Source organism: Cibotium barometz, chromosome 47 (assembly GCF_041138505.1).
Source record: "Cibotium barometz isolate CiBa-2024 chromosome 47, ASM4113850v1, whole genome shotgun sequence".
Classification (NCBI taxonomy): Eukaryota; Viridiplantae; Streptophyta; class Polypodiopsida; order Cyatheales; family Cibotiaceae; genus Cibotium; species Cibotium barometz.
Window position 1 is genome coordinate 7,365,114 of NC_141092.1, and position 72,089 is coordinate 7,437,202.

Here is a 72,089-nt window from a genome sequence, read left to right on the forward strand (position 1 = left end):
CTGACTCCATTACTATCCATAGCATCCTGTATTTCTGTTGTGGAGACTGCATTACTACTGACAAATTGTTCTATTATATATCTTTTAACCACCTTCAACTTCTTTTCCTGCAACATTTCCTTTTCCATTCTTGATGTAAGAAGAGGTTTAATTTGCTTTGGAGCTTGATGCATATTCGGATTAATATTTTCCTTGTCAGGATGCAGTACAACCCTGTAGTTACAACAATGATAATATCTGACATTAAGAACATAGTCAATGTGATAATTTCTAACACAGTCATACCTTATTTCTTGGATTCTTTTCTTTAAGCCACCTAATGATAAGTTCTAATATTTTCCTTGTCAGGATGCAGTACAACCCTGTAGTTACAACAATGATAATATCTGACATTAAGAACATAGTCAATGTGATAATTTCTAACACAGTCATACCTTATTTCTTGGATTCTTTTCTTTAAGCCACCTAATGATAAGTTCTAACATCAAGAACACAAAAAATAAACAGAGCTTTAAAGACATCTCTTACCTTATTGCTTGGATTCTTTTCTTTAGCCCACCCGACCCAGGCTTCAGGTTCTCAAACTTCTTGAGCTTTCTCTTCCTTTGTCGTAGTCCAACGCTTGTTTCCTTTTGCCTTGATTGTTTTTATAGTCTTGCAAGTTCAATATCATTTTTCTCCATTCTCAATTTTAGTGCCTTGCATTCTTCTATTGAACGAAGAAGTTGAGATGCTTGAGAGTATTGCCTTTCACTATTTGCATAGGCAGCGATGGATTGATAGTATCCTAGCAATCCATTGACTCCATCTCCTGTAAAACATAATAGAGTTTTGGGATTAGAGAATGAAGGATGGGAAGCGGTTGTAGGGTTGATAGGATAGATTGATCCATCACACTAAAGATCTACGTACTACAAACCAGACCCTCTCATGTTTGCTTTATCATTTGATGAGAGCGTTGCAGATTGTTTTTTGCGCTTTTGAATGGGCTCATACTCACTATCAAGATCAATGTGGAGATGATATTTTATGTTATTGTCTACTTCGTTAAGCATGTTAGTAGAATGGTTACTGACGCTGTTGCTCTCCATGGACTGTGTAAGGGTGAAGATAGGGTGATAATATCTTGCTTATTCTATCAAGGGGTTTATTAGAATTTCAATTCTAAGCATGAAATGCTTCATTAAAGAGCCCTATCTTGGTGTATAAGATACGAAAACAACTACTTTAGGACGATAATCTGACAAGAATTATATTAGAATAAGAATATATTACGATTCGAATTTATGAAAAGCTTGCAGCTATTCATGAATGCAAAAGTAGAATAATCACATCTCAAAATTCAATTGTTTCATATTTGTACATTTTTTCTAGAGAGAAAATAGGAATTCATGAATTTCTTAGAAGGCCCTACAAATTATCTCCAAAATGTCCTAATGATGTTCAGAGAGGTCTTGAAGGCATGTCTCGAAGAGGCCTTTTATGTTTGAAAAGCCCTTGAAGGCATGGCCTGTGGGGTGATAGCAACCTCTTCTAGGTAATAGGGAAGCATAAAGTGTTTATCCTTGGACATGTATGGAATATGAGTGTCCCTATAGTGTCAATGTTGCTAATTTTCATGGAGAAGTTACATGTAAAAAGTGCATGTGTAGTAGTTAGAAGTAATGGTAGTGATGGGGATGGATTGTGGAGTGTTTTTTTAAATGATATATACAAATGTTAAAATATGAGCTGACTTCCCCTGTGTTGCAAGAGGCTACCTCAAAAAAACAACACGGCTTTATCAAAAGTAGGTCTATTTATGATAATATTTTTGCTGTATTACTGGGTAGAGATGTGGCCACTAAAACTAAGCAGAAATGCATTATGATGCAATGGGACTTAGAGAAAGCTTCTGATGATAGGATACAGTGGTCATTGATTGCTAGGGTGATGGAAAAATTGGGATTTGTAATTAAAATGGCTACATGCATTTATACTAGACTTTCCTTGGGTGGATATTCTAAAGTGCTTCTCAATGGAAGAGTTATAGGGGGATTTGAGCAAAATTTTAGATAATTTGCTAGCTCTTAGTTGATGTTATAGTTTGTCTTGCATGATAAAGATGTCACAATCATTGCAAAGAGGTGGCTAATGTGCATATATTACTATCCTAGGTAAGGATCCCATTGGTATCGAGGGTGCGATAGTGTTATAAGGACACATGTTTAGTGCAGTAGCAAGTATCTGCTATAAAACTAGCCACAAAAAATGCTAGCCTTGTTCATGATGTTTCTATGCTTTCAAAAGATGATGGTGCTAGCCTATAAAACTTGTGAAATTGTCGCGAAGCACATGTTTTCACCACTTAGAGCATGTAGATTGGTGCATGTGTTAGTTGCTATAATCTAGCAATCTTGATCTTTCATGTTCAAAGAGGTCTTGAAGGCAAGTCTCGAAAAGCCCTTCATGTTTGAAAAGCCCTTGAAGGCATGTCTTGTGGGGTGACAACAATCTCTTCTAGGTAATAGGGAAGCATAAAGTGTTTATCCTTGGACATGTATGGGACATGAGAGTCCCTATAGTGTCAATGTTGCTAATTTACATGGAGAAGTTACATGTAAAAAGTGCATGTGTAGTAGCTAGAAGTAATGGTAGAGATGGGGATGGATTGTGGAGTGTTTTTTTTAAAATGATATATACTGATGTTAAAATATGAGTTGACTTCCCCTATGTTGCAAGAGGCTACCTAAAAAAAATAGCACGACTTTATCAAAGGTAGGTCTATTTATGATAATATTTTGCTACATTACTGTTGGGTAGAGATGTGGCCATTAAAACTACGCAAAAATGCATTATGATGCAATTGGACTTAGAGAAAGCTAATGATAGGATATAGTGGTCATTGGTTTTCTAGCGTGATGGAGAAACTGGGATTTGTAAAATGAAAATGGCTACATGCATTTATACTAGAATTTCCTTGGGTGGATATTCTAAAGTGCTTCTCAATGGAAGAGATTTAGGGGGTTTCGAGCAAAATTTTAGATTTGCTAGCTCTCTTGGTTGATGTTATAGTTTGTCTTTCATGATAAAGATGTCACAATCATTGCAAAGAGGTGGCTAATGTGCATATATTTTTATGTTTGAAAAGCCCTTGAAGGCATGTCTTGTGGGGTGACATCAATCTCTTCTAGGTGTAATAGGGAAGCATAAAGTGTTTATCCTTGGACATGTATGGGACATGAGGGTCCCTATAGTGTCAATGTTGCTAATTTACATGGAGAAGTTACATGTAAAAAGTGCACGTGTAGTAGCTAGAAGTAATGGTAGTGATGGGGATGTATTTTGGAGTTTTTTTTTAATGATATATACTAATGTTAAAATATGAGTTGACTTCCCCTGTGTTGCAAGAGGCTACCTCAATAAAATAGCACAACTTTATCAAAGGTAGATCTATTTATGATAATATTTTTACTGCATTACTGGGTAGAGATGTGACCATTAAAACTCAGCAAAAATGCATTATGATGCAATTGGACTTAGAGAAAGCTTATGACAGGATACGGTGGTCATCCATTGCTAGGGTGATGGAAAACTCGGATTTGTAATTAAAACGGCTACATGCATTTATACTAGACTTTCCTTGGGTGGATATTCTAAAGTGCTCTCAATGGAAGAGTTGTAAGGGGATTCAAGATCAACATGTCAGTTATACAAGGTTGCCCACTAGCCCTTTAATTTCCTCTCACCCTTTAATTTCCTCTCACCCTTCAATTTTTTCATTAGAACTAGCATGCAGTGAAGGGAAGATTACAGGCTTAAAACTCAAGCACAGTGAACAACTTGTAATTCACTGCTTTGCTGATAACTCGCTGGAATCTATTCAACATTAAAAAACCTGACAATAGGCTTTTTAAACTCTCAAAGAATAAGTGTGATAGAGAGATTGTGGGGAATATTTTGGATGAGGATGGTAATCTTGTGAATGATACAAAGTCACTGGCTTTGAAATGGGTTAAATTTTTGGGCTCAACCTTGAGTCTGAAAGAGGGCTGCTCCTTGAGGAGATTTCAAGCTGAAGATAGATTGCTAGGTTTTTTGAGTGAGAAGGTGGACCCTGAGAAAACTAAGTGGCTAGAAAGAGATCTTGAGGTTGATGAGTGTTGGTGTGCTTTGCTAAACTTAGGTAGGGAGAAAGCTCCAGGTACGAATGATCTTTCAATTAGGTTCTTCATCGCCTTCTGGCGTTCATCAAAAGAGGTGGTGAAGGATATCTGTAAAGAAGCTTTTAAATTGGGTCTATGGGACAAGGTCTTTAAAGAAGGGCTTGTGAAGTTCATCCCTAAAGAAACTACTTGTAGTAGGTTGGCCTAAGCTGATTTTCCCTCAGAATCATCCCTGTGTTGCAAGAGCTTATCTCCAAAAAATAGCATGGCTTTATCAAAGGCATATCTATTTATGATAATATTTTTGCTGCATTACTGGGTAGAGATGTGGCCATTAAAACTCAACAAAAATGCATTATGATGCAATTGGATTTAGAGAAACCTTATGATAGGATATATTCATTGCTAGGGTGATGGAAAAACTGGGATTTGGAATTAAAAGTGCTACATGCATTTATACTCTTCCCTTGGGTGAATATTCTTAAGCGCTTCTCACTGGAAGAGTTGTAGGGGGATTTGAGATCAAAAGGTCAGTTAGACAAGGTTGCCCACTAGCCCCCTTGCTTTTTGCTATTGCCTCTCACCGTTTAATTTTGTCATTAGAACTAGCATGCAGTGAAGGGAAGATTACAGGCTTAAAACTCAAGCACAGTGAACAACGTGTAATTTAGTGCTTTACTAATGACTCTCTGTTATTCTTAAAGGCTGAGAACAACAATGTGATATGGGCCCTAGAGCTATTATACATGAGTATGCCTATGCCTATGCTTCAGCTTCTAAATGTAACATTCTGAAATTCAGAATGATAAGCCTGATTGAAGACAATGACTTTGATCTTTGAAGGTGGGAATGTGAGGTGGTGCAAAAGGGCCATATTGTTAGACTGCTTGGAGTTCCTTTTGGGGTTGGACTTACTAATAAATAGCTGCTGGTAGTGTGGGCCAATAATAGATTTGTGAAGAAATTGAAAAAGTGGGAAGGTTTGAAAGTTCCCTTCCATATAACAGGATTGATATCTGCAACTCTGTTCTTTGAATGCTTACATCATGTTTCTAAGTCTTGTGTTAAAGTTTGGGAAGTGTCATTGGAAGGAAATCATTGGCCCTATTAGAGACTTTCTGTGTGGAGAAATGGCAATGGCAAGGAGAGAGAGAGAGAGAGAGAGAGAGAGAGAGAGAGAGAGAGAGAGTTGATGACTCAGGTGCTGGAGGTGTTGCACAGAGATATATGTTCCACAACAACTGATACTTCAGTTTCGATCAAGGATTGGACTTGGATCAATGGTGTCAAACTGAAGGAGGGCAAAACTAGGGACATTTATGCATTAATGAGGAAGGAGGATGCCAATGTATTATATTGAAACAAAATATGGATTGTAAAATAGAGCTCTTCTAGTTGGAAAAAGAGATGGCACTTGATATAGAATTTCCAGGTCCCTAGGAAACTTCAAGTTTTTTTGTGGAAGGTTAGCATGTGGGCTTTACCTATTGGTTATAAAATGCAAAAAGAAACATGGCTAGCGACATTTTCCCTAGGTGCAGGTCTTCAATAGAAAGTGGCAAACATTTGTTCTCAGAATGTCCAGCTCTGAGGAGCACCTGTGCAAAATGACTTAGTGGATAGAGGGGTGTGAACATGCAAACCTTTTGGGAGGACTGGTTACTTGGGAAGTGGGCAGTCAGTGTGATGAGCTCAGTGGGTTGGTGTTTAACATTATCAGAACTTGCATCTTATGGGAAATCTAGACTAGAAGGAATGAAATTGTGTTCTTGAGGGCTACATGTATAGGGCTACATGTACAGGGCTGTAGTAGGAAATAGAGCTGATGTATAAATATGTATGCATGTGTTGGTCTGTATGTAATGCAAATAAAATTAGATATCTGGAATTGGATTTTTTAATTCAAAATCTACAGAGGAATATGCTTTGAATGTTTCCTTGATTTTGGCTAAGCTTCATGCTTGCATACTAGGGTCCTTTCCCTAATGATGGATTGGTGGCTGCAGGTGAAATGTTGGATTGAGAAGAAAAGGCCTCCTAGATTCAGACCTAAAACTCAGAGATGGTACCACAAGCCTAAAGCAAACTGATAATACATTTGTTGCATTTATTGAGAACCCAATTGACACTAGACCCACGGTTAAGGTTTGGTCAAAGCATGGGGGTATGCTAGAAACACAATCCCCCTGCAGCCAATGAGTAGCAGGTTGGGGATGAAATTCGAAGCTGTGAGAGCTCAGACTGTGAGCAAGAGCTTGCAGGAAGGAAGGGGGAGAAGGCAAGACTCTCCAATGAGTCGTGGTTGGTTGGTGCTCATGCAAATCCTCCCCCGTAGTGCTTCTTGCCTTCAGAAATTGCCTGCCTCTGTTTTTCCACACCCGTGTGTGAGAATAGCACTTGAGCAAGACACCAATTAAGAAAATTGTGGCATCACCATTATGATTTCCTACTTTTTGCTACAGATCGCTTGTTCTTCTATTTCGCCCCCCATGAATTTCTTCAAGTCCTCTCTCTTTCCTGATTTCAAGATTCTGGATGTTTTGGTCCTAAACTAGGAAGATGAAACCTTCAATGCCCCTCATAATTTTTCTTTGAAAATGCTTTCCTGCTCTTGTATATATGTAGATCCTTTCTAACTGTTTGTGCCTTTGAAGCTAGGTGATGAAAATCATGTGCATGTAGAAACTTTCTCCATTTGTGAATCTGCAAGAGCTTTGATGACATGAACTTGCTAGGTTGAGTCTTAAATGATTGAGGTTATGAAGCTTTACACTTAAGCTCTAGTGTGCAAATTTTTTCCCTATTGCATTCAATGGTGCTTTGCACTATGTCTGAGAGCTACTAAAGCTTAGTGAAGAAACTGTGTGAGCTTGGTGCAAATCCTTGAAGGAAACTGGAAACTCAAGGCTTAATGATACCAAAATCCAAACTCTAAACTATTTTCTTTCTCAATCAAACTGTGCACTATTTCTCAGAGATCTTCACACTCAAGGAAACCTTGTATTTAAGTAAGGAGAACCTTGTGGTGTATGGGGCACACTAGCTTATACCAGTGAACTGGTATGAGCTAGGAATTGAACTGGGTTAAATTCCTAGCAAGGCCATACTTGCAAAGACAGTGATAACCAACAAAATTTTCTTGCTTCCTTTACTTGTAATACATCAAGATTTATACTAATCTGTGTAGATTTGTACTACTCCAATAGATTTGTAATCTTTGTCTATCTTTTTTGTAAGAAAGTATCAAGATTAGAAAGATTTCATCAAGAATCACTTAGAGTTTTGTTTATGCATCAAGATTTGATTTCAGCACAAATAACTTTGCATAATCTGTGAATTACTTTGTTGTGTACTATAGATCTACAATAGAATTGTACTATTCACTGTTATCTTCAAAACTGTTTTTTAATCAGCATAGTAAACTGTATTTTGTATACTTCTTGAAACTCCACCAAGCTTTTGCACCAAATCTTGAAAATTTGTTCAAAACTACAATGAATCTGCACTCAACACATCACTCTACAACTCTGTAACATAAATTTGAGAGCTCTACACATAAAAATCTGTAATTCTTTGCACAACAACCTTAATTTTCTACACAGTATTTTGAAAAATCTACACAGCAACCTGGATTTTTTGCACAGCAACCCGCTTCTTATAATGTTTCTTCCAAGAACTCAAGATCTGGGAATCTAGGGTTTATTCTTGAAGAAATAAGAGCTTAAAGGATTAATATTTGAAACTATAGACTCTCTAAGCAAGACAATCCCTCAATATTGTTGCGAAAATCTATGTAAATCCTAATTTTGAAAATCAAGGTCAAGATAATCAAGAAGTTGAAGAAATCAAATAGTAAAGTAGATTAGGGTTTTGAAAACAATGTTTAATATAGATTTGAAAATGATTAACAAAAATTTCATTGCTAATCTTGTCAAACAAAAAATTAGCAAATATGAAAACTGCATAAAAACCAATTTTAAAAATGCTCAGTAGAGCCAGCCCTCTCGCCACCTTAGCACCCATCCGTTCGTCAGATGCTCCAGACTTGCCACGCCTAGCTGTACACCTCTTTTATTTTAAAGAGGGAAAAAAGCCCACAACTCATTTAAAAAATACTTTTTTTGTCCGCCCAAAAAATAGCCCAAGACTAAAGAATAAAAAATTCAAAACTCTCTTGCCTCCCCTACTCTCTCAAATAGAGACCAAAAATGTATCAATGCTCTATCTTATACACTCCAAATAGAGAGAAAAAAAAGGCCTTAAAAGCATGCATTCACATGCCCACATAGTCCCCGCTGCAAATTAATGAATGCTCGACAAGGTTATTGTGATTAACAAAATATTTAGTAATACCCAATTAAGTCTCGTTCACATGACCACATACACAATCGACATAATACACAATCAATTGAGTCTCGTTCACATGCCCACATTCACAATCGGCATAATACACAATCACCAAGGTGCTTTTTATAAGAAAGACTTTCCGATCAACATGCATCAATGCTATACATGGTTCAAAAAAGTTTATATCCATTAAAAGGAAACTACTTGAAAAAAAGCACTAACATAGGGGACAGAACTGGCAGAGCAACGCCCTGCTGGACGGCCAGAGCCTCGCCTTCCAGGTCACCACCAGCGACGGCAGGACTCTCACCTCCTACGACGTCGCCCCCGCCGACTGGCACTTCGGCCAGACCTTCAGCGGCGACCAGTTCTAAGCTATTATTCACCACTCCAACTAGCTTAGCTTCATGTGCGCCACGCCGCGCCAACACCACCTCGGCTTGCTGGTGGTGGACCATACAGGTGATGATCTAGCAAGTACTGTAGATTCGCATGCTGAGGCAGCAAAGCGCTGGTCATGGCTGTGGCCGCCTTCTCTAATGGCTTGCGTGAGTACAAATGTAAAAATATGAAGTTTGGAGACCTTATGATATAAACTGCAATGCAAGTTGAAGACGTAAAAAAGAAGCCCCCTTACATTCACAAAGAAAAAGGGGAGAGGGGACCACGCACGTACTCACGAGGGACTTGGGAAGTCACCTCATATTTTAACCTGAGTATATATCGTTGAAAAAAAAACCCTCCACAATCCATCCCCATCACCACCATCTTCTAGCTACTAGAGAGGCACTTTTTACATGCAACTTCTCCATGTAAATTAGCAACATGGACACTTTAGGGACTCATAAATTAGGGATTCTCTTGACCCATACATGTCCAAGATACACATTTTAAGAGTTCCATGCTTCCCTATTACCTAAAAGAGATTGCTTTCACCCACCCCACAAGACATGCCTTTAAGAGCTTTTCAAACATAAAAGACCTCTTCGTGACATGCCTTCAAGACCTCTTCAAACACAAAAGATCAAGATTGCTAGACTGCAACTAACACATGCACCAATGCACATGCTCTAAGTGGTGAGAACATGTGTTTCTCCACTATTTTGCAAGCCGTATAGGCTAGCACCATCATCTTTTGAAAGCATAGAAACATAATGAACGAGGCTAGCATTTTTTGTGGCTAGTTTTGAGGCAGATACTTGCTATTGCACTAGACATGTGGTCTTATAACACTATCGCACCCTCGATACGAGTGGGATCCCCACCTAGGATAGCAATATGATCATTAGCCACCTCTTTGCAATGATTCTGACATATTTATCATGTAAAACAAACTATAACATCAACTAAGAGCTGGTAAATCTAAATCTTTGCTCTTTTTTCTTACCTCCACAGCATTCATAGCATAGCTTTACATTTACCACTTGCAAATTTAATAGTTGTAAGTCTGTCCCCTTAAATTATAGCTCAATTAACCTCAAAATTACACTCTATTAGTCAAGGGAGAAAAAACCACAAAGCTTTGTCAATGGTTAACTTTTTTGGTCATGCAAGGAGGATGAAACATCCCAATTTTGATTTGGGGCGGTCAAATGCATTTAGGTCAACAATGGACTTTTTTAAAATCTGTCAAAAGAAAAGCATTGAAATTATCATTATCTGAGTAACTTGCTAACAAAAGATGACAGGGCTTCGCTACCTTGCTTTGAATATGTAATGTATGTGACTCTCTCTCTCTCTCTCTCTCTCTCTCTCTCTCTCTTTGCGCAATGTTGAGCATGCATTCACCTGGTTTGTGTGATAAACATTTTTCTTCCTCCTAGAGAAGCTATGAAGAATGTCCAACATTATTTGAGAGAAAAACCATTTTATTAAGGTGCTAACCATGCTTGTAGGGAAAACATTTTTTGTGACTTGTTTTGAGTAGTGTACAACCTATTTCAAGGGGAAAAAGGCCCTACGATAGTATCTCACCCTTTGTAGCAATGTAAGTCCATCATGGGAATTGCATAAGACTAGAGCATCCCCTTCTCGGTGCACATATTTTTTTTGAAAAACTCCAAGCCCCAAGCTTCCTATTTTTTACTATTGCATTCACCTTAACATGGTCAAATTAAGTTGGATTTAGATTTGGATAAAACAATCTGAATTTAAAAAACATACACAACATTATTTTGTATGAAAACGCAATCTTTCACATTTTTGTATGAAAATGAAATCTTTTGCATTAGTAATCCATTTTTCAAACCTAGATGAGCAGGTCTTGGACATTTTTGCACTTACTCAAAAAGTTTGGAGAACATTATGTATTTGTTTAACTCTTGTTTAAATAATTCACATGAGCATTGCATAACATTAAGAGATAAAATGTAATCTAGACAAGAAATCAGAAAAGCCTCCATATATTTATAAAAAATTGGAGTAGCCTAGTGTAAGTCAATTGACATTTTAACATGTATGTATATCATTTATAAATTTAGAAAAAAACTTTTAAGATTGACGAGTTATAATATAGCTAGAAACTATCACTAGATAAGGACAGTCAAGAACATTTCATCGCCATTGCTTCTTAAAAAATTACACTAACTATGCTTTATAATTATTATATTACACCTATATATTTTTGTTTCCTATGTAATATAATTGTAACATGCTCATACCCACATTTATCATGTTAAAAACGCAGAAATGGCTTTTCTTATTATCTTAAACCATCATCATTCTTGTGCATAATAGCTCCATATTCTTAGCTCACTTTGTGTTATTTTCCCACTAAGGTTACGCTTCATTTTTTAGCATTACAAATTTCAAGGATGTGTTGGGTTTCATTTTTATCTCTCCAAGACATGAGAAGCACTACTACATGATAGCCTTCTATTACCCCCATAGCATTCATAGCATAGCTTACATTTACCACTTGCAAATTTTATAGCTGTAAGTCCACCCCCTTAAATTATAGTTCAGCTAACCTCAGAATTACACTCTATTAATCAAGGTAGCAAAAACCACAAAGCTTTATCAATGGTTAACACTTTTGGTCATCCAAGGAGGATGAAGTATTCCAATTTTGATTTGGGGGGTCAAATGCATTCAGGTCAATGATGGACTTTTTGAAAATCTATTAAAAGAAAAGCATTGAAATTATCATTATCTATGCAACTTTCTAACAAAAGATGATAGGGCTTTGCTACATTGGTTTAAATATCTAATGTATGTAGCTAGTAGAATATGCTTCACTATATGATGGGTCCATGTTATATCACACTCCTCTAAATAGTCTACTAATTTGGATTTATTGTGCTATTTTGAAAGCTATTAAAACATATCGTTAACCGTAAAAGAATAAAAAATCACACATGACCAAGTCGCTAACCAAATAAAAAAGATTTATCATATATATTTTTAGCAGCATGTGGCTCTTGCAACTAAGGGAAACTCTCTCTCTCTCTCTCTCTCTCTCTCTCTCTCTCTCTCTCTCTCTCTCTCTCAGTGCAATGTTAAGCATGCATATGATTTGTGTGATAAACACTTTTTTGCTTCATCCTCCTAGAGGAGCTATGAAGAATGTGCAAGTACATCACCTGCGAGAAAAACCATTTATTAAGGTGCAAACTAGGTTTGTACGGAAAGCATTTCTTGTGGCTAGTTTTGAGCGATGTACGATCTATTTCAAGGGACAAAGGCCCTACAATAGTATCTCACCATTTTTAACAATGTAAGGTCTGCATGGGAATTGCATAAGACTAGAGCATCCTCTTCTTGCTCCACAAGAAAATCCAAGCCTCAAACTTCCTATTGTTTACTATTGCATGCACCTTAACATGGTCCCACTTTGACCTATTTTCTCATGTGCACATTAAGAAGTCAATATTAGGTAATTTGGGAAAAATCTCACATTTTGGGAATCAATTACTCCATATAGTTTTGGACATGTCTTAAACATGCTAACTCCAAATTTGTCGGAGATCATAGATTTAGATTCTACTCTTCAAGATCTTTCCGATGATATGTCACATGAGGGAGTTTTGACAAACTTTTGGACAAGTTCACCATGCTCCCATTTTTCAAATGGGAATGGGATTTTTCCCAAATTATCTAATATGGTGTTTAAGTTGGATTTAGATTTGGATATAAAAACAATCTAAATTTAAAAAACATACACAATATTGTTTTATAACACCATATTTCGGTTAGAGCATGTGGATTGGTGCATGTGTTAGTTGCTACAATCTAGCAATCTTGATCTTTTATGTTTGAAGAGGTCTTGAAGGCATGTCTCGAAGAGTCTTTTATGTTTGAAAAGCTCTTAAAGGCATGTCTTGTGGGGTGGGTGAAAGCAATCTCTTTTAAGTAATAGGGAAGCATGGAACTCTTAAAATGGGTATCCTGGACATGTATGGGACAAGAGAATCCTTAATTTATGAGTCCCTATAGTTCCATGTTGCTTATTTACATGGAGAAGTTGCATGTAAAAATACGTTAGAGAAGGTGGCCACATCCATGATGTTCCTACCAGCCTTCTTATCATATTGTCGTTAAATAAAGCTTTCCCATCATATTGTCATAAAATATAGTATACTTTGAGTATTGTAAGCCTCAATATAAAAAATATGCAACTTGGAGAAAAGAAGTTAATACATTTTATTGGCCTATTATTGGCTAATTTGTTCTAAACATATTAAAATGGAAATTGGGATTTTTCCAAATTTCCTCATATGGACTTCCAGGGGTTGGATAATGTTTTAAGGCCATGTGTCTAGCGTAATAGCGAGTACCATCCTTAGAACTAGCCACAAAAATGCTAGCCCTAGGAGTATTGTTCCACATTCATAAGATGATGGTGTTAACCTATCATGCTATCAAAAACACAAATATTGTTGAGACTAAGAGAACATGGATAGTGCATGTGTTAAATTATATAATTTTTCCATCGTATTATTTATGCTTAAAGGGGCCTTGAGAACATGTGTTATAGCTAAAGTAATCTCTCTATAATGGGGAAGAATGAAAATGTTTTTACATGCATGGGGAAAGTAATGTCTTTCTAATGGCAAAGAGTGAAAATGTTTCTGCATGCATGGCGCAAGAGAACCCTTGTTATTCTCCATAGTCTCATGAACATTAGAAGAAGTGGGTCTAAGTAGGAACTCTAAGCATGTTTATAGAATCCATGATATAGTATAATTTCGACACAAGTCTTTGCATAATTCTAGGTGGATATTAGAACTCATGTCTTGCAAAGATAAAATTGAAACCCAACACATCCTTGGAATTTGTAATGCTAAAAAATTGAAGCGTAACCTTAGTGGGAAAATAACACAAAGTGAGCTAAGAATATGGAGCATTTATGCACAAGAATGATGATGGTTTAAGATGATAAGAAAAGCCATTTCTGCATTTTTAACATGATAAATGTAGGTATGAGCATGTTACAATTATATTACATAGGAAACAAAAATATATAGGTGTAATATAATAATTATAAAGCATAGTTAGTGTAATGTTTTTAAGAAGCAATTGGCGATGAAATGTTCTTGACTGTCCTTATAGTGATAGTTTCTAGCTATATTATGACTCGTCAATCTTAAAAGTTTTTTTCTAAATTTATAAATGATATACATACATGTTAAAATGTCAGTTCACTACATTACTCCAATTTTTTATAAATCTATGGAGGCTTTTCTGATTTCTTGTCTAGATTACATTTTATCTCTAAATGTTATGCAATGCTCATGTGAATTATTTAAACAAGAGTTAAACAAATACATAATGTTCTCCAAACTTTATGAGTAAGTGCAAAAATGTCCAAGACCTGCTCATCTAGGTTTGAAAAATGGATTACTAATGCGAAAGATTTCATTTTCATACAAAAATGTGAAAGATTGCGTTTTCATACAAAATAATGTTGTGTGTGTTTTTTAAATTCAGATTGTTTTATCCAAATCTAAATCCAACTTAATTTTCACATGGGAAAATAGGTCAAAGTGGGACCATGTTAAGGTGCATGCAATAGTAAAAAATAGGAAGCTTGGGACTTGGAGTTTTTAAAAAGGAATATGTGGACCGAGAAGGGGATGCTCTAGTCTTATGCAATTCCCATGATGGACTTACATTGCTACAAAGGGTGAGATACTATTATAGGGCCTTTTTTCCCATGAAATAGGTTGTACACTACTCAAAACAAGTCACAAAAAATGTTTTCCCTACAAGCATGGTTACACCTTAATAAAATGGTTTTTCTCTCAAATAATGTTGGACATTCTTCATAGCTCCTCTAGGAGGAAGAAAAGTGTTTATCACACAAACCAGGTGAATCCAAGCTCTAGTGCAATAGCAAGTATCTGCCTCAAAACTAGCCACAAAAATGGTAGCCTCGTTCATGATGTTTCTATGCTTTCAAAAGATGATGGTGCTAGCCTATACAGCTTGCAAAATAGTGGAGAAACACATGTTCTCACCACTTAGAGCATGTGCATTGGTGCATGTGTTAGTTGCTACAGTCTAGCAATCTTGATCTTTTGTGTTTGAAGAGGTCTTGAAGGCATGTCACGAAGAGGTCTTTTATGTTTGAAAAGCTCTTAAAGGCATGTCTTGTGGGGTGGGTGAAAGCAATCTCTTTTAGGTAATAGGGAAGCATGGAGCTCTTAAAATCTGTATCCTGGACATGTATGGGACAAGAGAATCCCTAATTTATGAGTCCCTATAGTGTCCATGTTGCTAATTTACATGGAGAAGTTGCATGTAAAAAGTGCCTCTCTAGTAGCTAGAAGTAATGGTGGTGATGGGGATGGATTGTGGAGGGTTTTGTTTTCAACGATATATACTCAGGTTAAAATATGAGGTGACTTCCCAAGTCCCTCGTGAGTACGTGCGTGGTCCCCTCTCCCCTTGTTCTTTGTGAATGTAAGGGGGCTTCTTTTTTACGTCTTGAACTTATGCATTGCAGTTTATATCATAAGGTTTCCAAACTTTATATTTTTACATTTGTACTCACGCAAGACATAGGTGTGAGAGATCTAAAATACATTAGAGAAGGCGGCCAGATCCATGATGTTCCTACCAGCAGCGGGCGGCTTTGCTGCCTCAGCATGCGAATCTACAGTACTTGCTAGATCACAACCTGTTTGGTCCACCACCAGCAAGCCGAGGTGGTGTTGGCGCGGCGTGGCGCACTAAGCTAGTTGGAGTGGTGAATAATATCTTAGAACTGGTCGCCGCTGAAGGTCTGCCCGAAGTGCCAGTCGGCGGGGGCGACGTCGTAGGACGTGAGAGTCGTGCCGTCGCTGGTGGTGACCTGGAAGGAGAGGCTCTGACCGTCCAGCAAGGGGTTGCTCTGCCAGTTCTGTTCCCAATCCCTGCTCAAGGGCTGCCAGCCGGTCTTGGAGCCCTTGATGGAGACGGCGCGGACGTCCCCAACTCCGCCTACGTTGGTGACGAGCACCAAGTTGAAGTAAGAGTGGCCGTTCATGGTGACGTGGATGCCGCCCGCACGGAACCCTCCGGTAGAGCACGGGCACGATTCCGCCTTTGTAGACGCCGATCTTCTCGAAGGCCGGTCGAAGTGCTGCAGCGAGGGGTTGCACCATGCAGCCTCCCGCGTTGTTGGGCAGCGCGTCGTTGGGCGGGCAGAGGTTGGTGGCGGTGACCAGTACGGAGGCGTCGCTGAGGCACCACCCGGAATCGGCGGCCGCATCGCACTTGATCTCGAAGCAGGCGCCGCAGCTAAGGCCGGCGTTGAAAAGCGCCGTGCTGAGGGCCGCGGTGTTGGTGCCGTAGCCCGATCAGGAGTAGAGGTCCCCGTAGCCACAGGAGGACACATAGCATCAATCGATGATCTCAATTTCAGTTCAAGGGTTGATCAGCTATAGCATCCGGACTGAAATGGTCTTTGGCGTTGAAAGTGGCATGGGCGTTGGTCCAGCCGCTCTGCTCGGAGCTGCCGCCGCCGCCGTAATCGGAGGCCAGGGCCGGAGCACCCATGAGGAGCAGGAGAAGCAGCAGGGCAATATTCATGCTGCGGGGGACGAGAGCCCACATAATTGCAGCAATGTATTGACGCAGCGGTGAGCTTAGCTTGGCTTGGCTTGGCTGGCGCGGATGAGAAGCGCGGACTCCTGAATTATATATGAGCATGTGGGGGGGAATTCGAAGCCGCAAAAGCTCAGACTGTGAGCAGCAGGTTGAAGGAAGGAAGGGGGACAAGGCAAGGCTCTGCAACGAGTCGTGGTTGGTTGGTGCCGCAGCTGTGGGACCGACGTGGATTTGGGGGTAGCATGGATGCTATTGAAGGTGATCCTTTTTGCAGCGACAGACAATGCACATGTTTAGCATCTCCACGTTCAGACTCCAATGAGACCCACAAACCGTCAGGACCACTCGAGTAACGCAATCAGACATGCGAGAGATGATGGGAGGCGAGAGCAGCCGTCGTCGTATGTGCCATGTTACGTCTACCTACTCTACCCTCTTATATGTAGGCTACTGCCCCGTCCGGCAGCTTGGGCCTCGAGCCACATCGCCCCCTGGAGACTATAAGCGGTGTCCATTACGCACGTATCCGAGCAGTGGAGTTTCAACCTTCAAATTTTTAAAACCTTCAACCTTACCTTTAAAAGCTTTTCTTGCTTCACGAGTTGGGAACAAACTAAATGCGGGCGTTATCCTAGCATTGATGAGGAGCTATAGGTGCATCAAGTTGATCTAATGCCTTTTGATTGCTATCTAGACAACATGTTGCAATATCGAACCATGCTCATGGGCATTGCCATCATTCTATTAGCGTTGTCACGTAGCAGGGAGGTGCTCGTGTGGATATGCAAATCGTGCCAATCTCACCAGCTTGATGCATACAATTTTGCTGGTGAGGAGCGCTCCCACTGTCATCATCCAGTTATAATAGGAGACTAAGGGGCAAGGCTCTAGTAGTCGACGATCTCTATAAATCTAGGGTGGATCAAAGGCTTTAATTAGTGAAATGAGCATCTCCTCAACAACAAACCGTTTGCTCGTATCTCGCATATTTCATCGTACTATTCCGATCTTCAATTTAGCGACGCCCCACCATTCGCATGCATCACATGAAAGAAAGGTTAAAGCACATATGTATGCAGAGCTATAACCCTTTAATGAAGCATATATGTATGCATGCACTTGCAAAGTGGTTAGACCTACACAAAAGGACACCACTCTAGAAACAAGATTTTACATTCATCTACACTCATACTTTCTATGCCATCTCTTCATGTATTTTCTCATGCCATATCAATTCTAGTCACGATGGATTGGATCGTGCTTAGCCTTTGGTGGGAGCTGATCTTCTTATGGGCTTGTCTCTTAGCTTGACTCAACTTCAAGTATCCACAGCGTGAGTGATTATTAAATTATTCACCGCTTTGTATCAACGTCACAATGCTTCAATACCTATTACGGTACCAATGTTATGGGTTGGCATTGTTTATTGCCGTCGTAATATATAATAAAGAGAAATCATAAAGGTACAATTTAAGAGTAATGATCAACACTTGTTGGCACTATCACTTTGCCAACCAAAGAGCATAGCCCATGCTTGTTTTCATACGAAGGATTAAGCATAGTCCACAAAATGGCTATCCCTAAGTCTGAAGACACAATCAAAACTATAAAGTCTTTTACAAGAATTTACTAGTCTTGCTACTATTATGGGAGATTACAACACTTACTCAAGCACACTGTAGTGTCAAACCTATCGAAACAAAGGTCACTTTGGAGGATGAGAACATTGAATCCCTCAAAGCTGCACCTAACTCAAAAATGGAGGAAGAATAGAAGGAGCCAAAAAGCAAACAAAGGAGTAGCCATACAAATTCTTCCCCCTCTCATACCTTGATTAAATATTGTAATGCCTTTCGACCTCTTCACATAGATGATAAAGTCAAGGAGCTAGTCAAACTGAGGAGTAGTCATACAAAATCTTCCCCCTCTCATACCTTGATTGAATATTATGATGCCTTTGGACCTCTTGTGGCATAGAGGATAAAGTCAAAGTGCTAGGGAATCTCGAGGAACAAAGAGTGATCATGTATAATCTTAATGATATGATCTATGTTTGTTGGCACAATCACTTTGTCAACAAAGCCTAGTCTCACACTTCACATTTGGGACGTTTTCCTCCAGAAGTTACGTCTATTTAACAATAGTTCTATTCCTTCTTTTGAAGACACAATCAAAGGTGAATTCATTTACGAGAATCTACCAGTCTTTCTACTACTATGGGGGATATAGACACTTAATGGACTTAGGATTACCCACACCATAGCGTTAGATCTCCCAAAATAGAGGTCACCTTGAGGAACAAGAGCATTGAAATGGAAGAACAGAAAGAGAGGTCACCATAGGGTTAGATCTCCTAACATAGAGGGGTCACCTTGGAGAACATGACCATTGAAATGGAAGAATGGAAAGAGATAAAAGGTAGAAAAAGAAGGACGAGTACAAAAACTTCCACCCTCTCATACCCTCGAGGGTTTGATTGGAAAAAATGTAATGATCTCATGTGGGTAGTGCATTTGCACTGTTTACATTTATAGGAGATGTCCGTTTTATTATCTACTACTATATTCAACTAACAAAGGCATGTAAAATATTCTTATAAAAATAATATATACATATAGAAATTAATACGCACATTTCTAAAAACTATGTATACAAACCTATCAATAAAATGTTCATCCCCAAGTCAAAAAATACATCCAATCATAACCATGTAATCCATATAGGAAACAATATGTATATTCCTTAAAAAATGGTATACCTATTTTCTACTAACCTCTCAATGTAGGTGATATGAAGGTTTTCCTAAGAGTGAGGCCCTCGACCTCATACCTCAATTCTATACCATAATTCCCTTAAAGTACCCCTTCCATATCGAAGGACAAAACTATGGAGCTAGGCGTCGACCATTTTTCGAGAAGGGCACTTAGGTGAAGCCTCAAATGACTAGATGGGCTACTACCACTAAAAATCCTGTATAAGAGGTCATGCAAGGAAGGAGAGATGGACATGTGCACACCCATGTTTGCAGTAAGAGGAAGCCAGTCATATAGTTGCACAAGAGGACTGGTGCTTACCTATGTATAGAGAAGTAGTCATGATCACTGAAGACGAAGGGTTGGTGCACCTTTGTACAATTGAAAGGTGGGGAAATGTGTATGATGCTGGTGATATATATGAGGGTATTGTTGTAACCATGTATCGAGGAGATTGAGTTATTGAGGGCCCATGGGTCTATGTGCATGAAGTATGGCTATTGATGAAGAGAACACCATGTGCTTAAAGTGGTTATTATGAATCAACACTATAAGGATCTTAGAAACTTGCTCGAGAGACTGATGCTTGAGAATTACCAAAGGGAGATCACCTTCATACTAAGCCAATGCTCTTGCATATGGAATTACAATAAAAACAATTCTCTATGCACAAGAAATGACAAAGAAAATTGTTGATAGTCTGTGTGTGCGTGACATGTATGTGTGCCGTTTGATGACAACTACCAAAGTTACAATTGGATTGCATGTCAAGTCTTGTTGTGTGGTTGGTGTTTTGTGCTTTGGAGTCATTGTCCAGGGATAATTGCTTTAGGTTAGAGCTCACATGTGCATGGAGTTTTTCTGGTGGTGTATGCATGTTTATTAATCTATTTTGACGAAAATGAAGATGTTAATGATAAGTGTTTTGGGGTTATACTCACCATGATTGGGATGTTAGGTATTGAGAATCTTTTTTGGTGAGGATTGTGAGTTGTGGGGGGTCATTATAGCTTGTGGGAAAAGTATCCTTTTACAATTAACAATGTACATGTTTAGCATCTCCATGTCTCCATGTTCATAGCTATGGGATTGATGTCAATGTGAATATGTCTTGGGGATAAGCATGAAGACTTAGAGTAGTGTCCTCCCTAGTTTAAATTTTCTGAATTTTCTTTGTAACTGTAACCAATTTTCCAAATTTTAAAAACCTTCAACTTTTATTATTGTTTTTATTAAAAGCCTTTACAAGTTGGGAACACATTAAATGTGGGTGTTTATCTAGTATTGATGAGGAGCTATGGGTGAACCTCTATCTCTTAAGCTAATCTAATGCCTTTTTGGACTCCTCATCATTGATTTCTATCTAGACAACACGTTGCAATATCAAACCACACTCATGGTTCTTGTCCCGTAGAAAGGTGTTTGTGTGGATAAGCAAATTGTGATAATCTCATCAGCTACAGTTTGGTAGTGAGGGTTTCCCTCACCATCATCATGCAATTATAAAGAGATTGAGGGGTAAAGCTCTAGTATATCAATGTCAACGTTTTTTGTAAATCTAGGGTTGATCAAAGGATCTAATTAGCGAAATAAGGACTATTTGCTTATATCTCGCAAATTTTTCATACTATGATGAGCTTTAATGTACTAATAGCATGATTGGTAAATGAGGACACCACATAAGATTTGCCTAAACCAAAAAAAATTTTATTATTTATATTTGAATCATAAATCTATCACTCTTTAAAGAAGCATATACATATGCATGCACTTGCAAAGTGATTAGAGATACATAAGAGGATTGCACTCTAGAAAGAAGAATTTACATTCATCTACACACTCATACTTTCTGTAATCCACAAAATTGATTCACTATTTTGACCTAATCATCAAATGTGATGCAATCCTTGATAGCTGTTGATGATGAGTAGCCTTAACACGAAGCTTGTTGAGCAATGATCTCCATATGTGCTTCCACCAGCGATGTAGATCTGGTGTTACAATGCATATAATTTCCCTTCTCTGCTACTAGCCACACTTAAGAATCCTTGTATGCAAGTTAGGAGAACCCTGTGGTGTATGGGGCACACTGGCTCATACCAGTGGACTCGGTTCAATTCCCAGCAGGGCCATACTTGCAAACACAGTGTTAACTAACAACTTTCTGAATTTCTACACTCAAAATAATAAAGCTTGTACACTTCTTGCACCAAGATTTTGGAAATCTATTCAAAACTATAATGAATCTACACCCAGAACAACACTTTGTAATTTTGCAATAGAAATCTGAGAGCTCTAGATAGCAATCTGAATTCTCTGTATAATAATCTGTACTTTGCACAACAATATGAATATTCTTCACAACAATCTAAAAACTCTGCACACAGCAGCCTTGATTTTCTACACAGCAACCTGCTTCTTGCAATGTTTCTTCCAAGAACTCAATATTTGGGAATCTAGGGTTTATTCTGGAAGAATTAAGAGCTTAAAGGATTAGTTATTGGAACTGTAGACTCTCCAAGTAAGATAATGCAAGAAAATCCCTCAATATTGGTTGCTAAAATCTCTATAAATCCTAATTCAAAAATCAAGAAAATCAAGATCAAGAAGATTAAGAAGTTTAAGAAATCAAACAGTAACGTGGATTAGGGTTTTGAACACAGTGTTTAATATAAATTTGAAAATGATTAACAGATATTTCATTGTTAATCTTGTCAAATAAGAAATTAGCAAATCTGAAAACTGTGTAACAATCAATTTCAAAAATGATTAACACTAATTAAGATTAATAAAATGCATTTCAAAAAACTAGATTAACAGTAATCAAAAAATGATTATCATTAATCAAGATAAAGAAAAAAGCATTCTAAAAATTTGATTAAGTATAATCCAAAAATGATTATCACTAATCACTCCCTAAGCAAGGATCTAAGCCAAGAACTCTGTTCCTAGGGATCTAAGCCAAGAGCTCTGATACCAATGCAAGAGACTAGGGTTGGCCACTCAAAGCATGGAGTGACAACATGGGTGTGGGTCACCATCCTAGGGAAATAGCCAAGAAAGGCCATGAAAGCTTAGGCAAGAGCACCAAGAAGACATGAATGTCTATAGAGTGAAAATGATAAAAAAGGGTACAATGTCCTTGAGCCCGATGCCTAATATAGCCCAAGGCCTCCAAAATTACACATGTAAATGTCCCCAGGCCCAAGTGCCTAGGCCCCATCCCCCATGTGCATGTGCACCCAAACCTACTTCATTACAATTTTGGTAGTTAAAGCATTGGAAGGTGCTAATTGACCCTAGACTAATTGAAATTGTTGACATTTATGTTATTCAGTGTTTCTTGACACTCTAAGATTTCTTAGTTGATTCTTTTCTTTAGATTCCCTAGCTCCATGGATCCATCCTTGAATATGAAAGTGTTTCAAGTGCATTATGGTATAGAACCAAGGTATGATCTTGGGTTCCTCACTCTTAAGAAAACCTTCATATCACCTACATTTAGAAGTTAGTAAAATATAAGCATGTACTACGTGATTTTTAGGAGTAAACATTTTGTTTCCTATGTATATACATGATTATGATTGCATGTCGTATGACTTGGGGATGGCCATTTTATTTAATAGGTATATATACATGGTTTTTAGAAATATGCACATTGTTTTCTCTCTCTCTCTCTCTCTCTCTCTCTCTCTCTATATATATATATATATATATATATATATATATGTATGTATGTATGTATGTATGTATGTATGTATGTATGTATGTATGTATATGTATGTGTATGTGTATGTGTATGTATATGTATATGTATATGTATATTATTTTTTATCAAAATTTCACACGCCTATGTATATTTAATACAGTAGTAGCTAATAAAAAAGACACTTCCTATAAGTGTAAACACTAGAAATGCACCATGCATGTGATATCATTAGTGAAACTCTCGAGGGAATGAGAGGGTGGAAGTTTTTGCAATCTTTCTCTAGTTTTTTTAATTTCCTTTTTTCCATTTCAATGCTCTCATTCCCCAAGGAGGCCTCTACTTTGGTAGTTCTAACCCTATGGTGTGGGTAATCCTATGTTGGTTAAGTGTTCGTATCCCCCATAGTAGTAGCAAGGCTAAGAAATTGTTCTAAAGAACTTTACATTTGATTGTGTCTTCTAAATAAGGGATAGAACTTTTGTCAATTACATGTAACCCTTTAGAGAAACAAATTTCAAATGTGAAGCGTGAGACCTAGGCTTTGTTGACAAAGTGATAATGCCAACAAGTGTAGATCATACATTAAAATTATACATGATCAGTCTTTGTTCTTGAGATAACCTAGCTCTTGGCGGTATCGTCCATGCTAAGGCGTCCAAATGCATTATAATATTTAAGTGGGGTATGAGAGAGGGAAGGTTTTATATGACGACTTCTTTCTTTCCTTTTGGTGTCCTTCCATTCTTCATCCATTTTTTAGCTAAGGGCAACTTTGGAGGGTTCAACATTCTTGTCCTCCAAAGCGACCTTTGTTTTGAGAGGTCTGACACTATATAATCTACTTGATTAAGTGTTCTAATTTCCCATGTTAGTATCAAGAGTAGTAAATTCTTGTAAAAGACTTTGGTTTTGATTATGTCCCAAATTAAGGGATAGCTATTGTTTTGACCTTTGTATGAAAGCATCACAAATATGTCCAAGCATAAACCGTGTGTGCTCCTTGGTTTGGAAAGAGATAGTGCCAACAATGTTGATCATAACTTTTTCATTATGAATTCATGATCACTATTTATTATGGCAATAAACAATGCTAACCAGTAACATCAATACTATAATAGGTATTGATAAGTTTCATACAAAGCAGTGAATAATTTCGTAATCACTCATGTTGGATGCTTGAAGTCAAGTTAAGCTAACTGACAAGCCCACAAGAATATTGGAACGCACCATTAAAGGCTAAGCTTGGCTAAATTCATCAAGCCTAGAATTCAAGGTGGTAAGGATGATGATCTTAGTGGCCTCAAGAGTCATGATTGGCACAAGTTTTTACAATTTGTGCTCCCCATAGCAATAAAGGATTGCCTCACTGAAGACATTAGAACTTTTATCTATAAGATTAGCACATTGGTGCGTTGGATTTCTTCAAAAGAGATAAAGAGAGACACTTCGCGTTTAAACTCCATAGAGGCACTCTACATGGTAGAGAAGTTTTTCCCTACTACAAGTTTATTAACAATCGAGATGCATCTGCTAGTTCATGTTGTAGATGAGGTTGCAGTTGCTGGAACAGTGCATTTAAGATGGATGTTCTTTTTGGAGAGGTTTATGAAGACATTAAAGAGATTTGTTCGCCAAATGGCTCGCCCGGAGGGAAGTATGTTAGAAGGGTGGCTGATACAAGAGTCCCTTGTTTACACCACTGAATATTTAAGTTCATCAGATCTAGAGATACCTCGACTATGGTCTCAAGAGTCTAATAGGCGAGTCATTGGTGAGGAACCTCAAGGCCAAGGCATTAAGAGAAAGATGGATAACAATTTGCGGGAAAAAATCAACAAATTTTGCATCTTGAACTCGCATGTAATGGAGAAGTGGATTGAGACATATGAAGCTCTCAAGCGACAGCGAGTACAAGATTGTTTAAGTTTCAGAAGGAATCACACTACAAGAAATCTCCCATATCCAGAAGGTCTGCAAGTTGACCTTCCGGACTTTCCCACAGGTAGATGGCTAGAAGCTACAATTTTAGAAGCCAAACGTGCTGGTTTAACTATAACAGAGGAGGAAGAGGAGCTTACAAAAGGATGAGATTGGCATGTAAGTGTTTAAGTTCTGCATGTCTCTCTTTTTTTTCTCTACATGTCTCAGTTATTATTTGTCCATCAACAATCTTTATGTGCTATTTGTAGTATCACAAATATGGGGCGTTTTGGTCACACAGTAGAGACAAGAGTGGCCTCATCCAAGTGGACTCCACAAAGGTATGGACCGATCAACAAGATACTTTTGTGCGCCCAGAGCATTGTGAGCAAGTTGTCTTTAAAGTAGATCCAAAAGATCCACGCTGGCTATTTCTGGTATGAGCGCCGCTATGCATGCTGGTATGAGCGCCGGTATATATATCGGGTATTACCGACGCAAATACTGGCATTGTGGTTTCGACGCAGATACCAGGGTTTATACCGATGATGGGGCTTTTTTAGACCCCGTTTAATGACGTCGGTATAAGCTCTGGTATAAGGCTATCATGTAGTAGTGCTTCTCATGTCTTGGAGAGATAAAACTGAAACCCAACACATCCTTGAAATTTGTAATGCTAAAAAATGAAGCGTAACCTTAGTGGGAAAATAACACAAAGTGAGCTAAGAATATGGAGCTATTATGCACAAGAATGATGATGGTTTAAGATGATAAGAAAAGCCATTTCTGCGTTTTTAACATGATAAATGTGGGTATGAGCATGTTACAATTATATTACATAGGAAACAAAAATATATAGGTGTAATATAATAATTAAAGCATAGTTAGTGTAATGTTTTTAAGAAGCAATGGCGATGAAATGTTCTTTACTGTCCTTATCTAGTGATAGTTTCTAGCTATATTATAACTCGTCAATCTTAAAAGTTTTTTTCTAAATTTATAAATGATATACATACATGTTAAAATGTCAATTGACTTACACTAGGTTACTCCAATTTTTTATAAATCTATGGAGGCTTTTCTGATTTCTTGTCTAGATTACATTTTATCTCTTAATGTTATGCAATGCTCATGTGAATTATTTAAACAAGAGTTAAACAAATACATAATGTTCTCCAAACTTTTTGAGTAAGTGCAAAAATGTCCAAGACGTGCTCATCTAGGTTTGAAAAATGGATTACTAATGCGAAAGATTTCATTTTCATACAAAAATGTGAAAGATTGCATTTTCATACAAAATAATGTTGTGTATGTTTTTTAAATTCAGATTGTTTTATCTAAATCTAAATCCAACTTAATTTGCACATGGGAAAGTAGGTCAAAGTGGGACCATATTAAGGTGCATGCAATAGTAAAAAATAGGAAGCTTGGGACTTGGAGTTTTTCAAAAGGAATATGTGCACCAAGAGGGGATGCTCTAGTCTTATGCAATTCCCATGATGGACTTACATTGCTACAAAGGGTGAGATACTATTGTAGGGCCTTTTTCCCCTTGAAATAGGTTGTACACTACTCAAAACAAGTCACAAAAAATGTTTTCCCTACAAGCATGGTTAGCACCTTAATAAAATGGTTTTTCTCTCAAATAATGTTGGACATTCTTCATAGCTTCTCTAGGAGGAAGAAAAGTGTTTATCACACAAACCAAGTGAATGCATGCTCAACATTGCGCAAAGAGAGAGAGAGTGAGAGAGAGAGAGAGAGAGAGAGAGAGAGAGAGAGAGAGAGAGAGGGAGGGAGAGGGAGAGAGAGAGAGAGAGAGAGAGAGAGTCACATACATTACATATTCAAAGCAACGTAGCGAAGCCCTGTCATCTTTTGTTAGCAAGTTACTCAGATAATGATAATTTCAATGCTTTTCTTTTGACAGATTTTAAAAAAGTCCATTGTTGACCTAAATGCATTTGACCCCCCCATATCAAAATTGTGATGTTTCGTCCTCCTTGCATGACCAAAAAAGTTAACCATTGACAAAGCTTTGTGGTTTTTTCTCCCTTGACTAATAGAGTGTAATTTTGAGGTAAATTGAGCTATAATTTAAGGGGACAGACTTACAACTATTAAATTTGCAAGTAGTAAATGTAAAGCTATGCTATGAATGCTGTGGAGGTAAGAAAAAAGAGCAAAGATTTAGATTTACCAGCTCTTAGTTGATGTTATAGTTTGTTTTACATGATAAATATGCCACAATCATTGCAAAGAGGTGGCTAATGATCATATTGCTATCCTAGGTGGGGATCCCACTCGTATCGAGGGTGCGATAGTGTTATAAGGCCACATGTCTAGTGCAATAGCAAGTATCTGCCTCAAAACTAGCCACAAAAAATGCTAGCCTCGTTCATTATGTTTCTATGCTTTCAAAAGATGATGGTGCTAGCCTATACGGCTTGCAAAATAGTGGAGAAACACATGTTCTCACCACTTAGAGCATGTGCATTGGTGCATGTGTTAGTTGAAGTCTAGCAATCTTGATCTTTTGTGTTTGAAGAGGTCTTGAAGGCATGTCACGAAGAGGTCTTTTATGTTTGAAAAGCTCTTAAAGGCATGTCTTGTGGGGTGGGTGAAAGCAATCTCTTTTAGGTAATAGGGAAGCATGGAACTCTTAAAATGTGTATCTTGGACATGTATGGGACAAGAGAATCCCTAATTTATGAGTCCCTATAGTGTCCATGTTGCTAATTTACATGGAAAAGTTGCATGTAAAAAGTGCTAGTAGCTAGAAGATGGTGGTGATGGGGATGGATTGTTTCTCGAAGGCCGGTCGAAGTGCTGCAGCGGGGGGTTGCACCATGCAGCCGCCCGCGTTGTTGGGCAGCGCGTCGTTGGGCGGGCGGAGGTTGGTGGCGGTGACCAGTACGGAGGCGTCGCTGAGGCACCACTCCGGATCGGCGGCCGCATCGCACTTGATCCCGAAGCAGGCGCCGCAGCTAAGGCCGGCGTTGAAAAGCGCCGTGCTGAGGGCTGCGTTGTTGGTGCCGTAGCCCGATCAGGAGTAGAGGTCCCCGTAGCCACAAGCGCCGCCTGCAGGACACATAGCATCAATCGATGATCTCAATTTCAGTTCAAGGGTTGATCAGCTATAGCATGCGGCAATAACAGCTCATAATTTAAACGTACCCATGGTGCCGGAGGCGTAGAAAGTGGCATGGGCGTTGGTCCAGCCGCTCTGCTCGGACCTGTCGCCGCCGCCGTAATAGGAGGCCAGGGTCGGAGCACCCATGAGGAGCAGGAGAAGCAGCGGAGCAATATTCATGCTGCGGGGGACGAGAGCCCACATAATTGCAGCAATTTATTGACGCAGCTGTGAGCTTAGATTGGCTCGGCTTGGCTGGCGCGGATGAGGAGCGCGGACTCCTGAATTATATATGAGCATGTGGGGGGGAATTCGAAGCCGCAAAAGCTCCGACTGTGAGCAGCAGCTTGAAAAAAGGAAGGGGGACAAGGCAAGGCTCTGCAACGAGTCGTGGTTGGTTGGTGCCGCAGCTGTGGGACCGACGTGGATTTGGGGGTAACATGGATGCTATTGAAGGTGATCCTTTTTGCAGCGACAGACAATGCACATGTTTAGCGTCTCCACGTTCAGACTCCAATCAGACCCACAAACCGTCAGGCCCACTCGAGTAACGATGCGAGAGATGATGGGAGGTGAGAGCAGCCGTCGTCGTATGTGCCACGTTACGTCTACCTACTCTACCCTCTTATATGTAGGCTACTGCCCCGTCCGGCAGCTTGGGCCTCGAGCCACATCGCCCCCTGGAGGCGATAAGCGGTGTCCATTACGCACGTAGTGGAGTTTCAACCTTCAAAATTTTAAAACCTTCAACCTTACCTTTAAAAGCTTTTCTTGCTTCACGAGTTGGGAACAAACTGCATTGATGAGGAGCTATAGGTGCATCAAGTTGATCTAATGCCTTTTGATTGCTATCTAGACAACATGTTGCGATATCAAACCATGCTCATGGGCATTGCCATCATTCTATTAGTGTTGTCACGCAGCAGGGAGGTGCTCGTGTGGATATGCAAATCGTGACAATCTCACCAGCTTGATGCATATAGTTTTGCTGGTGAGGCACTGTCATAATAGGAGACTAAGGGGCAAGGCTCTAGTAGTCGAAGATCTCTATAAATCCACGGTCGATCAAAGGCTTTAATTAATGAAATGAGCACCTCCTCAACAACAAACCGTTCGCTCATATCTCGCATATTTCGTCGTACTATCCCGAGCTTCAATTTAGCGACGCCCCACCATTCGCATGCATCACATGAAAGAAAGATGAAAGCACATATGTATGCAGAGCTATAACCCTTTAATGAAGCATATATGTATGCATGCACTTGCAAAGTGGTTAGACCTACACAAAAGGACACCACTCTAGAAACAAGATTTTACATTCATCTAGACACTCATACTTTCTATGCCATCTCTTCATGTATTTTCTCATGCCCTATCAATTCTAGTCACGATGGATTGCTTAGCCTTGGTGGGAGCTGATCTTCTTGTGGGCTTGTCTCTTAGCTTAACTCAACTTCAAGTATCCACAGCGTGAGTGATTATTAAATTATTCACTGCTTTGTATCAACGTCACAATGCTTCAATACCTATTACAGTACCGATGTTATGGGTTGGCATTGTTTATTGCCGTCGTAATAAAGAGAAATCATAAAGGTACAATTTAAGAGTAATGATCAACACTTGTTGGCACTATCACTTTGCCAACCAAAGAGCATAGCCCATGCTTGTTTTCATACGAAGGATTAAGCATAGTCCACAAAATGGCTATCCCTAAGTCTGAAGACACAATCAAAATTATAATGTCTTTTACAAGAATTTACTAGTCTTGCTACTATTATGGGAGATTACAACACTTACTCAAGCACACTGTAGTGTCAAACCTATCGAGACAAAGGTCACTTTGGAGGATGAGAACATTGAACCCCTCAAAGCTGCACCTAACTCAAAAATGGAGGAAGAATAGAAGGAGCCAAAAAGCAAACAAAGGAGTAGCCATACAAATTCTTCCCCCTCTAATACCTTGATTAAATATTGTAATGCCTTTCGACCTCTTGGCATAGATGATAAAGTCAAGGAGCTAGTCAAACTGAGGAGTAGTCATACAAAATCTTCCCCCTCTCATACCTTGATTAAATATTATAATGCCTTTGGACCTCTTGTGGCATAGAGGATAAAGTCAAAGTGCTAGGGAATCTTGAGGAACAAAGAGTGATCATGTATAATCTTAATGATATGATCTATGTTTGTTGGCACAATCACTTTGTCAACAAAGCCTAGTCTCACACTTCACATTTAGGATGTTTTCCTCCAAAAGTTACGTCTAATTAACAATAGTTCTATTTCTTCTTTCATTTACGAGAATCTACCAGTCTTTCTACTACTATGGGGGATATAGACACTTAATGGACTTAGGATTACCCACACCATAGCGTTAGGTCTCCCAAGATAGAGGTCACCTTAAGGAACAAGAGCATTGAAATGGAAGAACAGAAAGAGAGGTCACCATAGGGTTAGATCTCCTAACATAGAGGTCACCTTGGAGAACACGAGCATTGAAATGAGAGAATGGAAAGAGATAAAACGTAGAAAAAGAAGGAGTACAAAAAATTCCACCCTCTCATACCCTTGAGGGTTTGATTGGAAAAAATGTAATGATCTCATGTGGGTGGTGCATTTGCAGTGTTTACATTTATAGGAGATGTATGTTTTATTATCTACTACTATATTCAACTTACAAAGGCATGTAAAATATTCTTATAAAAATAATATATACATATAGAAATTAATACGCACATTTCTAAAAACCATGTATAAACCTATCAATAAAATGGTCATCCCCAAGTCCAAAAATACATGCAATCATAACCATGTAATCCATATAGGAAACAATATCTATATTCCTTAAAAAAAGGTATACCTATCTTCTACTAACCTCTCAATGTAGGTGATATGAAGGTTTTCCTAAGAGTGAGGCCCTCGAGCTCATACCTTAATTCTATACCATAATTCCCCTAAAGTACCCCTTCCATATCGAAGGACAAAACTATGGAGCTAGTGTGTGTGAAGTAAAGAATCAGTTAGGAAATTTTGAAGTGTTAAGACACACCAAATAACATCAATTTCTACAATCTCAATAAGTATAGGGTCAATTAACAAATTTCACATGCTCTAAATACTAAAATGAGCACCTTGTCAACAATTATATCTAGCAAATGTGACCATAGTATTGTTAGCACTGAAAATACTTCTCTTGTAGATGATGTAGATCCTTTCTAACTGTTGGTGCCTTTGAAGCTAGGTGATGAAAATCATACATGTGCATGTAGAAACTTTCTCCATTTGCGAATCTGCAAGAGCTTTGATGACATGAACTTGCTAGGTTAAGTCTTAAATGATCAAGGTTATGAAGCTTTACACTGAAGCTCTAGTCTACAATTTTTTTCCTTATAAGTCAATATTAGGTAATTTGGAAAAAATATCATATTTTGGGAATCAATTACTCCATTTAATTTTGGATATGTCTTAAGCATGCCAACTCCAAATTTGTCGGAGATTGTAGATCTAGATTTTACTCTTCAAGATCTTTCCAATGATATGTCCCATCAGGGGGTTTTGACAAAATTTGGGACAAGCCCACCATGATACCATTTTTTAAACGGGAATGGGTTTTTTTCCAAATTATCTAATATGGTGTTCTATTGCATTCAATGGTGCTTTGCACTATGTTTGAGAGCTACTAAAGCTCAGTGAAGAAACTATGTGAGCTTGCTGCAAATCCTTGAAGGAAACTGGAAACTCAAGGCTTAATGATGCCAAAATCCAAACTCCAAACTATTTGCTTTCTCAATCAAACTCTGCAGCATTTATTGGAGATCTTCACACTCAAGGAACCCTTGTATGCAAGTAAGGAGAACCTTGTGGTGTATGGGGCACATTGGCTCATACCAGTGGACTGGGTTCAATTCCCAACAAGGCCATACTTGCAAAGATAGTGTTAATCAACGAACTTTTTGAATTTCTATAGTCAAAATTGTAATGCTTGTACACTTTTGTATCAAGTAGTTATTAGCATGCTCTCTGTATAATATTGATCCTCACATTTGTAATACAACAACATGCTATACATCTGCTTGTGATGACAATGTACTAAAATGATGTAAACCAGGGTATGTGCTTGTAAACACTGTTTTCTCAACACTTTTTGTGCTTCCTTTACTTGTAATACATTAAGATTTATGCTAATCTATGTAGATTTGTACTACTCCAAAATATTTATAATCTTTGTCTATCTTCTTTGCAAGAAAGTTTCAAGATTATAAAGATTTCATCAAGAATCACTTAGACTTATATTTCTGCATCAAGATTTGATTTCAGCACAAATAACTTTGCATAATCTGTAAATTTCTCAGTTGTGTACTGTAGATCTGCAACAAAATGTATTTATGTATTGTTATCTTCAAAATTGTTTTTTAATCAGCATAGTAAACTATATTTTGTATACTTCTTGAAACTACACTAAGATTTTGCACCAAATCTTGAAAATTTGTTCAAAACTACAGTAAATCTGCACTCAACACAGCACTCTACAACTTTACAACATAAATCTGAGAACTCTGCACATAAAAATCTGTAATACTTTGCATAGCAACCTTAATTTTCTGCATAGTATTCTGAAAACTCTGCACAACAACTTGGACTTTTTGCACAACAACCTGCTTCTTGCAATGTTTCTTCCAAGAACTCAAGATCTAGGAATCTAGGGTTTATTCTTGAAGAAATAAGAGCTTAAAGGATTAATATTTGAAACTATAAGCTCTCTAAGCAAGATAATGCAAGAAAATCCCTCAATATTGGTTGCTAGAATCTCTGTAAATCCTAATTTTAAAAATCAAGATTAAGAAAATCAAGATCAAGAAAATCCTACACATAGTTTGCATCTCTTTGCTATTTGTCACAGTTTTTGTTTAATTATTACAAGGAACAATTGAAATATCAAGAAACATATGAAATACCAAGAAACAATTGACAGCACCAAGAAATGTTTGCAAAGAAAGATTAAACTATAGTGACTTGTGAAGATTATCCTTAAATTAGTTTGTTTACATTCTAATCAAGTGGATTGATATTAATTTTCAAAGATTAGTGCTAATTTTTAGAAAATCCAAGTAAATAAGTCACAAAAGTGCTATCTTGAAAACTTGCAACTAATGTTTTGGTAACGATTGAGTGCAAATTGTATCTTAATCTAAAAAATAATTTATAATTATGTGTATTACTCTGTGCACATACAGAGTATGGCCTTGCTAGGAATTGAACCCAGTGCACTGGTGTGAGCCAGTGTGCCCCATATACCATATTAGGGTTCTCCTAACTTGTGTAGAAGGCTTCTTGAGTGGGAAGTTCTCTCGCAAGAATGATTAGTGATAAACATGAAAGTAAAATCAAGATTGAGTTCTAAAACAACATAATACATGAGCCTTTTCATCATTGATCTTTGGTTAAGCTCTCATTGAAAAAGGGCAAACAGCTGGACAATGGATCTCTCCTGGAGATTGCTTAATTTTATCCACTTATGCTATGTTGATATCCTAGATGATGTACTTGAAGACATAATAGCAAAAATCTACAACAAAAAAAGTACAAGATGCAGATGCAATAATCAACAGGTACAGATCAAGGAAAGTTCCCATTCAAGCTATCTGTAACACGACACTTGTCCAATAACAAGAAGAGTGGAGAGATGAAACTCAAGTAGGTGTTGCTCTACAAGAAGAGTTCCTTTGTGGCAAAAGAGATAGCATGTTCTCTCCACATGGGAAAATAGGTCAAAGTGGGACCATGTTAAGGTGCATGTAGTAGTAAACAATAGGAAGCTTGCGGCATGGATTTTCTTAGAAGGAATATGTGGACCAAGAAGAGGATGCTCTAGTCTTATGCAATTCCCATGCAATCCTTACATTGCTACAAATGGTCAGACACTATTGTAGGGCCTTTTGTCCCATGAAATAGATTGTACATCGCCCAAACCTAGCCATAAAAAAATGCTTCCCCTAAAAACATGGTTGGCACCTTTATAAATGGTTTTTCTTGCAAATAATGTACTTGCACATTCTTCATAGCTCCTCTAGGAAGATGCAACAAAAAAGTGTTTATCACACAAATCATGTGCCAACATTGCACTGAGAGAGAGAGAGAGAGAGAGAGAGAGAGAGAGAGTTTCCCTTAGTTGCAAGAGATCCACATGTTGCTTAAAACTATATAATAAATCTTTTTTATTTGGTTATCGACTTGGTCATGTGGGATTTTTAATTCTTTTACGGTAAAAGATATGTTTTAATAGCTTTCAAAATAGCACAATAAATCCAAATTAGTAGACTATTTAGAGGAGTGTGATATAACATGGACCCATCATATATTGGAGCATATTCTACTAGCTACATACATTAGATATTTAAACCAACGTAGTAAAGCCCTATCATCTTTTGTTAGCAAGTTACTTAGATAATGCCAATAATTTACTTAGATAAATTCCATCATTCACCTAAATACGTTTGACCTCCCAAATCAAAATTGGAATGCTTCATCCTTCTTGCATGACCAAAAGTGTTAACCATTGACAGAGGCGGAGGCGGAGGCGGAGATGAAGCACAGAGGTGAGGACATTGAGGCAGCGTGCGTTAAGAGGAAATGTGTTTCGGATTGGCTAAACGAAAGACTCTGTAATCAGGTGAAGAGTAAGGTATGCTTAAAACTTAGCCAAGAGTTTATTAGAAGCCAAATAGGGTTATTTTCAATGTGTAGTGTGTTCCTTTTCTGCCCGGTCAAGCCTCCGTCGAAGGGCGATCTAGGCAAGTGGTCCAAGAAAGCATTTTGCACGATTGCTCTATGTCTAAGATTTTCTATTTGGGGAAGGGTTTTTTCAATGTGTTGTTATCAAAGGTCAGTCTATTTCTGAGTTATTTGCTAAGGGTCCCTTGTTTTTTGGGCAAAGGCTGGTGCACGTCTTTCCTTTTGATCCCTTGTTTGATGTCAATAAAAGTTTAGAGAATACTTGCCCTATCTGGGTTGAAGTGACAAGGATTCCTCCGTGGCTTAGACCTGCATTGCGTGATATAGCTCAGTCCCTTGGCTCTCTGTGTTGTATGTTCCTGGTGATGAGGTAGGAGGAAGGCAGGGTAATAGCGTGTCATCACGTGAAATCCGGCTAACGAGACTCCAAAATCTAAGGTACATTTAGGTCAATTGGGTAAGTTGGAGCTAGGCCTCAAATTTGGATTTTTCCCTAGTGCTTGCTTCAGATGTGAGGCCTTTGGGCACATTGCCAAAGATTTCCCTAACTTAGAATCTACCAGGGACGAGGCTAAAGAGGTTAATTCAAGGGGGAAGTGACAAAGAGAGAGTACCTCTAAAAAATCAGAAGATAGAATCTAAAGGGAAGGAACTAGTGTCAGAATCTAGGGAGAACAAGATGGAAGGGGGTTGGGCTAAATCTAAAACCAAAACTAGTGTCAGGCAGACTAAAGATGAGGCTAGGAAGGCCCAACTTAGTCGGGGTTTCGAGAGTAGAAAGAATGATAATTTGAATTCTATCATCTTTTCTAACCCCTTCAATCCACTGTTAGAAAGAGACAACTCTGTATTGGTAGAACAAAACTCTGGACGTGTACTGAATAGAAAGAGACAACTCTGTATTGGTAGAACAAAACTCTGGACGTGTACTGAATGAAACAAGAAAGGATTTTGGTTTTGCTCAGAGTAGTCAAAGGGATGGAGAGGAAGTGGAGATGGTCCCGAAAATTGCATTAAAATGAAGAACAATATTGAGTTTAAGGGGTGCACATGGAACGTGAAAGGGATTAAAGATAAGAAGAAAAGTGCTATATTTTGGGATTTAGTGAAGTCGTGGGGTCCTGTTTTGGCTGTACACGAGCATAAACTTTAAGGGAAAATATCTAGGATAAATAGTTTTAGGGATTGGGAAATCTTATATGGAGGTTACAGTGGGGTCATGACTCTGGTTAGGAGAGATCTTAATCCTAAAATTATAGCTAATCACCTGGAGGGAAGAATTTTGGTTGTTGAGATTGTAGTAGATGGTGAAAGCATATGGATTATTAATGTGTACGAGGCTTATAATCGTAAGGTTAGGAGCAATATGTGGAATTGGATTATCGGGTTAAATGCTCAAGTTGCCTTTATTGCATTAGGGGATTTTAATATGGTGGAAAAAGTAGTTGATAGATGTGGTGGTAGTGTTGTTCTTATAGGGAAGGAAAAAGGGAAATGGGATGAGCTTATAAGGGGACTAGGGCTTAAGGATAGTTGGTATCTGGGTGATTGGAGAAATAAATCGGGGCACACTTACTTTAGCCTTCAATATCTATCCTCCTCATCTAGAATTGATAGAGTTTTCTTTAGTCAGTAGGCTTCATGGGTACCCCATACTTTGAGAGTACTAGTGGATTGTACTTCTACATCGTCTAATCATATTCCTCTGAAGTGGAGCTGATCCTACTGTGATGAAGGGGGCTTGGAATTAGACTTAAAGGGAGCCCATGGGCATGGATATGGTAGGGCAATTATGGAGGCCCAACATTAATGAGTGTGAAAAGGTGGGCAAGTATATAAGTGAATATTGTAACTAGGGGCAGAACTCACTTTTTAACCGAGGCAATCATACTTCTTGGAGCTCTATGCTTCAATGGCTATTATGGTACTCCCTTGAGTGCATGTGCTACTCCATCGTGAGTGCATGTGGTACTCCATTATGAGTGCAATATTTCTCTCGCCATCATCACAGTGGTATCACAGCCTTGTCTTTGATCCAAGACTTCTAACAAATTTCAAAATTTCTTGATTTTTTTGGAGTTTCTTGGAAATTTCTTGATTTTGATGGATTTCTTGATTAAGAAATGGGGAATGGGGAGTGTGGAATGTTCGAATTCTCTTGAATTTTTGAATTGATTAATGTTTTGAGGGGCTATGGGTCACTGTGGACCAAAAATTGGGGAAGTCGCTCCAAAATTTGAGGGACAGGACCAAATTTGGGGAAAATTTGAATGTCTTGATTAGTGGCCTTAATCCAACCGTTTATGTTTCTTCTTCACCACATGCTTGATTCTGAGCAAAAATAGGGTTTGAGATTCTTGCCATTGTGCAACATTGTTTGAGGGTTTTTGAAGGAATATTTCAAGAGCTTTCTACAGATCCTATCAATTCCATGATTCAAGTTTCTTCCATGGAGAAATCAGGCTGAGGCACGCGTTCTTCTGAGGGACATTGGAAGCCGTTTCACACGAATTCTTGGCCATGGGGTATAGCTAAGCCTAAGTGGGGCAAAAAAGGTTTCAATGATCCTCCATCGACTCCATACGACTGCATATTGCGCATTTGGAGGCGTTTTAACTTGCGTTGAAGTTAGGGTGCTGTGGCTACCATTTCACATCATTAAGAGGGTCATGGGAAGCTTATTTGGTTCAATAATGCTGAAATTTTTGGCGTTTCATGTGTGTGGATGGCGGTGAGGGTCTGTGTGTGGCTAGTCATGAGGAACTAGGAGTTTCTCCATTGATTCCACTATTTGAATAGTAATTTCAAACCCTATCATCTCATTTCTTCAACATCTTCAACAAGACAAGTAAAGGCTCTTTTGTCATGCTCTTGTGCTTAAGTATTTTCGCGGGTTCCTTTTTGGATTTTTGGTGCATTTGGGTAGTGTTCAAATGCTCACTTTTGGCCATTTGGTTCATTTTTGGGCGTTCACATGCACATTTTTTACCATTTGAGCATATTGGTGTTTTTGCACACACGGTGTGGCATTCTTGTGCACATTTGGGAGTGTTTCCACACTTTCGGGCATTGGCGGGATGACATGGGGATCCATTACTACCTCTACCCTGCCCATGATCATCGTGCTATCCACCATCATCATTGTTGACATCACTACGACTCCATCCTAGACACTGATCGTGCGGCATCCGCTCATACCCTATTACTCTGGCTCTATGCCCGTCATCTTGATTTTCCATTTCATGTGGGGAGATGCATATCATTTGCCGAGTTCATACATGCATTTGGCACATCACGGCTTCGACCTCTAGATCCTTCTTCACCGACATCATATTATGTGATGACACATTGTATTCATGTCACATATGGATGTTTGAGCTTCAGATGTTGTTGCCTAGCCAGTTTAGACACTTATTTGATAAGGAGGATTTCCATGCCAAATGGTCGACGTTCTACATAGTGATTTTGTTGAGGATTTATGTGGTTATCTTTACATGGATGGCTCGACATTGCTTTCATGGGACAATGTATGTGGGGACTAGATCAAGTTCCCTACATTTGTGAGCAGAGATGAATATATACCTGAGGATGGGTATCATGTTGACATGTATTCAATGGATGATGATGTGGATAGTGATGATGATCATCATGTTGATGATGATATTGTTGTTGGCATATGTACACATGGTGATGAGCATGCACACACATGTGATGACATTGATGTATCACACCCACATACCTATGATGATGTATCATGCACACATACACATGATGATATTGATGCATCGCACACACATACACATGATGATAGTGATATACGTGCACATGTTGCCACTCACATATATGCACATGATGATGATGTATGTGATAGTGATAGTGAGAGTGATGTGTGTGAGTCAGATCATGTGGGAATGATCTTGATGGGAGGGATGGCAACAAGCATTACGAGCATTGTGATTGTTGATACGCCTATGTCTACCTACCTTCCAGTGGATCATAGTGATGAACTAGGAGATTGTGATGCATTAGTCTATCATGGGGATGATACTTCCCATGTTGATGAGCACATCATAGACCATGAGGAGCATAGACCCGAGGTTCTAGTATTAGATATGTTGGGCTACTCCTCTAGAGTTGTCACATGTGGAGAGATTTCGGATATGACCACTACTCCTAGCTTTCATAGCATTCTTGGTAGCATTCGTGTGGAACGAGATGTTGTGATTAAGCAGTTAGGGATAGTGCATGAGAGTAGTGATGAGTTCGTAGAGGTGAGACATCATAGGAATATGAATATCGATCATATTTTTAGCATATCTTATGACGTTGACCTCGAGAGCTTTACATTTGATCTAGGTATTTCCTTAGATCCAATGTTATTGGAGATTGATTTATCATGGGATTTAGGTCATATAGGGACACCATTGATGGAGATTTTCTATATCTTTGGGGATGAACTTAGTGGCCTTGGAGATTCCATTGATAGTGAGTCGGTTGATACCACTTATCTCTCTTGTGTGGGCACTTTGTCAATGCTTAGTGATGGTGATCTTTATGATGATCTAGCTTTTATCTTAGAGGGATACACACATATAGAGTGTCTTGCACATGTAGATATTGTGCATGGCTTGGATCATACTCATACATACATTGATATGGAGGATCATGCCTTTGACTTTTCGAGTGGTGCTACATGTGATGGTGGCAGGAGTTCACATTTGACTCTACATGAGGCTGATCTTTAGCTATGTTCATTTGGCTCCTACGGATGTCGACACGATCCTGTTTTGTTTGGGGCCAAGACATTTACTTTTGGATGTAGTATATGTCATTTGGGATGCATGGTATTTGATTATATGGTGCATTATGTGGATTTACATGCATCAAATCCAAATTCTCACCAGAGCAGTTATTTGGACCATGGATTTAATGATATTTCTGGTGGTCATTTCACTTTCGATGAGGAGCTTGGATATTTTCACAATGCATCTGCATTAAGAAAATTCAAAAAATGATTAATCTCCTAATTAAAGCATCAAGATCTATGCCAAGAGCTCGGATACCACAGCAAGATAGTGGCCCACTCAATACTTGGAGTAGACAATAAGGGTGTAGGTCCCCATCGTAGCATCTCGAAGGGAGAATCTCACCATGGACGCTTGCTCTAGGCAAGAAGACAACCAAATGGTCATATGTATCAAAAGATATCAGAAGGTATCAAGGGGTACACTATCCTAGGGCTGGTGCCTTTTATAGTCCCAAGGCCCCCATATGCCATACACAACATATGTGCAAATGCCCCTAAGCCCCATGTGCCTAGGCCCATCCCTCATATGTATGTGCTCACTAAAATCCCTTCATTACAAAAGGCATTACAATATTTAATCAAGGTATGAGAGGGGGGAAGATTTTTGTGTGACTACTCCTGTGTTTGACTAGCTCCTTGACTTTATACTCTATGCCAAGAGTTCGAAAGGCATTACAATATTCAATCAAGGTATGAGATGGGGAACAATTTGTATGACTGCACCTCTGATTACTTTTTGGCTCCTTCCATTCTTTCTCCATCTTTTAGTTAGGGGCAGTTTTGAGGGGTTCTACGTTCTCGTCCTCCTAAGTGACCTTTGTTTCGAGAGGTCTGATACTACTAGAGGTACTTGAGTAAGTGTTGTAATCTCCCATAATAGCCGCAAGACTAGTAGATTCTTGTAAAAGACTTTAGTTTTGATTGTGTCTTCAGACTTAGGGATATGAGCCTTGCTCTTTGGTTGGCAACGGCATGAAGCTTTTTAAAAAAATAAAAATAAAAAAAGAAAACGTTTTAAAGATACGGTTCGGAAGGCTATAAAATTCCGAAGGTTGAAGCTCCACTGCTCGGTCGGATACGTGTGTCCATGGACTGATGGACACCTGTGATAAAACAGCGCCAGCGCTAGCTTCCAGGGACGATGTGGCTGGAGCCTGGAGGCCCAAGCTGCCGGGGCAGTAGCCTACATATAAGCGAGTACAGTAGGTAGACGTAACGATGATGGGTCATGGCTGCCGTTGGACGTTCTGCACGCACTCGTCCTTGTCGAAGGAGAGGTCCCGGTCCGGCATGAGGCCTCTATGTTGCTCATCCAGCAGAAATAAATATGGGCTTCAGCCCAGCTGCTCTCACCTCCCATCATCAGCTCGCATGTCTGATTGCGTTAATCGAGTGGGCCTGACGGTTTGTGGGTCTGATTGGAGTCTGAACGTTAGCCCAGTGGGTCTTTGAATTAGCCCTGGTGTGGTGTGGTGTGGACGTGGAGACGCTAAACATGTGCATTGCTGCAAAAAGGATCACCTTCAATTATAGCATCCATGTTACCTCGACGTCGGTCCTACAGCTGCGGCACCAACCAACCACGACTCGTTGCAGAGTCTTGCCTTGTCCCCCTTCCTGCTCTCGCGGCTTCGAATTCCGTCACCAACGTGCCATCCCATCCCTAGGGCCTCATATATAAGGAGTCCGTCCCCAACCTGCTACTCATCGGCCGCAGCACGCCAATTAGCAACGCAGCCAAGCCGAGCCAAGCTAAGCTAAGCTAAGCTCGCCGCTGCGTCAATACAGTTGAATGGCAATTGCTACAATTATGTGGACTCTCTTCCCCCGCAGCATTAATATTGCCCTGCTTATCCCGCTGCTTCTCCTGCTCCTCATGGGTGCTCCGGCCCTGGCCTCCTACTACGGCGGCGGCGGCTCCGAGCAGAGCGGGTGGACCAACGCCCATGCCACTTTCTACGGCGGAAGCGACGCCTCCTGCACCATGGGTACGTTTACATTATGAGCTGTTATTGCCATTTCAGTCGGCATGCTGTGGCTGATCAACCCTGGAACTGAAATTGAGATCGATTCATGCTATGTGTCCAGGTGGCGCTTGCGGCTACGGGGACCTCTACTCCTCGGGCTACGGCACCAACACCGGCGCCCTCAGCACGGCGCTTTTCAACGCCGGCCTTATCTGCGGCGCCTGCTTCGAGATCAAGTGCGATGTGGCCGCCGATCCCGAGTGGTGCCTCAGCGACGGCTCCGTACTGGTCACGGCCACCAACCTCTGCCCGCCCAACGACGCGCTGCCCAACAACGCGGGCGGCTGGTGCAACCCTCCGCTGCAGCACTTCGACATGGCGCAGCCGGCCTTCGAGAAGATCGGCGTCTACAAAGGCGGAATCGTGCCCGTGCTCTACCGGAGGGTTCCGTGCGTTAAAACGGGCGGCATCCACTTCACCATGAACGGCCACTCTTACTTCAACTTGGTGCTCGTCACCAACGTAGGCGGAGTTGGGGACGTCCGCGCCGTCTCCATCAAGGGCTCCAAGACCGGCTGGCATCCCATGAGCAGGAATTGGGGACAGAACTGGCAGAGCAACGCCCTGCTGGACGGCCAGAGCCTCTCCTTCCAGGTCACCACCAGCGACGGCACGACTCTCACCTCCTACGACGTCGCCCCCGCCGACTGGCACTTCGGCCAGACCTTCAGCGGCGACCAGTTCTAAGATATTATTCACCACTCCAACTAGCTTAGCTTCATGTGCGCCACGCCGCGCCAACACCACCTCGGCTTGCTGGTGGTGGACCATACAGGTTGTGATCTAGCAAGTACTGTAGATTCGCATGCTGAGGCAGCAAAGCCGCCCGCTGCTCGTAGGAACATCATGGATGTGGCCGCCTTCTCTAATGTATTTTAGGTCTCTCTCACGTAATCTCACCTATGAGTACAAATGTAAAAACTCAAATCATTCTATATCAAGTTTGAAAACCTTATATGATATAAACTGGAATGCAAGTTCAAGTTTGGAAACCTTATGATATAAACTGTAATGCAAGTTCAAGTTTCGCAACTGTAATGCAAGTTCAAGATGTAAAAAAAGAACCCCCCTTAGATTCACAAGGAAGAAGGGGAGTACAGCCGAACTTGGGAAGTCACCTCATATTTTAACATCATTATATATCATTGAAAAAAAAAAACAACACTCCACAATCCATCCCCATCACTACCATTACTTCTTTTTGTTTTTTTTTGTAACCACTGGGGGATTGTTTTTCTAGCATACCCCCATGCTTCGACCAAACCTTAACTGTGGGTCTAGTGCCAACCGGTTTCTCAATAACGGCAACAAATGTATGGTCAGTTTGCTTTTCCTTGCGATACTATCTCCGAGTTTTAGGTCCGAATCTAGGAGGCCTTTTCTTCTCAATCCAACATCTCACCTGAAGCCACCAATCCATCAATATATTAGGGAAAGAACCCTAGTATGCATGAAGCTTAGCCAAAATCAGGAAAACATTCAAAGGATATTCCTCTGCAGATTCTGAATCAACAAATCCAATTCCAGAGATCTAATTTTATTTGCATTACATAATACAGACCAGCACATGCATACATATTTACACATCAGCTCTATTTCCTACAGCCCTGTACATGTAGCCCTCAAGAACACAATTTCATTCTTGCTAGTCGAGATTTCCCATAAGATGCAAGTTCTGATAATGTTAAAAACCAGCCCACTGAGCTCATCACACGCACTGCCAGCTTCCCAAGTAACCAGTCCTCCCAAAAGGTTTGCATGTTCAGACCCCTCTCTATCCACTTAGTCATTTTGCACCAGGTGCTCCTTAGAGCTGCACATTCCCATAAATGTTTACCACTTTCTATTGAAGACCTGCACGTAGGGCGAATCCCACTAGCCATGTTTCTTTTTGCATTTCATAGCCAATAGGTAAAGCCCACATGCTAACCTTCCACAAAAAAACTTGAAGTTTCCTAGGGACCTGGCAATTCCAGATCAAGTGCCATCACTTTTTCTAGCTAGAAGAGCTCCATTTTACATTCCATATTTTGTTGCAATACAGTACATTGGCATCCCCCTTCCTCATTAATGCATAAATGTCCCTAGTTTTTTCCTCCTTCAGTTTGATACCATTGATCCTTGATCCAAACTGAAGTATCGGTTTGCTGTGGAACATAATTCACTGTGCAACACCTCCATCACCTGAGTCATCAACTCTCTCTCTCTCTCTCTCTCTCTCTCTCTCTCTCTCTGTTAATTGAAACTCCAAAGATAAGAGGTTCACCTCTTTCCACCCAGCCACATCTTTGTCCTAGTAGTCACCCACATATCTAATGCCTTTGTTGTTGAGAATTTTTGCCACATATGTATCAAGTGATGCTAGGGGGGATTAAACTTATGTGTCCACCATAGACCCAATGACAGCATGGAATTGCCAGTAACCCTCCCACCACCATCCTAAGCCATAAAGTCCAAATTTTCTTTCCAGCAATTACATAGCAGTTTGCAAAAATCTGAGCAAGTGATTTTAAGAGGAGCATATGAAAATAATTTAGCGTTCCAAGTTTAAGTTCCCCCATCTGCCCTTAGCTAAAACATCAGCCATTTCCACCAATTCCCTTATCATTAAGGCCCAAGTAGCATTGTGAGATAACACCCTAGGGAGCATCAAAATCCTTCTTGCAACACAAATGAGTGGGCAAGTGAATGATACCACTACCCCCTTCCTTTTTAGGCACTAACACTTTATCCCAAGCCAGCCAAGAAGGGACTCTTTTCTTGCCATTGCCATTTTTCCACAGAAAGTCTCTAATAGGGCCAATGATTTCCTTCCAATAACACTTCCCAGACTTTAACAGAGGATTTAGAAACATGATGTAAGCATTCAAAACAGACTTGCAGATATCAATCCCATTATAAAAGGGAACTTTTTCAATATCTCCACAAATCTATTAATGGCCCACATTACCAGCTGTTTATTAGTAAGTCCAACCCCAAAAGGAACTCCAAGCAATCTAACAATATGGCCCTTTTGCACTAGCTCACATCCCCACCTTTGAAGATCAAAGTCATTGTCTTCAGGCATGCTTATGATTGTGGATTTTAGAATGTTACATTTAGAGCCTGAAAGTCATAATTGTTTTGTACTAGCTCTAGGGCCCATCCCACATTGTTGTTCTCAGCCTTTAAGAATAACAGTGAGTTATCAGCAAAGCACTGAATTACAAGTTGTTCATTGGGCTTGAGTTTTAAGCCTGTAAAATCTTCCCTTCACTGCATGCTAGTTCTAATGACAAAATTAAAAGGTGAGAGGCAACAACAAAAAGCAGGAGGGCTAGTGGGCAACCTTGTATAATTGACCTGTTGATCTTAAATCCCCCTACAACTCTTCCATTGAGAAGCACTTTGGAATATCCACTCAAGGAAAGAGTATAAATGCATGTACCCATTTTAATTACAAATCTCAATTTTTCCATCACCCTAGCAATGAATGACCACTGTATCCTATCATAAGCTTTCTCTAAGTCCAATTGCATCATAATGGATTTCTGCTCAGTTTTTATGGCCACATCTCTACCTAGTAATGCAGCAAAAATATTATCATAAATAGACCTACCTTTGATAAAGACATGCTATTTTTTTGAGATAACCTCTTGCAACACAGGGGAAGTTAGTTCATATTTTAACATCAATATATATCATTAAAAAAAACACTCCACAATCCATCCCCATCACTACCATTACTTCTAGCTACTACACATGCACTTTTTACATGTAACTTCTCCATGTAAATTAGCAACATTGACACTATAGGGACTCTCATGTCCCATACATGTCCAATGATAAATACTTTATGCTTCCGTATTACCTAGACGAGATTGCTGTCACCCCACAAGGCATGCCTTCATGGGATTTTCAAACATAAAAGACCTCTTCGAGACATGCTTTCAAGACCTCTCTGAACATGAAAGATCAAGATTCCTAGATTGTAGCAACTAACCCATGCACTAATCCACATGCTCTAAGTCGTGAAAACATGTGTTTCACGATAATTTTGCAAGTTGTATAGTCTAGCACCATCATCTTTTAAAAGCATAGAAACATCATGAACAAGGCTAGCATTTTTGTGGCTAGTTTTGTGGCAGATACTTGATATTGCACTAAACATGTGGCCGTATAACACTATCTCACCCTCGATGCTAATGGGATCCCTAACTAGGATTGGAATATATGCACATTAGCCATCTCTTTGCAATGATTGTGACATCTTTATCATGTAAGACAAACTATAACATCAACTAAGAGCTAGCAAATCTAAAATTTTGCTCTTTTTGTTACCCCCATACTCCCCCCATAGCATTCATAGCATAGCTTAAATTCACCACTTGCAAATTTTATAGTTGTATGTCCGCCCCCTTAAATTATAGTTCAACTAACCTCAAAATTACACTCTATTAGTCAAGGCATCAAAAACCACAAAGCTTTGTCAATGGTTAACACTTTTGGTCATCCAAGGAGGATGAAGTATTCCAATTTTTATTTGGGGGGTCAAATGCATTTAGGTCAATGATGGACTTTTTGAAAATTTATTAAAAGAAAAGCATTGAAATTATCATTATCTAAGTAACTTTCTAACAAAAGATGATAGGGCTTTGCTATGTTGGTTTAAATATCTAATGTATGTAGCTAGTAGAATATGCTCCACTATATGATGGGTCCATGTTATATCACACTCCTCTAAATGGTCGACTAATTTGGATTTATTGTGCTATTTTGAAAGCTATTAAAACATATCGTTAACCATAAAAGAATAAAAAATCACACATGACCAAGTCGCTAACCAAATAAAAAAGTTTTATTATATAGTTTTTTAGTAGCATGTGGCTCTCTTGCAACTAAGGGAAACTCTCTCTTTCTCTCTCTCTCTCTCTCTCTCTCTCTCTCTCTCCCTCTCTCTCTCTCTCTCTCTCTCTCTCTCTCTCTCTCTCAATGCAATGTTAAGCATGCATATGATTTGTGTGAACACTTTTTTTGCTTCATCCTCCTAGAGGAGCTATGAAGAATGTGCAAGTACATTATCTGTGAGAAAAACCATTTATTAAGGTGCCAGCCATGTTTGTAGGGAAAGCATTTCTTATGGCTAGTTTTGAGCGATGTACGATCTATTTCAAGGGACAAAGGCCCTACAATAGTATCTCACCATTTTTAACAATGTAAGGTCTGCATGGGAATTGCATAAGACTAGACCATCCTCTTCTTGCTCCACAAGAAAATCCAATCCTCAAGCTTCCTATTGTTTACTATTGCATGCACCTTAACATGGTCCCACTTTGACCTATTTTCCCATGTGCACATTAAGTTGGATTTAGATTTGGATATAAAAACAATCTGAATTTAAAAAGCATACATAATATTTTTTGTAACACCATATTGGATAATTTGGGAAAAAACCCATTCCCATTTGAAAAATGGGATCATGGTGAAATTGTCCAAAATTATATTAAAACCCCCTCATGTGACATATCATTGAAATATCTTGAAGATTAGAATCTAGATCTACAATCTCTGACAAATTTAGAGTTGGCATGTTTAGGATATATCCAAAATTAAATGGAGTGATCAATTCCTGAAATATGATTTGGATATAAAAACAATCTGAATTTAAAAAACATACACAATGTTGTTTTGTATTTTTTTTATATGAAAATGAAATCTTTCACATTAGTGATCCATTTTTCTAACCTAGGTGAGCACTTCTTGGATATATTTACACTTACTCAAAGTTTGGAGGACATTCTGATGCAAAGTATATGTTAAAGATGATTCATTATGTATTTGTTTGTTTAAACAATTCACATGACTTAAAGCATTGCATAACATTAAGACATAAAATGTAAGATTCTAGACAAGATATTAGAAAAGCCTCAATAGATTTATAAAAACTTGGAGTAACCTAGTGAAAGTCAACTAATGTATATGTATCATCTATAAATTAAGGAAAAAACTTTTAAGATTGACGAGTCATAAGATAGCTATAAACTATAACTATATAAGGATCATGAAATATTTCATCGCCATTTCTTCTTTAAAACATTACACTAACTATGTTTTCATAATTATTATATTACACACCTAGATATTTTTCTTTCCTATGTAATATAATTGTAACATTCTCATAACCACCTTTATCATGTTAAAAACTGAGAAATGATTTTTGCTATCATATCAAACCATGATCATTCTTGTGCATAATAGCTCCACATTCTTAGCTCACTTTATGTTATTGGCCCCACTACGGTCATGCTTAAATTTTTTGGCTTTACAAATTTCAGGGATGCGTTTGGTTTTAGTTTCATCTCTCTAAGACATGAGAAGCCAGTGTCGTCCTAGCATTATGCAAAGACTATGAAATTATACTATATCATGGATTCTAAAAACTTGCTTAGAGTTCCTACTCATACCCACTTCTTCTAATGTTCATGAGATTATGGAGAATCATAAGGGGTTTTCTTGTGCCATGCGTGCAAAAACACTTTCAAACACCATATTAGATAAAGTGGGAAAAATCCTATTCCCAGGTTGGTCGTGTTTTTCATTTTTGTGTGCTTTCTGTGTGAAAAGATATTAAAAGACTGTGCAAACTTGTTAGGAAATATATGATATATACTATGAAATTGGGAGCCCCCATGTGCCACACTGTTATTTTAATAGTCCAAGACCAAGATAAAAGAATGGTCCTAGGGCCATTCTAAGGCTGTAGAAAGTAAAGAGAAACTCCTGTAATTTGGTGCTTTGAAATAAAATTAGAACAAACCCTATATGCAACACATTGAAGTTAGATGGGAGTTTGTGGGCAATCAACCATTCTAGCGCTAATGTGCACCTTCAAATACTAAGTAAAGTTTTAGTTCGAATAATAGAATAAGTTTTACTCTAGATGCTGCTACATAGGTCCCTTAAACTATGTGCCTTATCTGGCATTAGAAGAGGCAAATATGAGTGCATGCTTTCTCAAGACTCTCTTAAATTTACATACAGACCAACACATGCAGACATATTTATACATCAACTCTATTTCCTACATCCCTGTACATGTAGCCCTCAAGAACACAATTTCATTCCTGCTAGTCCAGATTTCCCATAAGATGCAAGTTCTGATAATGTTAAACGTTGGCCATTGAGCTCATCACACTCATTGCCCACTTCTCAAGTAACCAATCCTCCTAAAAGGTTTGCATGTTCAGACCCTTCTCTATCCACTTAGTCATTTTGCACCAGGTGCTCCTTAGAGCTACACATTCCTAGAACAAATGTTTGCCACTTTCTATTGAAGACCTGCACCTAGGGAAAATGCCACTAGCCATGTTTCTTTTTGCATTTTATAGCCATTAACGGTAAAGCCCACATGCTAACCTTTCACAAAAAAACTTGAAGTTTCCTAGGGACCCGGCAATTCCAGATCAAGTGCCATCTCTTTTTCCAGCTAGAAGAGCTCCATTTTACATTCCATATTTTGTTGCAATACTGTACATTGGCATCCCCCTTCCTCATAAATGCATAAATGTCCCTAGTTTTTCCCTCCTTCAATTTGACACCATTGATCCAAGTCCAATCCTTGATCCAAACTGAAGTATCAGCTGCTGTGGAACATAATTCACTGTGCAACACCTCTAGCACCTGAGTCATCAACTCTCTCTCTCTCTCTCTCTCTCTCTCTCTCTCTCTCTCTCTCTCTTAGTTAATTGAAACTCCAAAGATAAGAGGTTCACCTCTTTCCACCCAGCGAGATCTGTGTCCCAGCAGCGAGCTACACATCTCTTGCCTTTGTTCTTGAGAATTTTTGCCACATATGTATCAAGTGATGCTAGGGGGAGATTAAACTTATGTGTCCACCATAGACCCAATGATAGCATGGAATTTCTAGTAGCCCTCCCACCACCATCCCACGCCATAAATCCCAAATTTTCTTTCTAGCAATTAGATAGCAGTTTGCAAAAATCTGAGCAAGTGATTTTAAGAGGAGCATATGAAAACAGTTTATCTTTCCAGTTTAAGTTCCCCCATCTGCCCTTAGCTAAAACATCAGCCATTTGCACCAATTCCCTTATCATTAAGGCCCAAGTAGCATTGTGAGATAACACCCTAGGGAGCATCAGAGTCCTTCTTGCAACACAAATGAGTGGGCAAGTGAATGATACCACTACCCCCTTCCTTTTTAGGCACTAACACTTTATCCCAAGCCAGCCAAGAAGGGACTCTTTTCTTGCCATTGCCATTTTTCCACAGAAAGTCTCTAATAGGGCCAATGATTTCCTTCCAATGACACTTCCCAATCTTTAACACAGGACTTAGAAACATGATGTAAGCATTCAGAATAGAGTTGCAGATATCAATCTTTTTATGGAAGGGAACTTTCAAACCTTCCCACTTTTTCAATTTCTCCACAAATCTATTAATGGCCCACACTACCCACTCTTTATTAGTAAGTCCAACCCCAAAAAGAACTCCAAGCAGTCTGACAATATGGCCCTTTTGCACCACCTCACATTCCCACCCTCAAAGATCAAAGTCATTGTCTTCAGTCAGGCTTATCATTCTGGATTTCAGAATGTTACATTTAGAACCTGAAGCATAGGCATACTCCTGTAATAGCTCTAGGATATATTTCATGCGCTCCCCCTTGTCGTGTAGTAGGGGAGTGCATGAAACACTTTCCACCTGTCCCTACAGCAACTGCGGGGCTGGTGGCCTCCCTTGCCAACTCAGCATGCTAGTAGAGCTCAGACTTCTCACACCACCAGCTCAGCACACAACCACCTCAGCTAGCCCCCACGCGGACCCGTCATCTGCAGAGGCTACAAACTGCCATTCCTCTGACTATGCAGACTCATCACCAACTCTCCCCATGTTACATTAAAATCTTGCTTTTAAAGAATAATAAAATACACCTTCTTTGCTTGCTTCCCTTCAGGCCAGTTGCTTCTAAGACAAGCGTTTGTAACTTCTTGCATTGACCCAATAATGGTGGTATTCCACCCGCAAACACATTGTTGCTCAAGTCAAGAGTGAGGAGAGCGAAAGATTCCCGAGGGACTCTGGCGATTCGCCATTGAGCAGGTTGAAGGAGAGGTTGAGGTGTTGAAGGGCACTGTGGGGGGGGAGGAAGAGGCCGCTGGGTAGACTATCGGAGAGGTTGTTGTCAGAGAGGTCGAGTTTGGAAAGAGTAGGAAGGAGTGCCCTTTCTTCAAGCCTCCCATGCAATTCACATCGCTCTTTTGCTCATCCTCATCCACTCGAAAGTCTGTAAACACAGTTTGTAATAGCTCACTTGTTGCCTGATGTTCCTGCTTAGTGAAGGAGAATCTCATGTTAGCCACTTGCTCAGTAGCCGCTTGTAATTAAGTCTCTCGGAGCTTTCCCTTATTGCCCTTCAACTTCTTCTTATCGTTTGTGTCTACACTTCTATACACGAACACCATCTTGGCTCTGATCCTGCCACCACAACTCTCTGCCACCATGGCAGAGCCCTTGAAATCCAACAGCACCATAGGCAGGACTTCCTTAAGCCCGTTGTCATCTTCATCATTGGACACCATGAAAATAAATACATCTGCTCTGGCAAAAGCCCAAAGGTGGCTAACCCGATTATCACGGACCTCTGATGATTCAAGACCAAAATATTATGGGGATCTTATTCCTTCAGTGTCTAGTAACAGCACATAATCATACTCTGTCCGTGTAGACCCCTCCAGTACACCGGTCAGTGCTTGTTTGCAACTGCGTACCAAACATTAGGTTGAGCACTATGCTCTTGCCACTGCTATATGCAAGCCCATCACACTAAGAACAAATATTTTGGCTGATTTGCCCATTAGTTTCTTCTTGGTCAAGGTATCCAACTCTATTAGGACTGTCTCCACCCAGGCTTTGCAAAACATGCATGCATCACCATCAAGAATCTCCAGCCTAGGAAAGCCATCTAAGAGGTGTTGTGCAGCTAGCGTGGCCAGATGGTGCTTATGCCTAGGAGCAGCCACAAAGATGTGACACAATTCCCTCCGTGCAAGAGAGGGGGACACATAGCCAGACAGATTGAAGCCCGCAAGGTTCAAGCTCTGCAGGTGTCTTAGTCACTGCAAGGAGATCATAGGCAGATCGCATTCAGCTCAGTTCGACTAACAAAGGGAGAACACATTTATTAGCACATGCGACAGATCGCGTTTAGCTCACTTTGTTTAGCGAAGGGAGACCGTTTGTGTCATCACAACAAAAGCCAGCACAGTGCATCACCGTTTGCAGCACATCACCATTAGCAGCAGCGCATCACCGGTGTTGCGCCTAGTCTGTGTGTGTGTAGAATGGATACTAGGATCCACCTTCAATAACTACCGCTGGGTCCTTTCAATGCTAATTATCTACAATGGACCGATAAAAAGTGTGAAAAGTCCATATATGAATATGTTCAGGTAGTCTATTTTCACTGGAATCACTTAACATATTTTTTAAAAGGAGAAGAGTCTCTTATAGATGTAGAAACAAATTTTAGGCGGTAGTCCGTGAGAAGGCATGAAAAGGGTAGCTTAAAGCAACGAGCTCTTGATAGCTACTTAGAGGAGACTTTGTTTTGGTGTGCTTATGGTTCTAAAGATATGCGTGGAAAGGAGATCATGGTTCCTCGCAATGAAAAGACACCAAAGACAGGAAAAGAAAGTTGTCCAAGTGTAAAAGGCACTCGCATGTGTGGTTGTCAATGTCATTTCTTTGCAAAAAGATTGTATCTTTTAGAAGATGTAGCTTGCATTTGCTATATTCAAATGCATCATGTTGATGAGAATATTGAGCTTTGTCACAAAGAAGGCATCAAGGCAACTTTGGGCCACAACCTATCCTTTGCACCATGGCTCTCTTTGGAAATAAAATCATGGGTCTTTGAAATGCTTTGCAAACATTACACTCCAATGCAAGTGCATGAGGCACATATTCAAGTTGTTCACCAAACAAAAGTGAACAATCCTCTCACTAGATGATTTCCTATCACTTAGAGACATCTTAAATATTGCTAGGAAGCATGCAAGTAGTACTCATGAGCTACATTCTAGTGATGCCCAAAGTGTTCGCACGTGGACACAACAACACTCTCAAGATGTCTTCTACTATGCAGAGATGGATGCTACAAACAATAAGCCATTTGTGCTAGGTATTCAAACACATTGCAACTTGAGAGGCTCAACACACATGGCAACAATGGGGTCATATCAATGGATTCGACGTTTGGAACAAACTTTTACAAGGTACACATGTAGTATATATGTACTTTTTTATGCTACTTTATATGTAGAAATGTTAAGATTCTATCTCATTGAATATTTTTTGTTTCGTTCCAACTCTACAATGTGCTAGTATTTGATAACTATCAAAATGGAGTCCCAGTTGCGTGGATCATAACATCAAGCTCTGATACAGACACTATTGTCCAATGGCTTACAAGTCTTTGCAATAAAGTACTTGACTACAATAAGTAATGGGATCCAAATGCCTTTCTTGTTGATGATGCAACCACCGAGATAAATGCCATCAGGTAAATCATGTGCATGCCCACATTATTGCTCACAAAGTATTATCTCTTTCTCTTTGTCAAACTAGCTAAACTTTTATTTCTAATTTATTGCAATCTTGAAAATAGGGTGGTATTCAACATACCAATTTATTTATGTTTATGGCATGTTCGTCGAAGTTGGTTGAAGCACTTAGTGAAGAAGGTACAAGATTGGAAAGTTAGAGCTATCATGTTTAGACGCTTAGGTGCAATCATGAACATGCAAGTCCAAGGGGGAGCTTCGGAGGCCATTGCCATAGACAATATAAAAGATAGTGTATTGGAGTTCTTGGCCGACTTTTCACATGAGGAGGCCTTTATTGAATACTTCTGTACTTATTGGGTTTCAAAAGTTGGTAAGTTCAACCGTTAAAAGTTTGATTGAAGCTCCAATACATCATTGGTACCTAATGTAAATTTTATGCTTTAGTACTCACTTGGGCCTTATCTTTTTTTAGAGATGTGGGCAAGAAGCATGAGGATGCTTCCACATGCAAATCAAGATACAAATGGAGCTATCGATTCATATCATGCTACTTTAAAGTCTCGTTTCTTATGTGGAAAGTACATATGGGGACGTAGAATTGATTGGATTTTGCACAAACTTATGACAGCGTGTTTGTCGTATTTTTGGTATATAGACAAGGCAAAGAAGGGTGGCTTTGTCACAAATAAAGCCATAAAAAGATTGATTGAGCATTCAATGGAAAGAGCTCAAAGCATCCCAGATGGAGATGTACTATTTTTTAATGAAGGCACAAGGGTTATGGCAAAGGTAAAAAGTCAATCCTCGGGTGCCAAGATCCATTACATTGTGTATAATGCAGATTGTGATTGGGGTTGTAATTGTCGATGGGCAATGAAGGGCAATATGGGTAAGCACCAAGTAAAGGTCATGCTACTAAAGGGTTTTAATTTAAATACTATCATTGGTAAGTGTTTGGAGTTGTATGACAATGGCCATGACACATGTATTGGCTCAAATTGTATTTCTGTCATGGAGGAGACTCATAGCATTGAGAATGTAGACCATTCTCAACAAGGTACTCAAGAGCCAAATGCGGCAGATTGCTATGAGTGCATTGTACACATGGTGGAAAGAAAACCAAACTTACAAGCACATATTTTGATGCCTTAATGCAAAGGTTATTGCTTCCAATGCAAGAGGTGCAAGCAAGGGACAAGCATGGAGTATTGCATCCTGCTGAGAATTTTCAAATTGTACAAGATGGTTTTGGAAATTCTTTACAATGAGCAAGACCATTCATTGAGCGTTCTCTTGGGAGAAAAGCATATACTAAAAATATTGCTCTTCCTTTTCCACGGCCCGCAACTACTAAAAAACGCTCCATGCAAGCAGCTTTGGATGCCAAAGCTTCGGATGGGGATACAAAGTGATCATTATATCTAGTGACATGAAACACTTGGGCTTAATTTTGTTCTTCATTATGCTTATGTTAGTGCTTTTTTTCAAGTAGTTTCCTTTTAATGGATATGAACTTTTTTGAACCATGTATAGCATTGATGCATGTCGATCGAAAAGTCTTTCTTATAAAAAGCACCTTGGTGATTGAGTATTATGCCGATTGTGAACGCGGGCATGTGAACGAGACTCAATTGATTGTGTATTATGTCGATTGTGTATGTGGGCATGTGAACGAGACTTAATTGGGTATTACTAAATATTTTGTTAATCGCAATAACCTTGTCGAGCATTCATTAATTTGCGGCGGGGACTATGTGGGCATGTGAATGCACGCTTTTAAGGCCTTTTTTTTCTCTCTATTTGGAGTGTATATGATCGAGAATTGATACATTTTTGGTCTCTGTTTGAGAGAGTAGGGAAGGCAAGAGAGTTTTGAAATTTTTATTCTTTAGTTTTGGGCCGTTTTTTGGGCGGACAAAAAAAGTATTCTTTTAATGAGTTGTGGGCTTTTTTTCCTCTTTAAAATAAAAGAGGTGTACAGCTAGGCGTGGCAGGTCTGGAGCATCTGACGAACAGATGGGTGCTAAGGTGGCGAGAGGGCTGGTTCTACTGAGCATTTTTAAAATTGGTTTTTATGCAGTTTTCATATTTCTGTTAATCATTTTCGAATCTATATTAAACATTATTTTCAAAACCCTAATCTACTTTACTGTTTGATTTCTTCAACTTCTTGATTATCTTGACCTTGATTTTCAAAATTAGGATTTACAGAGATTTTCGCAACAATATTGAGGGGTTTTCTTGCTTAGAGAGTCTATAGTTTCAAATATTAATCCTTTAAGCTCTTATTTGTTCAAGAATAAACCCTAGATTCCCAGATCTTGAGTTCTTGGAAGAAACATTGCAAGAAGCGGGTTGCTGTGCAAAAACTCCACGTTGCTATGCAGATTTTTCAAAATACTGTGTAGAAAATTAAGGTTGTTGTGCAAAGTATTATAGATTTTTGTGTGTAGAGTTCTTAAATTTATGTTACAGAGTTGTAGAGTGATGTGTTGAGTGCAGATTCATTGTAGTTTTGAACAAATTTTCAAGATTTGGTGCAAAAGCTTGGTGGAGTTTCAAGAAGTATACAAAATACAATTTACTATGCTGATTAAAAAATAGTTTTGAAGATAACAGTGCATAGTACAATTCTATTGTAGATCTATAGTTCACAACAAAGTAATTCATAGATTATGCAAAGTTATTTGTGCTGAAATCAAATCTTGATGCATAAACAGAACTCTAAGTGATTCTTGATGAAATCTTTCTAATCTTGATACTTTCTTACAAAGAAGATAGACAAAGATTACAAATCTATTGGAGTAGTACAAATCTACATAGATTAGTATAAATCTTGATGTATTACAAGTAAAGGAAGCAAGAAAATTTTGTTGGTTATCATTGTCTTTGCAAGTATGGCCTTGCTAGGAATTAAATTCCTATGTCATACCAGTTCACTGGTATAAGCTAGTGTGCCCCATACACCACAAGGTTCTCCTTACTTAAATACAAGGTTTCCTTGAGTGTGAAGATCTCCGAGAAATAGGTATCATTAAGCCTTGAGTTTCCAGTTTCCTTTAAGGATTTGCACCAAGCTCACACAGTTTCTTCACTAAGCTTTAGTAGCTCTCAGACATAGTGCAAAGCACCATTGAATGCAATAGGGAAAAAATTTGCACACTAGAGCTTAAGTGTAAAGCTTCATAACCTCAATCATTTAAGACTCAACCTAGCAAGTTCATGTCATCAAAGCTCTTGCAGATTCACAAATGGAGAAAGTTTCTACATGCACATGATTTTCATCACCTAGCTTCAAAGGCACAAATAGTTAGAAAGGATCTACATATCTACAAGAGCAGGAAAGCATTTTCAAAGAAAAATTATGAGGGGCCTTGAAGGTTTCATCTTCCTAGTTTAGGACCAAAACATCCAGAATCTTGAAATCAAGAAAGAGAGAGGACTTGAAGAAATTCATGGCGAAATAGAAGAACAAGCTAACTGTAGCAAAAAGTAGGAAATCATAATGGCGATGCCACAATATTCTTGATTGGTGTCTTGCTCATGTGCTATTCTCACACATGGGTGTGGAAAAACAGAGGCAGGCAATTTTTGAAGGCAAGAAGCACTATGGGGGAGGATTTGCATGAGCACCAACCAACCACGACTCATTGGAGAGTCTTGCCTTGTCCCCCTTCCTTCCTGCAAGCTCTTGCTCACAGTCTGAGCTCTCACAGCTTCAAATTTGAAGATTCTCATGAATGCATGAAGTGTGCAAAGGTGAATATTCTTTAGTGGAAAATTAATGATGGGGCTCCAATTTGAATTCCTGTTTGGTTCTCCTAGCATATCAGGAGACATGACACCTTCCACCCATCTTGCATTTGGTTGTTTCTCATCTTTATCATCAGTTGACTTGGTTGGATCTACTGCAGGTCCCCGAAACTGCATTAACATGAAGAACAATATTGAGTTTAAGGGGTGCACATGGAACGTGAAAGGGATTAAAGAACAAGAAAAGTGCTATATTTTGGGATTTAGTGAAGTCATGGGGTCTATCTGTTTTGGCTATATAGGAGCATAAATGTTTTGGGAAAATATCTAGGATAAATAGTTTTAGGGATTTGGAAATATTATATGGTGGTGTTAGCTTAAGTTATAGCGGGGTCATGACTCTGGTTAGGAGAGATCTTAATCCTAAAATTATAGCTAATCATCCTGAGGGTAGAATTTTGGTCGTTGAGATTGTAGTAGATGGTGAAAGAATATGGATTGTTAATGTGTATGGGGCTCGTAATCATAAGGTTAGGAGCAATATGTGGAATTGGATTGTCGGGCTAAATGCTCAAGTTCTGTGTATTGTGTTAGGGGATTTTAATATGGCGGAAAAAGTAGTTGATAGATGTGGTGGTAGTGTTGTTCTTATAGGGAAGGAAAAAGGGAAATGGGATGAGCTTAGAAGGGGACTAGGGCTTAAGGATAGTTGGTATCTGGGTGATTGGATTGATAAATCGGGGCACACTTACTTTAGTCTTTAATATCTATCCTCCTTATCAAGAATTGATAGAGTTTTCTTTAGTCAGTAGGCTTCATGGGTACCCCATACTTTGAGAGTACTAGTGGATTGTAGTTCTATATTGTCTGATCATATTCCTTTGAAGTGGAACTGGTCCTACTGTAATGAAGGGGGTTTGGAATTAGACTTAAAGGGAGTCCATGGGCATGGATATGGCCGGGCAAATATGGAGGCCCAACATCAATGAGTGTTAAAAGGTGGGCAAGTATATAAGTGAATATTGTAACTAGGGGCAAAACTCACTTTTTGACTAATGAAATCATACTTCTTAGAGCTCTATGCGTCTATAGCTATGGTGGTACTCCCTTGAGTGCATGTGGTACTCCATCATGAGTGCATGTGGTACTCCATTATGAGTGCAATCTTTCTCTCACCATCATTATAGTGGTATCAGAGCCTTGTCTTTGATCCTAGCTTTCTAAAAAATTTCAAAATTTCTTCATTTTGTTGGGAATTTTCTTGATTTTGATGGATTTCTGGATCAAGAAATGGGGCATGGGGAGTGTGGAGTGCTGGGTTTCTCTTGGATTTTTGAATTGATTAATGTTTTGAGGGGCTATAGGTCACTGTGGACAAAAAATTGGGGAAGTCACTCCAAAATTTGAAAGATATGACCAAATTTGGGGAAAATTTGAATTAGTCTTAATTAGTGACCTTAATCCAAATGTTTATGTTTCTTCTTCTCCACATGCTTGATTTTGAGAAAAAATAGGATTTCAGCTTCTTGCCATTGTTCAACATTGTTTGAGGGTTTTGAAGGAGTATTTCAAGAGCTTTCTACTGATCCTATCAATTCCATGATTCAAGTTTCTTCCATGGAGAAATCGGGTTGAAGCATGCGATGTTCTAAGGGACGTTGGAAGCCGTTTCGCTACGAATTCTTGGTGATGGGGTATAGGTAAGCTTAAGTGGGGCAAAAAATGTTTCAATGATCCTCCATCGACTTCATAACGACTGCATATTGAGCATTTGGAGGTGGCGTTTTAACCTCTGCTGAAGTTAGGGTGCTGTGGCTGCCGTTTTGCATATCAAGAGGGTCATGGGAAGCTTATTTGGTTCAATAATGCTGAAATTTCTCGCATTTCATGTGTGTGGATGGCCGTGAGGGTCTATGTGTGGCTAGCCGTGAGGAACTAGGAGTTTCTCCATTGATTCCACTGCTCGAATAGTAATTTCCAACCCTATCATCTCATTTCTTCAACATCTTCAACAAGACAAGTAAATGCAAGTGATGATAGCTTCTTGAAGACAATTGTGCAAAAAAACATTTCTCGTTTCAAATCGTATACAGTAAGGCTGCATTTTAAATGCTTGAATTCCATTGCTAAGAAGCATCATTGTTGTGGTATATGGGATGCTTATGGCTTCATTTTAAGTGCTTGGATTGCCATTACTTTACCTACTTGCATGCTAATTACAATGGTGGGAATGCTCATGAGATTTAGAAGCTTTTGCATAGCCATTACATCCACCATTCAAGGGATTTTGGAATGCATCATATGAGCTCTTTCTTTGCTTAAGCATTAAGCAAGCATCACTATTTTGGTGTTCATTCAACCATTGGAGTCTACTTGCCATTTGGCTGATTGTTTTGTTCATTGACGAGGACTATGGAGAGTAAAGGCAAAGGGGTTGAAGTGATTCAAATCAGTGAGTTGTGCTTGTGAATCACATGATGTTGGATGCTATGTGGATGTTTTTTTGTGGTGATTGGTTATGGATCTACTTTTGATGATTAGGGAAAGCATGAGTACACGCTCTTTGTAATGATGAAATGAAATAGCATGAGTCATGCTAAAAACATTGTAAGTACTCCTACCTTATACTTTTGAAGCTACGTCCACATACACTTCACTTATATTGGTATCTAGTATGCTTGTCAGGGTACCTCGGGCATTGGAGGAGAGGCCCAGAGGGAGCATGGCATGAACTCTCCTTGTCGTGAGTGCTTTTGGTCAAGCGGCAAGGAGGGGGATTAGGTACTTGGATGTGAAGACTTAGCCCCAACTTGTGCCTAGAATCAGACTAGGTACGAGGGTGGGAAGGCTTGGTCGGGAGATCGGCAAGCATAAAGCGTTTCTTCGACACACACTCGACTACATTGAAAGCATGCTGAGGCTATGGAAGCCAATTGTCACTTGATTGGGCATGCCATGAATACTAGTGGTCGAAGCATAAGAGTTGCATGAGCAAGTATATGCTTTTCATGGTGATCATTTGAGGCATTATATCATGATTGGATATTGGGCAAGTGCTTATGGTTTGTGATTGAGATTTGGGCCAAATTGCGGGGAGACTATGGCAAAAGTTTTGTGATTTTCCTACACTCTGCGGTGCAGTGGCTACAGAAGTGCAATTCAGTCCCAATCCACTCAAGATCTTTGAAGGGTCTTTGGAGGCCTTAAAAGAGTGTCTTAAAGTGGTCCTAATTAGCCATCAAGTAGTTGATTCGGACACCATCTCAGGGTACAAAGGGGATAGTTCTGTCAAGCTAAAAACCCTAATTCAATCAAAAACCGTGTGGACTGAATTGAAGGTGTTTACATAGCTTAAGAACACTAGTAAAGAGCTTCCCAATGAGCTGAAAACTTTCCAATTTCGTGACTATTTGGATAGTCAACCTCTTATAGTTGACTTTTAGCTAAAAGTCAAAATAGAGAGGTATAGGGGTGCTCAAAGTGGTGATCCAGGGTGATAGAAGTGTTCCTCTCATCGAGACAAACATGGAAAGTCTTTGATCATTGAATTCTAACATTGGTAGCACCAAAAGTTCTAATTTTGTACCATAGGTGACCATGAACAGAGGGAATGCCTTTACATGACATGAGTGATCACATGGTGAATGAGGGCATGCCAGGGCACACAAGTGGAAGGACACAAGTTTCTTTGGAGCACATTACTTCGGATATGCTAAAGGTTACTATAAGCGAAGCTATGAAAGATGCACAAAGGGATATTTGCTTCCAAAACAGTGAGCTTTTGAGGAAAAACGGTGAGCATATGCGACAAAACAATGTTCTCATAGAGAAAATGTTCAATGCTATGAATGAGGGCTTCAAGAAGCTTGGTGATGAGATAAATGAAGTGCAAAGGTGTGTGGAAAAGATTGACACTTCTCTTGATAAGACAAGAGGCTAGTCACAACCACAAAGGTCATTTTCAAATCTATCATCTTATGGGCTTAGTCAGCATGGAAATGCTGTATTTGAGGTGGGAACTTTAAATGGGAACACTCAAAATATGAAGACAGCACTTCAAAAGAACCCAAAAGATGTTTCTCATGTTGAATCACCATTGTCAAAGCTCTATATGGTGGAAAGGAAGAAAAGGATAGGCAAGATTTGATGGAGTCAAAACAAAGAGAAATAACAATAATTTCCAATGAAGACGATAAAGATAGGTATGCACGGTTTTATGATGAGGTCATACACTCCAAATTACCAAAGTCCTTGACAAAGGATGAATTTGTGGATCGTATGATTTCTACTCCTATTGGAAGCTTATGGTTCAAGCATGGTGAATCATTTGTAGAAGCTTTACTCTCTTTTGATGGGGAATGTTATATGCACATTATGTGTACATATACTAGGAGGCTAACCCACATTAGACTTGTGAGCATGGGATCATGGGAACAAGCTCTAGTAGAGCATGGGTTAGGACTAACCTTAAGGGTTAAGGTTAGGGTTAGGCATCCAAGGGTCACACATGGGAAATGGAGAGTCAAGAGTCACTTGAGGGCCCTCCTATATATAATAGGGGCATGGGGCACACTCAAGGGAGGCTTGGAGGCTTGGGCTTGTGAGGCCAAGGCTATGTTATGCTCTGTTGTGTAGAGATTCATATCTACTCACTTACCATTTCACACTATAGCTACATGCTAATGGATTGAAATTATACCTCTTGATGGTATGGGACATCAAGGTAGAGATATGATGTATTTCATTATATTCATGTGTGCATCCCTTGGGCTCGGGGGTGGTTGGGTGGTTGAGTTTTTGCCTGATTTATGCATGTTTATGCATAACAATTATCTAGAGAGATCTTAGGGTTTTAACAGTGGTATTAGAGCAATCTCTATTTAATTGTTGTTGATTTTTTTTTAGTAAATTTTAATATTTACTAATAAAAATATTATTTTGTTGATTTGTGTTGATGAATTGCACGTGGATCATCAATATGGCTATTGGAATGCGTGTTACTACAATTCAATGGACGAATCGACGTTGCGGGGTAATTTCGTGAGTTTAATACTATTTTTTTTTATTTTTTTAGTTTAAAATAAGAATTAATGGAAGTTTTTACAAAAATACCACATAGTTTACTGTGGATGTTTTTGGTAGAATGGATTCCCTAAATTTCTAGAATTTTTAGAAATTTTTCCTAAAATTTTAGGATTTTTTTAGCATTTTTATGATTAAAAATATATTTTTTAAAACATTTTTGCGAGTTTTTCCGCAGGTATGCAATAAAATTTCTGTCGAGTTTCTGCTGAAATGCAGTAGGGGACAGCATGTTGATGCATGAAATGCTCTCCCGTGTGTGTGGGGTCCTCTCCGCCTCTTAATTCTGATTTTTCCTTCTTTTTTTCGTGAAATTTCTCTTAAAAAGGAATTTTTTAAATTAAACATTAATCATAATTAATGTTAATTATGATTAGGAGTTTAATTAAAAACCTTAATGAAAAGATTAATTTTCCCCTCTCTGTTAACCTCTGTTAACAGAGAGGGGAGGAAAGAGATTGAGAGGGAGAAGAAGGAGAGGAAAGAGGGGAGAAGAGAGGGAGTTTTCATTCTCTTCCTCTCCTTCTCTTTTGCACACAGGCCGCGGGGGGGGGGGGGGGGGGGGGGGGCAGCCGCCGCTGGCGAAAAATTCGCCCCCGCCCTAAAAAAATCAAAGCCAATATAAGCTTAATTAAGCTTTTTTATTTTTTTATTTTTTTTAAAATAAGTTTTTTATTATTAAAAAAAGGAGCTTTTGATAATATTTCAAAAAAAAGCTTGATAAAAGCCTAAAAAATATGGGATTTGAGGGAAAAATCTGTGAAAATTTTTTGAAAATTTTTTCTTGAAACTTTTTGGCTTTTCATCTTCCCGAGAACCTTTGGCTTTCCATTTTCCCAAAACCTTTTGGCTTTTCGAATTCTGGAAAGTCTTTTGACCTTCCGTATTCCGGAAACTTTTGACCTTTCACATTCCGATTTTTTTGGTCTTTTTATTTTCCTAAGAAATTTTTGGCTTTCCGTATTCCGGAAAAACCATTGGAGTTCTGAAATTTTTTTGACCATTCGTATTCTAATGCATTCGGGGTTGATTAAAAATTTCAAAAAATTCCTAAAAATTAGTGGAAAATTGGACAAAGGTTATTTTAAATTTTGAAAAAATATGGGGTTGGTGTTTGGCATGTGATGTGTCCATTCAAGCGCCCGTGACCATTCAAATCCCTTTAAAAATATATTTTTGACCCAAAAAATTAGAAAATCCATTAAAATTATAAATTTTCATTGGATTTGAGAATTGTCAGCCGAAATTGGAAATTTCGTGAATGATGGGATTCTCAAGAAAAATTAGGAATATTCTAGAAATTATTTTTAGAAATCCTAAAAATTGATATTTTTAAAATTTAACTGGTATTTTGGTAAATGAAATTGCTAAAAAATTTCTGAAAAAATATAGGTTTGGAATGCCATAAGATAGGTTTGGTGGAATTCAAAATTATTATATTTTGAGACCCTAAAAAACTAGGAAAATTAGGAAAAAATCATTATAATTCTTTTTCTCAAGAATTTAATATTTTTGAGGGTTATTTAATGTTGAAGTACGTTTTCTCGTGCTAACATTAGATAGATGCGGGTTATGTGCATATTATTAATATGATTATACCTCGTATTAATGGATATTTTTGTTTGGATTAATTCTAAGCGATGTTTTCATGAACCATTTTTAGCCATTCTTTTTGGACATGTTCCTTAATTTATTCAATGATGGCTAGAATTTGAGTTCAAAGTGTTTTTCACCTTTGACACTTTTCTATGATAATTTATTTTACACTTTTTAAAGTGTGGTTTGTGCTTAATTTCTTAAGCCTAAGACAAATTCTATCATGGGTCAGTTGATGGGTTTGTTTTGTTGGATTTTATTGGATGTTTTCCAAAGATTTATATAGACTCATCAGGTTCTGCCTAGATCACTTGTGTCTAGGGGTTTTTTATTGAGTGTTACACACGTGTTTCACTTTCTTACTTTGGAGTTGTGTTTGAACAACACAATGTTCATGGTTTTATGCGGATAGGGGATGCTCATCTCGGTCTTTTGAACCAAGAGCGTTGGTTTATTTTAATGTTCCTAAAGATTCTCAGACTTTGTCAATGGAAAAATGCTCGAATTTATCTCCTAGATATTGTGGTCCATTTTGAGTTATACATTGGATTGGCACGGTTGCGTTTGAACTAAAACTACCTCCAATTGTTACAGTTCATCCAGTCTTTCATATCGATAGATTGAAAGGAAAACTGCGAGGTGAGGATGACACAATTACTCCTCAAGAACTCGTTGAAGCCGAAGATTTATCCTATGTTCCACAAGAACTTGAAAAGGTACTTGAATTGAGGGAAAGGAAACTTTGTAGTTGACTAATCCCTGAGGTTAAATTTAGGTGAAAAGATAGGGAAATAGAGGACTCGACTTGGGACTCGGTTAATATTGTTCAGTGCAGTTCTTCTTCTTTTCATTACAAGAGTGCAATGTTTTGAGACAGGGAAAGTATGTTATATGCACATTATGTGTGCATATACTAGGAGGCTAACCCACATTAGGCTTGTGAGCATGGGATCATGGGAACAAGCTCTAGTGGAGCATGGGTGAGGACTAACCTTAAGGGTTAAGGTTAGGGTCAGGCATCCAAGGGTCACACATAGGGTCAGGCATCCAAGGGTCACTTGAGGGCCGTCCTATATAATAGGGGCATGGGGCACACTCAAGGGAGGCCTCCTGGAGGCTTGGGCTTGTGAGGCCAAGGCTATGTTATGCTCTGTCGTGTAGAGGTTCATATCTACTCACTTACCATTTCACACTATTCTTACATGCTAATGGATTGAAATTATACCCCTTGATGGTATGGGACATCAAGGTAGAGGTATGATGTATTTCATTATATTCATGTGTGCATCCCTTGGGCTCGGGGGTGGTTGGGTGGTTGAGTTAATGCCAGATTTATGCATGTTTATGCATAACAATTATCTAGAGAGATCTTAGGGTTTTAATAGGGAAGGAGTCACTTGTATACAGCTCAAGGAATGGATTCGAAATTGGAATGCCTGCTTTTGTGCATTTCCATGCAATGAGGGGGACAAAGTAAAGCAAGTGACGTGCAAATTTGGAGGCAAAGCTAGACAATGGTGGCTGTAAAGTAATGCATGTGTACAAGTGGGATTAGGTGAATCTAGCCTATGAAGTAGTGCAAAACTTTGTGGCTACTCAAGAGAAATGGAGCTCTAGGGAAAATGCATGCTATTATTACATGTGGATTCATTGCCTAAGTATGCGGAGGAATATTGGTACCTTTCCTTCTTTGTGCCTAAAATTGAGGAGAAGGAGATCCTAGGTGGATTTGTGCAAAAATTAGGCAAGGAGTTCATGCAAGTGGTCCAATGCATCATGGATATTGACAATGACATTGCTCTTAATGAGATCATGTTGTTATAAGTGGAGCTCTTCTACAAGCCTACCCCGTCTACACGGGCTTTCTACTAGGAGTTCACTTAAATCCACATCTCTTATTGGAAGCCATTGCTATGAGGACACTTCATGTGATGAAGGCGATGCTAATGAATTATGTCAAGTGGCTTCAATACATGTATGGATGGTTGAAAATGAACTAGTGGACAACCATGAAGATGCAAGTATTGATGGGGAAGATGAAGAGCAAATGCATGGATCTCTTCTTGAGGAGAGTTGTATAGATAAAGATGAATGCAATGCGACTTTTCTTGATCAAGGAGATAACTCTTATGAAGATCTTCATGGTGTTGTATTGCATGAGGAATTTGTGGTTGCCAACCATGAAGATGTGGCACATGATGTGGATTCAAAAAATTATGTTGTGGATGAAAGTAATAATGTGATTGATTATGTTATGATCCATATGATGACATCTATGAGGAAAATGCTTTGGGTAATGATGATGGTGATGCTTTGGGTTATGGAAGTGATTCATGGGTGGACCTTGATGGGCGGATCATTGGTTGGTGATGATGACACTTCCAACCATGATGTTTCATACCCATTTAATCCCAGTATACATGGAAAGGTGCTTGATGTGGATTCATTTCCATATGATCCAGGTGGACAGCATGCATTGCCACTTGAAGCAGCAGATGGATTTCCATATGACACGGGTGGATACTATGCATTGCCACTTGAAGCGGATGGGTTTCCTTTTGAATCGGTCATTTCTAGAAGTCAACCTTATTGATGGGCACTTCGTGTGGGACACCTATTACCTTCTGCTTGAGTCTTCATGAAATTGAGTACAGCTGTATGGTGTCTTTGGATAGCTATATGCATGGGAAAGGGATGATGGCATGAAAGGTGTCATTGCTGCAAATTTACAGTATGGACAGCCAGGGCCATTGGTTTACTTCACCACTCATCAATCAACGCTCAGGAAGACTCTGTGGGCTTATGGATATCATAGAGGGAAGTCTATACATACATCAAATAAGTGGACAGCTCTACGTAGAGCTCTCTTGTGTGAGACACTTTTGGAGTTGCAACAAATGTACTTCCGCATTCATGAGAGAAGCCAAGAAGATTCCCAACATCCCATACATCGTTTCGAGGAAGAAACCTTTGGGTGGGGATGGTTTGTAATGAATGGGGATTGGAATTAGACTTAAAGGGAGCCCATGGGCATGGATATGGCCAGGCAAATATGGAGGCCCAACATTAATGAGTGTGAAAAGGTGGACAAGTATATAAGTGAATATTGTAACTAGGGGCAAAACTCCCTTTTTGACTAATGAAATCATACTTCTTGGATCTCTATGCCTTTATGGCTATGGTGGTACTCCCTTCAGTGCATGTGGTACTCCATCATGAGTGCATGTGGTACTCCATTATGAGTGCAATCTTTCTCTCTTTCTCTCACCATCGTTACACCTACTCTGATGGGACTAACATGGATTTATCTCATTTTCAAACAAGTAAATTAAGAGTGAATAATCTACTTTTAAAGGACCCCCTCTTTGTGGAATATACTGAAGAAGCCATTAATAAATTAAAAAGGAGAAAGGGAGTTTAGGGCTCATGAAAGCAACTTGCTAATGAGATGCAAGGGATTATTAGAGCTATGGGTAAATTGAGGGCTAAGGAAAAGAGAGGTGAGTGAAGAAAGTAGTCTGCTCTGTTAGAAGGTATGTTGATGAAGAGGCAAACTATAGGATTGGATACTAATGACACTAAAGTGTATTTTAAATATCATACCAATATTAAAGCTGAGGAGGATAGATGCTATACAGAACATGAATATTGGGTTACAAGGAATCTATTCAGCATAAAAAAAAAATAGGCTTTTTGAACTCTCAAATAATAAGTGTGATAGAGAGATTGTGGGGAATATTTTGGATGAGGATGGTAATCTTGTGAATGATACAAAGTCACTAGCTTTGAAATGGAAGAAGTTTTTGGGCTCAACCTTGAGTCTGAAAGAGGACTACTCCTCGAGGAGATTTCAAGCTCTGAAGATAGATTGCTAGGTCTTCTTAGTCAGAAGGTGGACCTTGAGAAAGCTAAGTGGCTAGAAAGAGATCTTGAGGTTGATGAATGTTGGTGTGCTTTGCTAAACTTAGGTAGAGAGAAAGCTCCAGGTTGGGATGGTCTTTCAACTGAGTTATTCATAGCCTTATGGCCTTCATGGAAAGATGTGGTGGGGGATATCTGCAAGAAAGCTTTTAAATTGGGTCTATGGGATAAGGTCTTTAAAGAAGGGCTTGTGAAGCTCATCCCTAAACAAACTGCTAGTAGTAGGTTTGGGCATTGGAGGCCTACCACTTTATTAACAATGATGTATAAAATTCTAGCTAAGTTGATTACGCTTAGAGTCAACCTTTTGGTGCAAGAGGTTATCTCAAAAATAACACAGCTTTATCAAAGGAAGGTCTATTTATGATAAATTTTTTGTTGCATTACTGGGTAGAGATGTGGCCATTAAAACTCAGCAGAAATGAATTATGATGCAATTGAAGTTAGAGAAATCTTATGATAGGATACAATGGTCATTCATTACTAGGGTGATGGAAAAACTAGGATTTGTAATTAAATGGCTACATGCATTTATACTCTTTCCTTGGGTGGATATTCTAAAGTGCTTCTCAATGGAAGAGTTGTAGTGGGATTTGAGATCAACAGGTCAGTTATACAAGGTTGCCCACTAGCCCTCCTGCTTTTTGCTATTGCCTCTCACCCTTTAATTTTGTCATTAGAACTAGCATGCAGTGAAGGGAAGAGTACATGCTTAAAACTCAAGCACAGTGAACAACTTGTAATTCAGTGCTTTGTCCCAAATTTAGGGATAGATATTGTTTTGACTAGACTTAACCCTTTGTATGAAAGCATCACAAATGTGTCGAAGCATGAGCCGTGCATGCTCCTTGGTTTGCAAAGAGATAGTGCCAATAGTGTTGATCATAACTTTTTAATTGTGAATTCATTTGATCACTATTTATTATGGCAATAAACAATGCTAACCAGTAACATCAATACTATAATAGGTATTGATAAGTTTCATACAAAGCAGTGAATAATTTCGTAATCACTCATGTTGGATGTTTGAAGTCGAGCTAAGCTAAATGACAAGCCCACAAGAATAGTGGCATGCAACATTAAAGGCTAAGCTTGGCTAAATTCATCAAGCCTAGAATTCAAGGTGGTAAGGAAATACATAGAAGGAGGGCATAGAAAGTATGAGTGTGTAGAGTGATAGATTTATGATCCAAATATAAAAAATGTTTTTTTTTGTTTAGGCAAATCATATGTGGTGTCCTCAGTTTACCAATCAAGCTATTAGTACATTAAAGCTCATCATAGTATGAAAAATTTACGTGATATAAGCAAATAGTCCTTATTTCGCTAGTTAGATCCTTTGATCAACCCTAGATTTACAAAAATCATTGACATTGATATACTAGAGCCTTACCCCTCAATCTCTTTATAATTGCATGATGATGGTGCGGGAAACCCTCACAACCAAACTGTAGTGGATAAGATTGTCACGATTTGCATATCCACACAAACACCTTTCTACGTGACAAGATCCATGAGTGTGGTTTGATATTGCAACGTGTTGTCTAGATAGAAATCAATTATGAGGAGTCCAAAAAGGCATTAGATTAGCTTAAGAGCTAGAGGTTCACCCATAGCTCCTCATCAATACTAGAAAAACACCCACATTTAGTGTGTTCCCAACTTGTAAAGGCTTTTAATAAAAAACAATAATAAAAGTTGAAGGTTTTTAAATTTTTGAAAATTGGTTACGGTTACAAAGAAAATTCATAAAATTTGAACTAGGGAGGAAACTCCACTACTCGAAGTCTTCATGCTTATCCCCAAGACATATTCACATTGACATCATTGTTAATTGTTGTAAAAGGATACTTTGCCCACAAGCTATAACGACCCCCCACAACTCACAATCCTCACCTAACATCCCAATCATGGTGACTATAACCCCAAAACACTTATCATTAACATCTTCATTTTTGTCAAAATAGATAAATAAACATGCATACACCACCAGAAAAACTCCATGCACATGTGAACTCTAACCTAAAGAAATAAACGTACATAGACCACCAAAAAAACTCCATACACATGTGAACTCTAACCTAAAACAATTATCCTTGGACAATGACTCTAAGGCACAAAACACCAACCCCACAACAATACTTGACACGCATCCACAATTTGCAATCCAATTGTAGCTTTGGTAGTTGTCATCACACTGCACACATATATGTCACGCACACACAGACTATCATCAATTTTCTTTGTCATTTCTTGTGCATAGAGATTTGTTTTTATTGTAATTCCATATGCAACAGCATTGGCTTAGTATGAAGGTAATCTCCCTTTGGTAATTCTCAAGCATCGGTCTCCAAAATGTTTCTAAGATCTTTATAGTGTTGATTCATAATAACCAATTTAAACAGCCTTCTCTTCAATAGCCATAATTCATGCACATAGACCCATGGGCCCTCAATAACTCAATCTCCTCTATACATGGTTACAACAATATCCTCATATATATCACCAGCATCACACACATTGCCTCACCTTTCAATTGTACAAAGGTGCACCAACCCTCCGTGTTCATGACTACTTCTCTATACATAGGTAAGCACCAAACCTTTTGTGCAACTATATGAGTGGCTTCCTCTTACTGCAAACATGGGTGTACACATGTCCATCTCTCCTTCCTTGCATGACCTCCTCTCCTAGATTTTTAGTGGCGGTAGCCCATCTAGATTTTTAGTGGCGGTAGCCCATCTAGTCATTAAATGCTTCACTAAAGCGCCCTTCTCAAAAAATGGTCGATGCCTTCCCCGACTTACTATTTATGTGCTTTCAAAGAACATGACTAGCTACATCACAATAGTGCCATAAGATGATATTTTCCCTTCGCAAAGGCTTGTTCACATGCATTGATATCCTTTGACCACTCTGAACACAAAAATAACCAAAATCATCAATACTGTAATAGGTATTGAAGCATTGTGATGTTGATACAAAGCGGTGAATAATCTAAGCACGATCGAGTCCATCGTGTGACTAGAATTGATAGGGCATGAGAAAATACATGAAGAGATGGCATAGAAAGTATGAGTGTCTAGATGAATGTAAAATCTTGTTTCTAGAGTGGTGTCCTTTTGTGTAGGTCTAACCACTTTGCAAGTGCATGCATACATATATGCTTCATTAAAGGGTTATAACTCTGCATACATATGTGCTTTAACCTTTCTTTCATGTGATGCATGCGAATGGTGGGGCGTCGCTAAATTGAAGCTCGGAATAGTATGACGAAATATGAGCAAATGGTTTGTTGTTCAGGAGGTGCTCATTTCATTAATTAAAGCCTTTGATCGACCCTAGATTTACAGAGATCGTCGACTACTAGAGCCTTGCCCCTTAGTCTCCTATTATGACGGTGGGAGCGTTCCTCACCAACAAAACTATATGCATCAAGCTGGTGAGATTGTCATGATTTGCATATCCACACGAGCACCTCCCTGCTACATGACAACGCTAATAGAATGATGGCAATGCCCATGAGCATGGTTCGATATCGCAAAATGTTGTCTAGATAGCAATCAAAAGGCATTAGATCAACTTGATGCACCTATAGCTCCTCATCAATGCTAGGATAACGCCCGCATTTAGTTTCTTCCCAACTCGTGAAGCAAGAAAAGCTTTTAAAGGTAAGGTTGAAGGTTTTAAAATTTTGAAGATTGAAACTCCACTGCTCGGATACGTGCGTAACGGACTCCACTGCTCGGATACGTGCGTAACGGACACCGCTTATAGCCTCCAGGGGGCGATGTGGCTCGAGGCCCAAGCTGCCGGACGAGCCTACATATAAGAGGGTAGAGTAGGTAGACGTAACATGGCACATACGACGACGGCTGCTCTCACCTCCCATCATCTCTCGCATGTCTGATTGCGTTACTCGAGTGGGCCTGACGGTTTCTGGGTCTGATTGGAGTCTGAACGTGGGTGTGACGGTGAACTTTGAATTAGCGCTGGTGTGGTGTGGACGTGGAGACGCTAAACATGTGCATTGTCCGTCGCTGCAAAAAGGATCACCTTCAATAGCATCCATGTTACCCCCAAATCGACGTCGGTCGCACAGCTGCGGCACCAACCAACCACGACTCGTTGCAGAGCCTTGCCTTCCTTCAAGCTGCTGCTCACGATCTGAGCTCTCGCGGCTTCGAATTCCCCCCCACATGCTCATATATAATTCAGGAGTCCGCCCCCAATTACTTGCTCCTCATCCGCGCCAGCGAAGCCGAGCCAAGCTAAGCTCCGCGCTGCGTCAATACATTGCTGCAATTATGTGGGCTCTCGTCCCCCGCAGCATGAATATTGCCCCGCTGCTTCTCCTGCTCCTCATGGGTGCTCCGGCCCTGGCCTCCTATTACGGCGGAGGCGGCAGCTCCGAGCAGAGCGGCTGGACCAACGCCCATGCCACTTTCTACGCCTCCGGCACCATGGGTACGTTTAAATTATGAGCTGTTATTGCCGCATGCTATAGCTGATCAACCCTTGAACTGAAATTGAGATCATCGATTGATGCTATGTGTCCTGCAGGCGGCGCTT

The 72,089-nt window shown here is 39.2% G+C and overlaps 1 protein-coding gene and 3 pseudogenes across 2 annotated transcripts in view; 2 read left to right on the forward strand and 2 right to left on the reverse strand.

Moving 5' to 3' along the window:
• Positions 1-15,693: 15,693 nt before the first annotated feature.
• On the reverse strand, positions 15,694-28,287 carry LOC147611311 (expansin-A1-like; annotated as a pseudogene).
• A 12,963-nt stretch (positions 28,288-41,250) lies between these two features.
• LOC147611312 (expansin-A1-like) lies at positions 41,251-42,702 on the forward strand. The gene is made up of 2 exons (XM_086784876.1): positions 41,251-41,562; positions 41,663-42,702. Exons 1-2 carry the CDS (start codon positions 41,367-41,369, stop codon positions 42,286-42,288), a joined length of 822 nt encoding a protein of 273 aa, XP_086641002.1. The 5' UTR covers positions 41,251-41,366; the 3' UTR covers positions 42,289-42,702.
• A 7,940-nt stretch (positions 42,703-50,642) lies between these two features.
• On the reverse strand, positions 50,643-51,521 carry LOC147611313 (uncharacterized; annotated as a pseudogene).
• Positions 51,522-71,690: 20,169 nt separating this feature from the next.
• Positions 71,691-72,089, forward strand: part of LOC147611314 (expansin-A1 pseudogene) — a 923-nt pseudogene continuing 524 nt past the window's right edge. Inside the window, exons 1-2 of the transcript XR_015263787.1 lie at positions 71,691-71,984; positions 72,081-72,089. The exon at positions 72,081-72,089 is cut by the window's right edge and continues 524 nt beyond it. The product of XR_015263787.1 is annotated as an expansin-A1 pseudogene (transcript). The remainder of the gene's footprint in view (positions 71,985-72,080) is intronic.

Coding starts and splice junctions, on each gene's coding strand:
- LOC147611312 (XM_086784876.1), top strand. CDS start 41,367: ATGGCAATTGCTACAATTATGTGGACTCTCTTCCCCCGCAGCATTAAT. Junction 41,563..41,662: donor CGACGCCTCCTGCACCATGG/GTACGTTTACAT, acceptor CTATGTGTCCAG/GTGGCGCTTGCGGCTACGGG.